General features: G+C 36.0%; 1 long non-coding RNA gene and 2 pseudogenes across 1 annotated transcript; 1 reads left to right on the top strand and 2 right to left on the bottom strand.

Moving 5' to 3' along the window:
- Nucleotides 1-43,854: 43,854 nt before the first annotated feature.
- Nucleotides 43,855-46,910, bottom strand: LOC110210222 (uncharacterized). The gene is made up of 3 exons (XR_002325055.2): nt 46,801-46,910; nt 46,594-46,715; nt 43,855-43,982 (listed from the first exon to the last, which is right to left on the bottom strand). It is a non-coding gene; the product is annotated as an uncharacterized LOC110210222 (long non-coding RNA).
- A 936-nt stretch (nt 46,911-47,846) lies between these two features.
- Nucleotides 47,847-47,943, top strand: LOC144454933 (U6 spliceosomal RNA; annotated as a pseudogene).
- Nucleotides 47,944-48,554: 611 nt separating this feature from the next.
- Nucleotides 48,555-49,117, bottom strand: LOC110210231 (small ribosomal subunit protein eS8 pseudogene; annotated as a pseudogene).
- Nucleotides 49,118-72,089: the final 22,972 nt, after the last annotated feature.

The following is a 72,089-nucleotide window of genomic DNA, read 5'->3' as shown; positions in this document are numbered from 1 at the left end:
TGATTATGCATAGAAAGAAGCAGTGCAAATGTTCAGTGGGTAGGATTATAACCAGTAGAAAGTTGTATGTATGCATAAAGCCAGGTATAATGGGTATGTACAAATGAAATCTGTGTGTATGTGTTTGCAAATATACATGTACAATATACATAAATTTCATTTCTATGAAACTGATTTAACCAGGTGTGTGTTCTGGGAAAACTTTGGATTTAGTATTCACTCAACTCTCAGCTCAGGGGATCAGAATTCTACATCTTTCATTAAGTGAAATACGCAAATGCATAAAATGAGGGACTAGCAAATCCTGCGCAAGATGCCTCTTTTTATAAGTGTTGAAATTATAATGAATTATTTTTAATCTGTTACTTTCATGTAGAGTCTGACCTTTTATTTTGCTTATTTGTTTTTCTTTCTGTTTATTTTTTTCCTAAAGAAATAGTGAACAATGATGGTCTAGGGGATAACTCAACAGTAATGTGAAATGATAATGACTATAACTGCAATTTCCAGTTGCTGGATAGGAATTACTGTACTATGATAATGCATATTATTGTATCTCATGAAACATTGCTTTTTTACTCTGCAACTGAAGAAACTAATGAGACAATGACATCAAGGGAAACTCATCTTGGAAAACTCAATAGAAATTGTAGGTGCACAGGACTAGAGGTGCACTTGCTCTTACCTCTTCTAACATTGCAAATGCATCTTTTTCTTTCTTTTTCTTTAATCAGAGATTTTTCAGAGAATTTATCTTATAAATGAACCTTAAAATCCATAGACTGAAACTGTGATAATATGATAACTAAAATATAAGTTTCCAATTGAATAATGGAAAGGTAGCCCATGAAAGAAACCTCTCAGGAACAATTGATCTTGTGTCATTCTAAATCAGTAGCTTACAGTTAATAATATGTGGGAAAATGAGGAAGAACGATTCTCCACTAGAGTTGTCCTCGTTTACTTTTTGACATGGAGACCCAGAATCTTAAAGCTTATGCCAACAGGATGTAAGTTTTCAGTCAACAAGGAATCTTGGAAAAGTTTTGAGTATGGGCCTATCAATAGACTCTTTCTTTTGCACAATGATCACTCTAATTAAAATAGATTTATCCCCAAGTGGCAAACCAGTTTGTTAACCAGGTATAAATTGATCCTACTGCACTAATTCATGAAGACAATATGCTTAAGTCTGTAAGGATTCTGATTTACTTTAACAGAAACAGTACAGACTTGGAAGATATGTGAGGTATTTTGATGAAAAAATATTAACCTGAAACATATAACCAGGTATAAAGTAGGGCAGAATGCTAGACAATGTCTAACATTCTTTCCATTTTTAACTCTGATTCCTTAATATATAGGAAAGATAGAATTGATCTTTGATGTTCAAATTTTACAGGCAGCATATAAAGTGAACTATGGAATTTACATAAAATGAAACCAAGTTCACAGATACTGGCTGAAAACTAGAATTCCATACTAGGTTCTAAAAAACAATTCATTCTATCTCTATAGAACCAAATAGCCAGTCTCCAAATCAAGAGTGATAATGGACTTCTACTTCACCATTGTGTATACTTCCTATAAATATCTCCTGGAAGTGTGATCACTGTCAAGTGACCTCAGACTGGTGTTTAATAATAGAGTCTCATATTTACAGCCTCACTGCTAATGCAAGGGATATGATAGCCCTTGTCCCATGATGATGACTTTACCATTAATACTCTGGGAAAAATGAGAAGTTTAAATAACCCAGCATTTCAAATACAAAAAAATGTTTCTATCTGCAGAAGGTCACATGTCTTTCCAAATGATAATTTATTAAAAACAAAAACAAAATTACTTAAATAATAAATTAATCTTACATAATTTAATGTAATAATCATGTAAATATATAAAAATTAATTTTATGCTTTTTAAAATACAGTTACTTTTATCTCATTCTATGTAGCTATATATATATATATTTCTGTAACTATATGTAAAAATGTATATATATATATATATAGTGTCAATATAGATATACAAACATTTGTATTGTTTTAAAAGGTAGGGAGTGAGCTACAATAAAAATGATAATTCTATCTAAATTAATTTACTTATTCAGTGCCATACCTATCAAACCACCAAAACTTATTTTATAGAGCTAGATAAAACAATAACAAAATTCATCTGGAAGAACAGAAGGTCCAGAATATTGAGGGAACTAATGAAAAGAAATGCAAGGTAAGGTGGCCTAGCTGTACCAGATCTTAAATTGTATTGTAAAGCAGCAATCATCAAAACTATTTGGCTAATAAATAGAGAGATGGATCAGTGGAATAGGTTAGGTGTGCAAGACACAACAGTCAATGACTATACTAATCTACTATTTGATAAATCCAAAGACTCCAACTTTTGGGATAAGAAATCACTATTTAATAGAAACTGCTGGGAAAACTAGAAAAGAGTATGGCACAAACTAGGCATAGACCCAACATTTTACACACTATACCAAGATAAAGTCAAAATGGCTACCGGATTTAGATATACAGACTGATACTATATGCAAAATAGGAGAGAAAAGAATAGTTTATGTTTCAGATCTATGAAGAAGGGAAGAATTGATAACCAAAGAGGAGATAGAGGACATTATGAAATGCAAAATGGATAATTTTAATTATATTAAATTAAAAGTTTTTGCACAAAGCCAGCACAACCAAGATTATCAGGAAAGAAGAAAAGTGGGAAAGAATTTTTACTACCAGTATCTCTGACAAAGGCCTCATTTCTCAAATATAAAGAGGACTGAATCAAATTTATAAGAATACAGTTCATTCCCCAATTGATAAATGGTCAGAGGATATGAACAGGCAGTTTTCAGAGGAAGAAATTAAAGTTATCTATAGTCATACTAAAAAATGTTCTAAATCCTTATTGATTAGAGAAATGCAAATCAAAAGGACTCTGAGGTACCCCATCACATCTATCAGATTGGCTAACATGACAAAACAGAACAATGATAAATGTTGGAGAAGATATAGGAAAATTGGAATGCTAATGCATTGTTGGTGGAGTTGTGAACTGATCCAACCATTCTGGATAGCAATTTGGAACTACGCCCAAAGTGCTATAAAATTGTGCGTACCCTTTGACCCAGCAATACCACTTCTAGGTCTGAATCCCAAAGACATCATAAAAACAGAAAAAGGAATCACATGTATGAAACTATTTATGGCAGCTCTTTTTGTGGTGGCAAATAATTGGAAATTGAGAGGATGCCCATCAATTGGGGAATGTCTGAACAAGTTGTGGTATATGAATGCAATGAAATTCTGCTGTGCTATAAGGAATGATGAGCAAGTGGACTTCAGAAAAACCTGGAAAGACTTGAATGATGCTGATGCTAGTGAAATTAGCAGCACCGGGAAATTAGCAGTAACAGCCACACTGTGAGATGACTGACTTTGATAGACTTGGCCCTGCAATGCAAGGATCTAAGACATTTTCAGACTCACAATGGAAAATGTTATCCACATCCAGAGAAAGAATTATGGAGTCTGAATGTTGATGGAAGCATATTATTTGCTATCCTTTTCCTTTGTTGTTTTGTTTCATTGCTTCATTCTCATGGTTCTTCCCATTCATTCTAATTGTTCTTTACATCATGACTAATGGGAAATATGCTTAATATGAATGTATAAGTAGAACCTATATCAGATTGCATGCTGTCTTGGGAGGGGAAGAACATTTAAAGCTCGATATCTTACGGAAGTGAATGTTGAAAACTAAAAATAAATAAATTATTTTTTTAAAAGGTAGGAGTGATCTTTGAATTTATTTCTGCATTCAATCAGGCCTTATTAATTAGCAATATGATAAGTTTACAGTAAATAAATTGTAAGTAAATATATATATGCATTTTAAATATATGTGTATCAATACATTAATATTAAGTGATTATCCATGTTTACATATTAAATCTAGATCTATGTGTGTATATTAAATATCTATCTATTTGTATGTATTAAATATAGATTCATATATATTAAATATATGCCAATTTGTTTATATAAAATGTTGTTCTTCAGTCAAGTTCCACTCTACGTGATCCCTTGGACTTTGTCAATGGGGTTTTCCTGGCAAAGATACTAGAATGATTTGTCATTTTCTCTTCAATGTGTCCCATTTTAAAGATGAGGAACTGAGGCAAATAGAAATTAAGTGACTTGCCTAAGATCACATGTAAGTGTCTAAGGCATGATCTATAGTCAAATCTTCCTGACTCCAGGTCCATGCTTTAACCACTGTACCACCTAGCTGCCTTCATATAGCTGGCTAGCTAGCTGGATAATTGTATCAGAGTGATTTAATGTCAGAATTGAAAGTATAGACCAGAAAGCAGTAATGCAAATGAGTGAATTAGGATTGTTGGGCACATAGCTGTGGGCATTTTAATTAGTATTCACAGCAAGAATTTTATAAACAGAACTGTAGACTATTTTTTTTAAACAGCAGAGTGCTACCTTTTGATGTAGGTCATGTGTTGGCTTAAATTTGCATCACCATTTTTACAAACAATAAATTCTATAAAACAAAAAAAATACAATAAATTGATTAACTCTGGAAGAAAACAAAAATCCTACTCTACAATAACCTATGAAAAGCATATAGCTAAATCTGAGGGGGGAAAAAAACAATGTTGTCAATTTTATTTTTAAATCCTTTCCAAAAAATATACAAACAGCCATTTTTTTATCAATAGTAATGGGGGATGGGGGCAGATGTGTATTTGGAAAGCATTGTAACTCACCCTGTCCTCTACTAGAATTAACTCATTTGTCACATTAAGTATGTGCCAATATTAATGTAGTTCAAGGCAAAGACTGCTAGACATGGAGTCTGAGGATGTAGTTTTCTATCATGTCTCATTCAATCAACAAACATTTATTGAGTAGGTACTGTGTTTCAGGACTTTGCCAGGCAGTGGAGATACAAAAGACAAGCATAAAAGAGGACTTCTAATGAAGAAACTTAAATTCTATTGGATGTAAGTAATGTTCCCGTGTGACCATGAGTAAGTCTTTTTACCTATCTTGGCCTCAGTTTCCTTATCTGTAAAAAGTCAGAGTTGAACTATATTAGAGTACCCTTTGGCAGTCTAATTAAGCTTATTAAACCCTTGTCAGAATAATGCTTTCAAATGCATAAGATAAAATACACTGGATTACAAAGGAAACTACTTTTACTGAATTTTTTAAGTTCATGAAAATGAGAGTAATGACCCCCTAAATCAGATAAGTAACGTCACTTCTACTTCTACACATCAGATGCGGTAATCCTAAGCCACAGTTTCTTAGTTCCAAATGGTAGCATAGAGTAAGTTCCCAGGCACATATTGGACATATGCATTAACTGAACAACCTCGTTACTTATTGCAGTTAATGTTTAAGAGATTTGTTCTTGGCAAACTCTAGCCAAATTCAGAATAAGTAATTATTTTGTACTTTGTACCTAATGATTCTGGTATAACTTAATGCAACATTAAAAGATTGTATCCCATAAGTAGTAATGATCTTTCTTCAATCTTAGATTCTTCAATACTGTGGATGATATGTACACTCAACATTGATATTCACTTGAATGTTGAGGATCACAAGCCATCCATGTCTTCTGAACCTTAATGACTCTTTTCTATGTAAATTGTCTGCAAAACCTTCACGCAGCACGTAGAGGGGCAGAGGGTAGGGAGGGTGTCCTATAGCTGTATTGACTTGTGTGAAGCATTATGGTCATCCATTAATTGCTCTTCATACTTGTCTATCTTCTCCAGTCATACAGCTCTCTATGGCATTTTTTACTACGATTCCTTCGTGCAGTTCTTGGTTGGTAATGTGCTACAGCATATTTATGTTTAACAAGTGTCAATCCATTGACCTTTTGGTCACCTTCCATTTTAATTCTGTAGAGACTGCTTTTCCATGGCATATAGCCTTTCTGGATCATCAAAAAATGCCATTAAAATGATAGTAGTTCATTTCAGATAGAAACAAAGTCATAAGAATATAATAAAGAAATATTGAATGATAAAAGATTTCTGTATTTACATTGACTTTAGAATTCTTGCCAATGTTACGTATCTCATCGGAATGAAATGCATGTCCAACTAGAGAAATATTGACAGATATAATATGTGCTAATCAGGGGAAATTTTTCTCATAAAATATGTAACAATTGTAAACATTTCATCTCTGGGAGCTAACTCTGGCAAATAGAAGGTGGAAATGTTACTTTCCCATTTCTTCTATGTTCCAATGTTTATTCATCTTCTCATACCCATGAAGACTACTGAACTTTTCTAAAGATAGCAAAGTTGGCCCCACTCCAGAATCACAGTTTAGTGTCTCTCCAAGTTTATTTCATTTGTTAGTAAGAGGTCACTAGAATTCTTCATTTGCTCAACCAGGAAGAGCAAATTGGAAGAGGTGGGGAAGAATAGGGATTACATTGTGAGCATAGCACTTGGCTTTTGGTTTGAAAAAGATGGAAAATATGTAATGAAGATTTCTTTTAAAAGTAACATGATTCTTGGCTTACTATACAGCTTATTTTAGGTTTTAGATAATAGTCTAAAACTGGTCTTACCAATTATATTTTTACATAGATACTGACTAAAAGTGGCAACACTTTTCTAGAGGATAGAATTGACAGTGTATTGTTAAGAAGACATCCAAGTTCAAATCCCAGTTATGATTAGCCACGTTAACTCAGATAAATGAAAACATCTAGGAAACTGAAACAATTCCAGAAAACTTACATATTACTACAAAGCTTGCATGGGTTGTGAATGGTAGCTAGATGGTGTAGTAACTAGAGCATTGAGCTTAGATTTAATGTTTAAATCATATTAGTGCCTAAAAGGCTATTGGGGAGCTCCTTTTCTCATCCCATCTTTGATTTTGGTCCCACAAACCCTTAATCTTAGTTTTTATACAAAGTATGTATACAAAAACTGTCATTAGGATTATATCATAGCTGTAGATCTGGAATGACTTTAGTGATTTCCTGGTCTAATATTCCTTAATTTTTGTTCATTGAAGTTTTTGAAAATGATTATTTCAATAAAATTGGTTTCTTTTCTTTTTTTAAAAATTTTATTAATTTATTTTGATTTATCAACAATCACTTCCATGTGCTTTTGAGTTGAACATTTTTCTCCCCTTTCCTCCCCTCCACCCTCCCCAAGACGACACACAATCTGATATAGGCTTTACATTTACACCCCCATTAAACATATTTTCACATTAGTGAAGTTGTAAGTAAAAATTAAAGCCAATAGGAGGAACCATCAGAAAGATGAAACAAAACTCAACAGAAGGTAAGCGATTCGATTTCCATAGTTCTTTCTTTGGATGTGGACAGCATTTTCCATCCCGAGCCCTCTGGAGATGTCTTAGATCCTCATAATGCAGAGAAGGGTTCAGTTTAACAATCTTAGTCATTGTATAATGTGGCTGTTATTGTGTACAAAGTCCTCTTGGTTCTGCTCACTTCACTCAGCATCAGACCATATAAGACTTTTCAGGTTTTTCTGAAGTCAGCCTATTCATCATTTCTTACAGCACAATAGTATTCCATTACATTCATATACCACAACTTCCCAGCCATTCCCCAATTGATGGGCATCCTCTCAATTTCCAATTCTTTGCCACCACAAAAAGAGCTGCTATAAATATTTTTGTACATGTGGGTCCTTTTCCCATTTGTTTGATCTCTTTGGGATATAGGCTTAGAAGTGCTATTGCTGGGTCAAAGGGTATGCACATTTTTGTAGCCCTTTGAGCATAGTTCCAAATTGTTCTCCAAAATAGTTGGATCATTTCACAACTCCACCAACAATGTATTAGTGCTCCAATTTTCCCACCTCTTCTCCAACATTTATCATTTTCCTGTTTTGTCATGTTGGACAATCTGATAGGTGTGATGTGGTACCTCAGAGTTGTTTTGATTCACATTTCTCTAATCAATAAAGATTTAGAGCATTTTTTCATATGACTATAGATGGCTTTAATTTCTTCATCTGAGAACTGTCTGTTCATATCCTTTGACCATTTATCAGTTGGGGAATGGCTTGAAAATTGGTTTCTTTCCTAACCCTGTGTATTTTATTTTACACATTCCAAAGGATTTCTGATCTAGTACCATGAACTCTATTATCTCATGACGCTAGCCTTCTTTATTGTTCCTCAAATAAAGAGCTCTATGTCCAAAATTCAGGCATTTTCACTGGCTGTGCCCCCAGGTCAAGAATGCTAGCTCCTGAGATCTCTGGTTTTCTTTCAAGTCATTGCAAAAACTCCATCTTCTCCAGGAAGGTTTTCCTAATCATTCTTAACACTAGTGCATTATTCCTACTGATTATTTCCAATTTAGCCTCTCTTTCTCCTTCTCTCTGTCTCTCTGTCTCTCTCTGTCTCTCTGTCTCTCTCTGTCTCTCTGTCTCTGTCTCTGTCTCTCTCTCTCTCTCTCTGTCTCTGTCTCTCTCTCTCTCTTTCTCTCATTTGTACAGAGTTCTTTGTCTATTGTCTCTCAAATTAGACTGTGAACTCCTTGAAGGGTAGGACTATCTTTTTACCTTTCTTTGGATCTCTAACACTTACCACAGTGTCCTGCATCTAGTAGACATTTAATGTTGTCATCGTTGTTGTTTGTTTGTTTGTTTGTTTGTCTTCTCCTAACTGACCTGAGTTCAAATCCTGTTATAGATATTAGTTGTTTAAACCTTGTCAACTCATTTAACCTCACTCAATTTCAGTTTTCTTCTCATTTAAGATGAGGATTATAATTGCATCTATCTCAGAAGATTACTGTGAGAATCAGAGATAATGAGGGTAAAGCACTTTACAAGCCTTAAAGCACCACATAAATGTACATTATCATTATCTGATTCACAGATATGTTTATATTCATCACTTTAAAGTAAAAAATGGCACTCATGATACACAAGATAGAGTTGCTGAAAGCAAATTTTGGTACAAATATCAGTTACTGCACACCATGAGGCATTCACATTGGGAAGTTAAATATTTGTCTGGTCATAAATCTATTTAAACTCAATGAAGCTTCCTAACTCTTTAAAGGATACATTTGTGAAATAGAGAGTGATTATAAAATATCTTATTCCAAAAGAGGAGCTAACAGAAAGATGAAGATAATCGGAAGAAATATAGTGATAGCACAAGGAGTCCTTTTCATTCCATTTTTTTAAAAAAAAATAGTAATAGAGGATCATTTTAAATGTAGTTCTTTTTTAAGTAGAATGGAAAAACAAATCATTGATTTTTTTTTAAAAAAAGAGTATATTCTAATCCTGTATAATTGTTAATAATGAAGATTATTATTAAATTATGAAAAAATGAATAATTAGATTTTATGTCTAGAGTGCAACTAGGTGGAGCAATGGAGAGAGTGCTGGGCCTAAAATCAGGAAGATTTCTCTTAGAGTTCAAAACCTCAGACACTTACTAGCTGTATAATTCTTGGCAAATCACTTTGCCTCAGTTTCCTCATTTATAAATTGAGTTGGAGAAGATAAGGGCAAACAACTCTAGTATCTTTGTCAAGAAAACCCCAAATTAATTCATAAGGAGTTGGACATGATGGCAAACAAAAAAACAAGAACAGAAACATTTCTATTTATAAAGGCATCCACAAAAATAATTCCACGAAAAGTACAACATTAGCCCATTTTGCTGTGCTATGATACCTACATGTGCAAATTTTCTTTTTTTATCTTTTTTCTTTTCCCTGTAGACCTGGGCTCTTGACTGTGCTATCAGATTAGCTAGATATTTGAATGTATTGATGATTGATTGAAAGGTATATCAAAGCTCATGGAACAGCATTCTTTATAAAAGGAAATAGGGCTATGTTAAAATAACTCAACTTAATGTATACCAGAGTATTCCCCAGGGATTCCAGATTTCCTGTGGGCCCTAGAACCTTGGATTATAGAGGCTCTTTTATCTTCCTTTTTGTCCCCTAATTTAAAACAAAATTTAAGTATTAATACCTTTGCTCTAAACAAATAGGCCACATATACTTCATGCCTCTTCTCTCTCTGTCTTTCTGTCTCTCTGTGTCTCTCAGTCTCTGTCTCTTTGTCTCTTTCTCCTTCTCTCTCTGTCTGCATATATAATGTATATGTGTGTATATATCTATGTCTATAGGTACAGATATAGACATATGCTGTAGATATTTTCCCCAATAAAAATTAAATTCCTTGAGAACAGAGTATTTTCATTTTTGTCTTTGCATCTTTAGCACCTATATTATGTTTAGATATTACTCATAATTGATGAATCTAAATGTTTAGAACAAAACGTTTGAGATATTTTCTTTGTATAAACAAAGGCTAAATAATTCAGAAGAGAGGTAGTTAGAAGAGCATAGAATTCACTGTCTTTCCCCTCCTCCAATGACTAGCTTTGGAATGATTTGAATAGAGAAAATGATATCTCATACTCTACTCCATAAATGATGACATAAAGAAAAAGCTCTGCTTTTGACAACGAAGTTCATTAACAAACAAGACTTTTTTTTTTTTGAGTGAAGCTGAGGGGCAACCAACATAACCAAATTCATCTTGGCAAGTGGTTAAAAAAGAATAAAAGTAGGTTGGTTGCAAATATATTAGGGGGATATGTGGAGACAAAAATAGGCCTGCTAATTATAAGAAGGATTTTGAAATTAATGAGTTTAAAATGGCTGACTTATCCGAATTATTCTTAACACTCATTTTAACATGAAAAATGGGAGGTGATTTAAGAAATGATGACTTTGCAAAAGTCTCTATTGATAAAATACAGGAAAGGGATTCCTTTAAAGTTAAAATACACACACATCAGCAAATCTTGATGACCTTCTATCAAGGGCTTAGAGAAAATAAAGCACACATTTGTGAATAGCTCTTACCAGCCATAGAAAATGCCCAATATATAAAATTGAGAATAAGAGTATAGAGGATGGAAGTACAAAGAACTTCTTTATTATTCTTTGTCTTATATTTTTATTTACTTCCTCAAATGTTTTTGAATTAATTATTTTTAATTAACTTTGAGTACTGGATTGTCTTCCTTTCTAATCCCATGAGAAGGAAACCAATATGATATTGACTATATATGTGAAGTCATGCAAAACATATTTCCATATTATCCATGTTGTGAAAGAAAACACACTTAAAAATAAGAAAAATAAAGAAAAGGTTAGTTTTTGTTTGTTTGTTTGTTTTATTTTTTAAGTGTGCTTTAATCTGCTCTCACAGTTAACCAGTTCTCTCCCTAGAGGTGGATAGTATTCTTCATCATAGATACTTTGAAATTGTCTTGGATCATCAGCCTCATCACCTGTTACATTGTCCAATGTTCCCTGGTTCTGCTCATTTCATTTTGGGGGGTGGGGCAATTGGGGTTAAGTGACTTGCCTAGGGTCACACAGCTAGTAAGTGTTAAGTGTTTGGTCTGAGGCCGGATTTGAACTCAGGTCCTCCTGACTTCAGGGCCAGTGCTCTATCCACTGTGCCACCTACTTGCCCTGCTAATTTCACTTTATATCAGTTGATGTATGTCTTTCCAGGTTTTTCTGAAACTATCCTGCTTATCATTTCTTTTCTTGTTTTTTTTTTAATAACTTATTTATTTTTAGTTTTCAACATTCAGTTCCATAAGATTCTGAGATGTAAATTTTCTCCCTCTCTCTCTCCTCCCCTCTCCCCAAGATGGCATGTAATCTGATAAAGGCACTACTTATACATTCATATTAAGCATAGTTTCACATTAGTCATGATGTATAGAAGAATTAGAACCAATAGGAGAAATGACAAGAAAGAAGAAATAAAACAAAACAACAAAAGAAAAGGAGAACAAATAGTATGCTTCCATCTGCATTCAGACTCCATGGTTCTTTCTCTGGTTGTGGATAGCATTTTCCATCATGAGTCACTGCACTGCTGAGAAGAGGTAAGTCTATCAAAGTCAGTCATCACACAATGTGGCTGTTACTGTGTACAATGTTCTCCTGGTTCTGCTCACTTCACTCAGCATCAGTCCATACAAGTCTTTCCAGGTTTTTCTGAAGTCTGCCTGCTCATCATTTCTTATAGCACAATAGTATCCCATTACATTCATATACCACAACTTGTTCAGCCACTTTCCAAATGATGAATATTCCCTCAATTTCAATTGTTTGCCACCACAAAAAGAGCTGATATAAAATATTTTTGTATAAATAGGGCTTTTCTCCTTTTCTTTGATCCATTTGGGATACATGCTCAAAAATTAAGTATTTCAGGACTGTGGTCCTGAATTTATGTAGATTTATCAAATAGTTTATAGGAAGCAGTGTATTCGATTTAGGTAGAAAAGACCAAGTAACACAAGATTAACAACTCCTCTGCCCTTGTGCCTCAAGCAGCACCATTAAAATACCAGATCTTATTAAATGGATTCCATGCCACTCAAGGGCGGATAGGTCATACAGTGGATAGAGTGATAGGCCTGGAATCAGAAATATTCTTCTTCCTAAATTCATATCTAGCCTCAGACACTTAACGGCTGTATGAACCTGTCAAGTCACTTAACCCTAAATTATTATGGGACTAAAAGTCCCAGTTATCTGGTTAAAACAACAAATCCCAGAATGCCATGCATCCCAACTCTCCACATGTTAAAAGCTAGTAAGTATCAGATTTTGAATTACAGAGACCTTCAAATTTCAGATTCAGCATTTTCTTCACCATACTACACTGCTTATGAGTTAGAAGAATGAAAATGTTTCCAGTTTTAATACAAATTTTTAAAATTCAGAAAACAATTTTAACCTCACATTTTACATGAAATGGGCCCTATATGAGCAAAAATGATTTGAGGGATGAAAGCAAACATTTATTAAGTGCCTACTATGTGCCAGGCACTGTGTTATGCTTTAAAAATGATGTTTGCCTCAGTTTCCTCATCTGTAAAATAATTTGGAGAAGGAAATGGCAAACCACTCCAATATCTTTGCCAAGAAAACCCTAAATGGGGTCATGAAGAATTGGACAGCCATTGAATTTGTGGAAAGTCATAGATGAAAGTTACACAGATTGAATAGGTGCAGATGAGTTATGACCTGAGTTTTTGGAAGAAATACTAATATTGGTGAGAGCACAGATCCATTTGAGTTTTTGAGTAGCATTTCATTCATGTTTCAGTTGTGTCCAACTCTTCATCACCCCATTTAGGTTGTTTTTTTTTTAATTCAAAACATGGTACTTACTAGCTTTTAACATGTGGGGAGTTGGTACATGAACTTAGGAAGATGAATCTTTCTGATTCCAGGCTTAGGACTCTATCCACTACTCTCCCAACATTCCCCTCCAAACAACTTTAAAATAATGCTATGAATCAAATTTTGGAGTGGCAAAGCCTATAAAAGTGGAAGACATTTCACCACCCAGAGATAACATAGAGATTAACAAGTGGTCTGTAACCCTGGGGTGGGTACAGGCCCAGAGCATGGCAGGGTCATTAGAAGTAGGCTTTGGATGTAGTTATAACAATAGCAGCAGATTATGGAGCTGTTGGCCCAGAAATAGTAAGGGAGTCTGAAAACTGGTCAGAAATAGATTAATAAGAACCCTTTGCTGGAATTGATGCAGCTGACACTGATTGGGAATGCTATATTCCATAAGTAGTTGTGAGTCCCAGTTACAAGGCCAAGAAGACAGCTAGCACTTGCAGCTACAGGAGAGCAGGAAACCTGGTCAGAGTTGCAGGGCCAGAAGTACTACTACTCATGGAAAGACCAGAGTGCAGACCAGAAAAGTACTGATCACACCTTTCCCAGGATAACACCACTTTGGAATCTTCAAAAACTTGCAGATCCCCAGAACTAGCTCTGAAAACAGTACACAAAAAAGCCTGTAGCTTGGTATAGTGCCTCCCCACTCCCAGGTGAACAGGGACCAACTTTAATATAAGTTCAAAGTTAAGAAATAGGCTGGAAAAAGGACAAACAAAAGAAAATAACTTGATCATAAAAAGCTGCTACACTGATAGGTAAGACCAAGACATAAACGTAGAAGAAGACAACAAAGTGAAAGCAGCTACAAACAAAGCCTCAAAGGAAAATGCTAATTGCACCCAAGATCAGTAAGAATTCCTGGAAAAACTAAAGAAAGAGATGAGTGTCAGAGGAAAATTGGGATAAGAAATTAGACTGATACAAGAAAAATATGAACAGAGAATTAAGAGCTTGGTAAAACACACACACACACACACACACACACACACACACACACCCCACTGAAGAAAATATCAACTTAAAATACAGAATTGACCTAATGGTAAAAAGAGGCTCAAAAATTCACTGAAGAAGGAAAAAAAGTCATTTAAAAGTAGAATTGGCCAAATGGAAAGGAGGTACAAAAGCTCACTGAAGAAAATAATTCCTTAAAAATTAGAATTGGGCAAGTGGAAGCTAATGATTCCATGAGTGTTCAAGAACAATAAAAAAAAAAGTCAAAAGAATGAAAAAAAAATAGAAGAAAAACTGAAATATTTCAATAGAAAAACAACTCATTTGGAAAAGATATCAGGGGGAGATAGCTACCTGAAAACCTTGATCAAAAAAAGAGGGGGTGGGTCTAGACATAATATTTCAAGAAATTATCAAGGAAAACTGCCCTTGTATCTTAGATCCAACGGGTAAAATAGATTTAAAAAAAAAATTCACAAATCACTTATGAAAAGAGATCCGAAAATGAAAACTCTCAGGAATGTTATAGTCAAAGTCTATAGCTCCCAGATAAAGGTTAATATATTGCAAGCGACCAGAAAGAAACAATTCAAAAACTATGGAGCCACAGTCAGGATCACACAAGACTTAGTAGCTTCCATGTTGAAGGAGCAGAAGGCTTGGATTGTGATATTCTACAGAGAAAAAGAGCTAGATTACATTCAAGAATAACCTACCTAGAAAAACTAAGTATAATCTTTCAGGGGGACAAATGGATATTTAGTGAAATGGAGGACTCGCAAGCATTCCTGACAAAAAGACTATAGTTGAAAAGAAACTTTGACATTCAAGAGAGATGAAAAAAAATGTAAACCTGAAAGAGTAATCCGAAGGAACTGGGTGGAGTTAAACTGTTTATGTCTCTATATCAAAGAGGATACATGTACTTCCTAAGAACTTTCTCATTATTAGAGCAGTTAGAAAGAATCTACATAGACAGAGGGCATGGGAGTGAGTCTATTATTTTGGGAAATCTCCAAAAAAAGAGTGTAGGAGTGAGAAAGAGGTGTGAATTGAGAGAAGGGGAAAGGGAGAAATAGGATGGGGCAAATTTTCTTATACAAAAGAGATGCACACTAGAGAATTTTTATAGTGGAGGGGGAAATAGGGAGTAACAAGAATGCTTGAACCTCATTCTCATTGGAATTGATTCAAAGAGGGGAAAAATATACACATACATTTGGTTATAGAAATCTATCTTACCCAATAGGAAAAGAGGAGAAGGGGATAACAGATATGGGGAGATGTTTTAAGGGGATGAGTACATTGGAGGAGGTAGTGGTCAGAAGTAAAACAGCCATGTGAGGAGGGACAGGATAAAAAGTGAAAGAGAAAGATTAGCAAAGGAATTATAATGGAGGGAAATGCACAGTTAGGAATCATTACTGGATGTGAATAGGATGTGCTCACCAATAAAACAGAAGTGTATAGCAGAATGGATTGGGAGCCAGAATTCAATAATGTGTTGTGTACAAGAGACACACTTTGGACGAAAGACAAATACAGAGGTGAAATGAATGGCTAGAACAGATGCTATCATGCATCAGCTGAAGTGAAGATGTCATGGGTGGCAATCATGATCTCAGGTAAAGCAAAATCAAAATTAGAACTAATTGAAAGATAATCAAGAAAACTACATTTTACTAAAAAGCACCATAGACAATGAAGTAATAGCAAAAACCAAAATTGCAACAAATTTCTCTGATAAAGGCATCATTTCTAAAATATACAGGGAACTGAGTCAAATTTACATAAATATTAGACATTCCCCAATTGACAAATTGTCAAAGGATATGAACAAGCCATTTTTAGAATAAGAAAGCAAAATTATTTATAGTCATATGAAAAACATGGTCTAAATCAGTACTGAAAACAATTCTGAGGTATCACCTCACGCCTATGATAAATGAAAAAGACTGGAGGGGATGAGGGGAAAAAGATATATTAATGGATTGCTGTGGAGTAGTGAACTGGTCCAGCCATTCTGAGGAAAGCCTAGAACTACATTCAAAGGGTTAAAAATTATGCATATTTGTTGATCCAGCAATAATATTGCTAGGACTGTACCCGGAAGAGATCAAAGTAAAAGGAAAAAGACCTACATTACTAAAATATTTATCACAGTCCTTTTTTTAAGAATGGTTGACCAAGTTGTAGTATAAGATTTTGATGCAACACCTTTGTGCTACAGAAATGATAAGGGGAGAGGAGAGGTTGAGGGAAAAAAAATATAGGCAAGTCTTATATCACTGATAAAAAGTGAAATGAGAAGAACTAGGAGATCATTTTCACAGTAACAACAATGTTGTCACAATGACCAAAAGTGAAAGACTTGGGTACTCTGATCAATATAGCTATCTAAGACAATGCCAAAGGACTGGATTTTTTAAAAAAATGATATTCAGCTCCACAGAGAGAACTGATTAACTCAGTGCAAGCTGAAGTATAATTTTATTGCTTACTTTACCTGTTTTGCTTTTGGGTGATATGGCTAATATGCAGATATGTCTGCATGATTTTACATGTATAATTAATATACTGTTTGTCCTCTCATTGGGTGGGGGAGGTGGGCAAGGGAGGGAAAGAATCTGGAACTCAAATTTTAAAGATAAAAGAACATTAAAAATAAATATATATTTTTTAAAAATTATATGTTTATGTACATTCCCCTCTTTTACAAAGATCATATCTTGTGCTAAAATGCCTTTTAAAATTCTTCTGAGAATATGTGTAAATCTTTACTTAAATATGATAAAATTCAGTATATTATCATTAGCTTTTTAAAAAAAGATGCAATCTCAGATTAAATGTATAGCACTCAAAGCAGGAAGATATGCTTTAAATAATAAAAATATGGATGCATGTTCATAAAAAAAAGAATGGACACATAATACAGGACATTAAAATTCAACCATTAAAAGAAACATTCAAAGGCAAAAAATCCAGAGGCTTTTCTTAATTTCAAAAAAACCTAGCCAGTGAAACATTTTGTGAACATGGCACAGTTCATTTTATAAACTAGAGAAGATGGAAGAGACATAGATTAATAGGGAAGATAAATCTTAAAGGTAGTGCCAAATTTGGGTTACCTAGCAACACTGCGCACCACCAATAAACTCCTATTTAAGAGGAGATTCAGTGATGTCTCCCACTGTCTCCTGCCTTCCTTTGCCACCGTTTCTGATACATATTCTTCTTTATCTCTACTCTATAAACTTTCATACCATTTCTGAAATATAGCTATATCTGCATTAATACTGATATCAATATACAGATATGCAGTTATCTATCTTTCCTATGTAAACCACCTGAAATGTGTTTCATCTCACACTGACTCGGAATCAACAACAACAGAAAAAGAGACCACATAATGCTTGCTTTACTACTAGCCTAATGAATTCTTATGAAGGTATATTAATACGGACTTGAGTGTTCCTTCACAACCAGTAGCACTGTTATATTTGTTGCCTATGGTAATAACTGAAATAAAGCAGGAAGATCTATTGAGGTAAATATCAATTATACTTTTCCTAACAATATTTTTCAGTGCAAATATTTCTTTGAAACATCTGTCATTTCCAGTTAATGATCTCTTCCCCATCCATCACTTCATATGCTGTGCTAGTGAATCACGAGGAGAGTGATTGTGATGACAAAGAAGAAAGGATTGTTACAACAGTAATAGCAAGCATAAATGTATGTTTAAAGATCTGGATTTCCCAAGCCATCCTCATTTCTGGCCAACTGCATTTTAAAAAAATCCTTTTCTGTTTATGTCTATCCTGAAAAGTACCCAATCTTAGATCCTGTGAGAATAACTTCCCTCCTAAAGCCATTTAAATTCTGGCATTGTACTTTATATAAATATACATCAGAACACACAAAACATTTATCTGAACATTGACAAATCTTGCATTATGGTTCTTAAGATTATATCCAGAAAAAGCAAATTGCATTTTTTAGATGAAAATGAATTTGCAATCTATATTTGCATGATGTCTTTCAGATTCCATAAAGTATTTCTCAGTCAATTAGGAAAACAGCACTGGACTGCATGATTTCAAAATGAATGGTAGCACTGCAAAATGAAGGATAATGGGAAGGGTATGGCTGGGAAGAATTGACATCTTAAAGATGAGAAACACAGCTAGGGGGGTCAGTTCCCAGAACAGAGGTTGATGTGTGTATACTTAGTAAGCTATTTCCCATCCTTGCATCCCAACTTTCCAAAATGTGTCCTGCCTCACTCTCGGCTTCTCTGTTGCCTTTTAAACCTTTTGACAAACCCATCAAAATGACCCAGGGAATTGATTTACCTCTTTACGTTGAGTTCCATGGTAATTTTCCATGTGTTTTTATACTTTATGAAAAAAAAATTCTTCTTCAGTTCCTTATTTGCTACTGCTAAATACAGGACCAATTTAATTATTGTTCTTTTATCTCTTATAGCACTAACATAAAAACAGTTGATAATTAGAAACTAATTAATTTTCTGCTTGTAAAATGCATAAAATTGGGCAATTTGCTTTCTTCCATGCATATATAAGATTATTTAATCCCAAGAGAAGTGGCAACAGATTAAAGATATCCCTGGTTTTTCATTTTGGAGCCTCTGTTGAACTATTGGAAAGTCAAAAGTTACTTCCAGGGAAGTGAGGAATGTTATTTATACGTATGAAAATTTGTCCACTTGAAGAATCTGCTAGAAATTTCATCTCTAGCCTAATCTTCTTTATAGACTTCAGAGCAATCTATATTTAATATACTTTCAAAGAAGACAGTCAAATGTCAAGTATAAAGGGACAATATGTCAATCTCATTAATTTTTGAAAAATTTGTCAATGTATATCTAAAAATAGTAGAGAAAAATCTCACACACATAATTTATATGTAGGAAAATAAGTATGACATGAAGCACTGAATGGATGAGTCATTCATTACTTAATCTTTAGATTGCTCAATTCTTACAACTGAAGAGCTTAACTCCAAGCATAACTGACCTCATCAAGGACTAGACAAGACAGATTGTTGATTCCAGACTCTTATGAATTCATGTGAAGACAAATTATCTGTAATAAGTATGGTGGGGGGATGGGAAGTGTCATTACCGCATTCTGGACACAAAATAATTTTTAAAAATAAAATAAACCCATGAATGGTGCTCTGATTAGCCCCGAACAGGTTACTGGATGTTTTCCTACTTGCCATGAGGGGTGCATGAGGAAAGGAATAAGCATTTACATATTACCTCGTATGTGCCCAGGACAGTGATAAGTATTTTCCAATGATCTTGATTCTCACAAAACCCTGAGAGGTATGTGCTATTATTGTTACCATTTTACATTTGAGGAAACTGAGGCAGATAGAGGTTAAGTGAGTTGCCCAGGGTCACATATCTAGTATCTAAGGCGTGATTTGAACTCAAGTCTGTAGGTCCAGTACTCTATCCACTGCATCATCTAGCTTCAAGGAACACTTTTCTATGATGTAAAATTAAGGAACTTTACCAAATTTAATTGTGGGAATATATATATATATATGTATATATCTATGTGTGTATATATATATATATATATATATATATGTACATATATATATGTATGTATATATGTGGAGGAGGCTTCACACAACAAAAAGAGCGTGGATGATGAGAGAATGTGGGTTCAAACTTGTCTCTCTTTCTACCACTGGTGTAAGTCTTTTGATGTTTGTGAGCATTAATTCAGCATCTCTAAAATGAGGGGGATTGATTAAATGTCCTCTGAGGTTACTTTCATTCCAAAATCAAAGACCAATGATCTTACATGTAGTTATCAAGGTATAATTTTTTAATTGAATATATCATTTTGAGAAATAAAAGAATGTTAAGTAATAAACTTATTGCTATTTAGTGACTACATATAGTCAAACTTTTATAATGTCTGTTTTTAACAGTAAAAATATTCATATGGAAGGTAAAAAGAATGTCAGTTTCCATAAACTATACTTTTCTTTCTTGCATATATTCAGTTGTAATATCATTTCAAATGGATAGGAGATTTGTTCAGTTTTCATTCTTTCTTCATAATAATTCTTTGAGACAAATTCATTTTATTTTAATCACTATGTATCACTGCTACATAAGAAAAAATGGCCGAAGGACCATAGAAGTTAACCTAGGAAGGATCCCATAAGCCATATAATGCAATGCCTTCATTTTAGAGACAAAAGGAACTGAGGTCTAAGGACTTTAAATGATTTTCTCGAGGTTACACATGTAGTGTCAAAAATCCATGGCTTGATCAAGGTTATATTGCTGAATAAGCCAATATTAGGGCTCCAGTTTATAAGCCATGGCATTGTTGTTTATTGACTCAGAGGAGCCTTCCATAAGAACACTTAAATGGAATTTTCAGGAGAAATTCTATTCTCCCTCCTTTCTGTGGGAGGGAGGAGGAAACAATTCTCTTAAATGTGTTTTCTTGAGTAAAGTAAACTCTTGTGTCAGAGTATATTAAATGAATATCTATATCTATATATCCCAGAAAGGTTATGGACTTTTCAGATAAAAATCAATATATATTATATGATTATATTTTATAGGATATTGGAAGGAATAAGAATACTAAAATGATCCATAAAATTTAAGAATGTTAAACAAGAATTAGGCTTTAAATTTAGATAGCCAGATAAATAGACAGGTGCATATTGCTACTTAGGTATAGGTTTTAAACGCATGTATATGTCATTCCTTCAAAGTATCCTATAAAACATAATCACATAGCATATATTGATTTTTATATGAAAAGTATATAACCTTACTGGTACATGAAATAGAAGAGTCCCTCTATACTGCAGACCTCTGAAATGTACCTAGTCCCACAACTTCTTTTCTGCTTCACAGAAAAATAAAATACCCCAGGCCATTCTACTCTCTTTTTTTATTTGACATTGTCCAATATATCCCTTACGGGTCTTGGGAAATTTAAAGAATTTGATGCATGAATTTTTGAAACATAATGCCTGGCATTAATATAGCTCTTTCAAATATGCGAAGCATGATATGGACATGACCACATTTCAGCCTGACAATAGCACTGTGAAGTAAATACAATAAAGGAATTATCATCCTTATTTTACAGATTCAGAAACTGAGGAGCAGATAGAAGATGTGTTTTGCTCAAGATCACACAGGTGGAATCAGAATCATAGTTTTCACCCAGGACTTCCCAAACCCAGATGTTGCACTGCCTACGTATAATACAGATATGTAGCCTAGAGCCCAGCAATAACCTTTCTCATATATGTGTATATCTAGATCTAGATTTAGTTCTATATAGCTATAAATATATACATATATATACCTATACACATACACACATGCATGTGCATATATATCTATATGTATATACGTATGTGTATACATATATGTGGGTATATACATACATAAATACACACACATATATTTGGCGTAAATCCCAACTTTGTCTTTTATAAGTAAAGGTGAAAGGGCAAACTTGATGCTGCCCACCTGTCACATAAAGATTTTATAACTGACTCATATAAATAACTATTTAACTTTTATGAAATAAAACAATGATTTGTCTTTTAGAAATGAAAAAAGAGCATAAGTATAAAAAGTCTATGCATGTTCACCTGTGCAAACAGTTATCAGTCTGCACAGGGTGATTTGGTTTTGCTTATCTTTTAGAAATGTCACATATTTTAATTCACTATTCTTTTTTTTTCAGAGAGATGGGAGTGGGGGTGGGGGAGACACAAACAGAGAGAAAGGCAGACACAGAGGAAAAGAAGTTAATCAGTGATGATGCTCCCAGATTTTGAGCAATGTGTTTATTATTCTGAGTTCATATTATTTAAATGTTGATTATAATAAAGATGGAGACACACACACACACACAGAGGGAGAGAGAGACAGAATTACAGAGAGACAGAAACAGCAAGAGAGAGAGAGAGAGAGAGAGAGAGAGAGAGAGAAAACACTGGGCTCTTGATTTTATCAGTGTACTGCCTTATCAGAAACTCCATCTATCAATGTGTATTAGCAATTTCTCTAAAACTTTGTCTTGTGCCTATTTAATGAGATTTTATGCTTGCCTAGGATCATACAGCTGATATTTGTCAGAGGCAGGATTTGAAACCATGTCCACACTCAAGGATAATTCTTGAGTCACTAGATAACTCATTCTCTTTCACATTGTATACTATCCTTTATATACTATAACGTTGGTATCAAACTCCAATAAAAATTAGGACATACTGACTTATAAAATCACATACTACATATTAACTTTATCTGTGTTGCATTGTATTTTTATTTATTTTGTTAAGTATTTTCTTATTACATTTTAATCAATTTCCACAACCACATGCAGTTAAAAAAAAAGCATTGAGAACTTTTTTTTCACCAGAAAATTAAAACCAGATTGTTAACTAAATTAAGATATAGAGGTAGCCTCCTAACCTCTGTTAACAAACATGAAAGATTAACATCCTTTTTATTTATTTTGATATTTTATTTTTCTCCAATTATATGTGAAAACAATTTTTAACATTCACTTTTTTTTTTAAGTTTTGAGTTGCAAATTCTGTCCTTCCCGAGATGCTAAGAAATCTGATCTGGGTTATATATGTACAATCATGTAAAACATTTCCACAGTAGTCATTTTGTGCAAGAAAGCTCAAAGAAAAAAATAAAGGAAGGAAGGAAGGAAGGAAGGAAGGAAGGAAGGAAGGAAGGAAGGAAGGAAGGAAGGAAGGAAATACAAAATAGTATGCTTTTGTCTGTATTCAGACCACGTTAGTCCTTTCTCTGGAAGCAAATAGCATTTTTCATCATGATAACTTTGTTACTGTCTTGTATTATTGTATTATTGAGAATAGCTAAGTGATTCATAGTTGTTCATTGTGTAATATTGCTGTTACTGTGTATGATGTTCTCTTGGTTCTGCTCACTTCACTTCGCATCAGTACATGTAAGTCTTTCCAGGTTTTTCTGAAATCATCCAGCTTGTCATTTTGCATAGCACAATGATATTCTATTACAATCATGTATAACAACTTGCTTAACCATTTCCCAATTGACAGGCATCCTCTCAATTTCCAATTCTTAGCTACCACATAAAGAGTTGCTATAAATATCTTTGTACAAATAAGTTCTTTTCTCTTTTTTATCTCTTTGGAATACAGGCCCAGTAATGGTATTGCTGCATCAAAGGGTATTCACAATTTTGTAACCCTTTGGGCATAGTTCCAAATTAACAACATCCTTTTTAAAGAAGAGATGAACAATTGTCCCAAAGAATCTTTTTATAACCGTAAATAAATAGGTATGCTGGAAGCCAAGAGCTTTATCAATATAATACTGTTCCTTAAGAGATTACAAAAGGGGGGAGTGGTGGGAGTCTTGTACTTTTATTTTCCTTCAACTATAAGGGGAAAAATACTGGTACATCCTGGCTAAGTTGCCAGGTATGAGCAGGGGATGATAAAAAATTGTAGCATGGTCAAAAGGCTCTACTGAGTTTGAGATGGAATCACAGAGGTGTTAATGCTCACATAAAGAATGACTTATTCTAGGGGGGAAATGATAAGTGAAAGAGGCAGGCCTTGGTTTGAAATAACCGAGGTCTCAACTTGATTACATATATATTCTTGAAATATCTTTTTAAAATCTGAGCCAGAGGGAGGACAAAGTATTTCAGAGAGAAAGAAGAAAAATGAACCCAGATACTTCCCATTGTCTGCTCCTATCTTAATCTCATCAAATGTCCTAGATATGGTATGTCTTCCAAATACACTTTTAAAAAAACCTACACTTAATTAAAAGGCAAAATGCTAAGAACAAATGATAAATAATGGTAAGAAATCTGCTAGTGAAGAAAGGGTCATGAAAGGCTGTCTAAAAAGTTGGATAGCTGGATTTTACTTCCATCCCTGCCCCAGAATAGCTGAAGTACTTTATGCCAGTCACCTCTACATTTAGATACTTAGCGTCTCCATCTGTAGAAGGTGGGCATTAGAATAAAGGATGCTTAAGGTTATTTACAGCTCTAAAGTTATGTGAGTCTATGCATGCACTGAAAGTATAGTTTAGTGGGCAGACACATGACCTCAGAATGATGTGGGATCAAAGTTAAATTCCAGTATCTGAAACCGTGATTCTGGAAAAGTCACAACTTTCTAAGACTCTAAATTGCCAGGTAGTTTCTGATTCCATTGTACAAGCTGTTTTACACAAAGAATTCCCCTATGCCAAGGAAATTACAATTTCAGACCCACACACAAAAATCGAGTGTAGGGGAAAGTGCTTGGGATATGGAGTCAGGTTCACATCCTGGTTCTGGCTCATGCTGCCTGTGTGAGCAAACCACTCAGCATCTCTGAGTCTCTGTTCCTATATGTGTACAATGAAAAGGCTGATTGACATAAGGAGTTCTCAGACAACTTATGTTTATGATACACTATTCTTGGTGATGTAGAATCAGTTATTCTTCCAGTCAACAAGAATTTATAAAGTGCGCTTACTTATTATGCATTAGACTAAGCACAGGGATAGAAAGAAAAGCAAAAACCAGTTTCTGCTCCTTATGAGCTCATGCTTTAAAGGAGGATAGATCATGTAAAAATGTGCATACACACATATATGTGAGTAATGTCTGTATTATATATATGCCCATACTATATTTACACATATCTATGTGAAATACAAAATGCAAACACAGATAAGAAATGTTCTACATACCCATATGTGTATATGCATAAACATGTATATGTACACATATACCTGCACATTCTCACACACACACACACACACACACACACACACACACACACACACACACATCACTTACCCATCTCCTGGCCTCTGGGCCTTCTCTAGCACTCACAAAGAAAGATCAGGCATCAGATCTAACCTTCTGAACTCCTTTCTCCAACTACTCTGTAGCTAACTCCTGCCTTCTAACCAGGTAAACCCCACCCAATCTTTTGCCTGTTGATTGTGACTGTGAGTAGGCCTTTCCAGCCTTCTCTTTGAGGGAGGACCTTGGACAGTCTAGTTTCTTGCCTCTCACAATGGAACTCTTTCCAAACACTGTTACTTTACCAGGACTAATTCCCCAGTGATTTTCATATTCTCAAACCATAATATTCTCTCCATCTCAGTGATTTAGAATCCCCAACTACAGATGTACAAACCCCGTTCCTCATTCCCAAAAGGGCACCTTCTTCCTCTCCTCTACTTCAAACCTACCTCCTCCTCCCCAGTGTCCCAGTACAGACCTGATCACTGCTTTCCTCCATGCTATCTAGAAATTCTTATCCGCAATTAAGAAGCATCTTTTCATCTTTTTGCCTTTTCTTTTCTCCTTCAAGTTTCTGGATCTCACTAAGACTTCGGTCCCTCCTGATGAGAGAGCAATCTTGGCTACCCTTTCCAGTACTTTTACTTTCATAACTCTACACATTTCCTCATAATTCAAAGGGACTTAGAGAACTTTTAGCCTATAGCATCCCCTTCCAGACTTCCCAACCTCTCCTTTTAGGATCAGTCTATACCAATGTACAATCCAGTTACCTATTTCTCCCTATACTCTCCTATTCCTTCTTCAAAGAACATGTATCTCCATCCCATTACCTACCTTCAAACTAGTGGAAATCAATATTCATATTAATGAACTGTCACACACCCTAACTTCCCATTCTCTCCATACCCTTGACTTAGTCCTCCACTTACCATCAACTCCAGTAATGACCAACACGATTTTGTGGTGACCCACAAGTATTACACTGCTATGTTCAGCAACTCTGAATTATTTTAGATCATCGTAATCTTATCCTTCCATGTGTCTCTGTACTTTACAATCCCTTATTCTATTTTTCATTCTCACTGTGACCTCCATTTCTCCCATACTTCTGTTCTTTCTCAGAGCATCATCCCTGAACTAGCTACCTTGTGTTCTCTCTTAATGATTGTGATCCCTTTGTGAACCATAACTAAGTGGACATTATCCTCTACACTTGTCTCCCTTTTCCTAATATCGATCACACCTGGCAAAACCCCAACCTTGCCTCACCCCCAACCGTGGCTCTCCTCACTTCCAGTCTATTGATTGAATGAGAAGAAAATCATGAAACCCTGAGTAATTACAAAACTACACGTATATCTGATGAAAATATTGGTAAAGATGCTAAGATACATCTTTTGAAAACCCCTAGACTAGATAGCATCTAAGATCTAAGAACTCTTCCTGCTTAACTTCATTATGGTATGATACTAAACTTAAGAAGTTTCTAAAATTAAGTTTTACCTAGTCCTATTAACTTCATTTAAAAAAAATACAATAAAAAGTCCCAAGCTAGTAATCTACTATCCTATTTTTATAACAATCACAAGGCTAATAAATTGGAAGGAAGTGATAGGTGGAATTTACCTGGAATTGAGCAAAGTGTTTGTGTAGTGTCCAAAATCAATGATGAGTAATTACTAGTGATTAGGGAAGGAGTGATTTGACTGGAGGATTATATTCAAAGGATGATCATTATAGGATAAGTAGCAGAAACTGGATGGGGGCATTAGCATTTTGGTGATAGATCATCTAGTTGATAAATGGAAAATTGAATCTTGGGTACAGCTGTTTTTCCTGTATAGTCGAGAATTAATAGTTCGGAGAACACAGAAATAATGGGCATTTTATTGACAGTCTATAAGTTGTATTCCTTGCAATAGATCCATTTAAAACACTGGAACATCTTATCTATTTCCAATTTTCATATGAAAACAAATGCAGATGAAATAGGAGCCTCAACTTCTAGCTGGAATTTAAGACATTTAAAATTTTGCTCAGTTGATTTATTTTCCCTTCACTCACTTCTTTTCCATCCCCCTCACTTACCTACCTACCTATCTACATACCTATATAAATACATAGACACACATATAATACATGCACATACACGTATTCATTTTCCTATACTTTCTAAGATGGCCCAGAATTTGAAAGCTACAATAATGCCTCCTCTCAAATGTCACATTCTACAATTATTTTCTCCCTGTAACCCATCAGAAACTCACATTCTGTCAAAGAGGCCAACTTTAGGATCATGTACTTTTAGTCAGAAATGAATCAGATAAAGCTACTTAAGAAAGAAGGTAATGTCCTTTTCTTAGAATGTTAACAAACTACGCTCAGGGAGTGTCCTAACCATTTATATAGATAAATTTGCATTAAGAATTTGACAAAATTGGGGGAAGCTAGGCAGCACAGTGGATAGAGCATTGGTCCTGGAGTCAGGAGGAACTGAATTCAAATCCGGTCTCAGATCAGACACTTGACACTTATTAGCTGTGTGACCCTGGGCAAGTCACTTAACCCCAATTGCCTCACCCCCCCAAAAAAAATTGGCAAAATTTTCCATGATTCAATTCAATTCACCAAACATTCATTCCTCTGGCCTTTACTATGTCCCAGGCACTAGGTATTGGTTGGGTTGGCGCATTTGGGAGGGCAGAACAAAGACAAAGATAAGACCTTAGCTTCAGGAGTATCCATTTTGGAGTAACTCCGTAAGTATGACCAGTGTTATATGGCAGGATACAATGTTGTGACTGGAGAGGCTTTGGGGCCTTCTTGAGCCTAGGCCATTTGACTTCAAGAAAGTGGCCAAGGTCCTTAGCCTCTGTGTTTGTTCTTTTTCTTTTTAAGGTGAAACAAGTGGAGCTTCTGATCTTATAAATTGTGAAAGGTCAGGAGAAGGAATATCTGAGCTTCATAGCATCTGGTATTTGTGGCCAGTCAAGCTCTGGGGCCCAGAGAGTAAGGAATGATTTTCAGGAATGAATTCCAGGATCTAGTCCATGGTAGCTAAATCAAAGATAAGCCCAAAATCTCTGCCACAGCTGTTCAAGAAACTTGTGGGACCAATGATATATAGGAACTAAGCTAATTTTTAAACCTATCCCCTACAGAGTCCAGGGTGGTATAGGGGAGAGCATGTGGCCAAGGTATTGGGAGGAATTGTCTGTAAATGTATTTTTCCTCTATTTTTGAAGTAAACAGTCTTTTGCAATAGCTAGTTGATGAAAAATGGCACCTAACAGTGGAGGAAACAGTCAATGGATGCTCATGCTGATGGCAGGAGAGAAAAAAGAATGACAACCTCCTCAGGTAAACTAGAACCCTGACGGTGGACGCAACTGCCTGGTTCTGGGACAGAGGCAGATGATTTTGCTTAAAAAGGGGGGAAAAAAGCAATATGGATTAGATCATAAGACAGTTGGGTAGAGTCAAAACTGGCTAGATGGTGATATCAAAGGGTCGTGATTTAATGGATCAATGTCAAATCTGAAGACAATGCTCTAGTGGACTGTCACAGCGCTTTCTTGTTGGCCCTGCTCTGGTCATCATTGCAGTTCTGGAAAGAAAATCAAGAACACCTGAATCCAAGCTTGAACGAAAGCATAGCTGGCATGCTTGTTAAGTTTGCAGAAGACAGAAATCTGAGAGGCAAAGTGAATATGGTAAGCCAAAGAACTGGGATCCCAAAACAAAACTGCGAGAAATTGAACAGGTTGATTCTATTAAGATGAAATAAATATGTAGTTTTTCACTGAGGTTGAATAAATCAACTTCACTAGTATAAGATAGGATTATCATGGCTAGACATTCCTTCATGCAAATATATAGATATAATATGTGTATATACATATGTATATATATATACACACATACACACACATACATATGTGTGCATGTGTTATAAAATACATGTATACATACACACATTGCATTATGTATGTATGTATGTATGTATGTCAGATTCTGATTTGGCTAAGCATCTCATGACCTTGCAGAGGAGCCTCTGCAAACTTAGCTAGTAATCCTAGATGATACTGACCAGCTTAATTCAATCTTCTACCCCTCCCAAAAAATAAAAAAGAGGAATAATTAAGAGTAAGATAATTATACATATTTTGACCTATGGATCTAATCTCAGGCTTTTTTCAATATATTGGTTAGTTTTTCTCATTTTTTTTCTTTTCATTTTCTTCTTAAACATTTTTGTTATACAGCTTTGCTCCCTAGACAAGAGGAGGAATATAATGGGAAACATCTAGGTCCTTAAGAGGGGCATGTGAAGTTTGGATTCAGTCAAAGGGCCACACCTGAGGACCCAGAGGGCCACATATGGCCTTGAGGCCTCAGGTTCCACACCCCTGGACTAAATGACTGAATGACCATGCTTTCTGGGCCTTCATCTGCAAAATGAAGGCATTATCTTGACAGAAACTAAGGATTCTTTCATTTATTACTCATGATCTGCTCAGTGAGTTTACTATTTACATGTATATACTTACCATATAAAAGAAGAGATCCATGGGGCCAGGCAGGTTAACGTTTAGAATAAGCATCTGCCCATAGAATATGGACTAAGACAAGTATCAGTCTTACTGCCTGTTACCCCACCACAGCAGGTTTATTTCTTTGGTTGCTCAGGAGTCCCATTTGAAAAGCCAGTACCCAAAAGGGGTATTAAACCTTATCCTTTGATAATTTAGGCAGCAGCTAATACCCAGCCTGGATTAGTTAAAAGCTAGCTAGTGGAGGATGAGGCCCATTTGGAATGCTACCCAGGATCAATGCCTGATGCAAGAAAAGATCAGAGTGAAAGGAGCAGGAATAGGAGAGGTGGGACATGGACAATGGGAAATTTCTGCTTTAAATGTGGGATCTTTTAGTTACAAACTGTATGACCTTGAACAACCTTGGCAGGCCACTTCTCTCCAAAGCTCAATCTCTCCATGTATAAAATAAAGCATGTGGGATATATGATGTCTAAGGACCATCAAGTTTTAAATCCTAAAATACAGGTCAATGAGGGCAAACTGAGTCCTTCAGAGATAGGTAATAAATGCGAAAGTGCCAAATTATATAGACAGATAGATAGATAGATAGAGATATAGATAGATAGATATGTATAGATATGCACACACATATATATGTACATATGTATATATTCATACAAACACACACACACACACACACACACACATATATATATATATATATATATATATAATTTCTTATTGTTGCTATTAAGATAAAATAAAAACAAATGTAGTTATTTCAAGGTAAAAGCAGTGGGCAAAAACTCAAATTGCTTCTTGGCAACTTCATCTCAAGCAATCTTTTTACAGTTGTCCTAGCTACATTCTATAATAACACTATTTGAATTACTTGTCCTTTGGATTCTTTTGAAACAAGGCTATTGTATTTCTGTGTTCATTTAACCTGTGTTCTTTGGCTAAACTTCAACTTAATTATAGGATCTGGGCGGTCTGCTTTGTTTGCTTTTTTCTTCTGTTGATGTAATTCAAAAATAGTAACAGAATAGAAAGGAATAAATACCATTTAAACAAAATAGTTAAGGGTCCAAAAAATGATCAAAGGGATCAGTGGGCCTCCCATATGACCTAAGAAATGAACTAATGATGTTGGAGGAGCTCAGAAAATGAGGGGGCCGCCATGTCCATATAATCAAATCTGAGAATCAATCCCCTCTACAATATTTCCCACAAGACTCTTTCCAATGTGCATTCAATGATGAGGAAATCAATACCTCACAAATCAGTATGTTCTCTTTTGTTAGGTCTTTATTTTTTATTTTCTTTTTTATTGTTTTGCATGTGTATTTGGGCTTTTTTGTTTGTTTGTTTATATCAAGCCAGAATTTTCATCTTTTCCAGATCCACCTAATACTGCTAATTATGTCCTTAGTGGCCAAGCGAAAGCTTGTTGTTGCAAATTCCTTTCAGTCTGGTCCTGACTCTATGACCCCATTTGAGGTTTTCTTAGCAGAGATACTGGAGTGGTTTGTCACTTCCTTCTCCAGCTCATTTTACAAATGAGGAAACTGAGGCAAACAGGCTTAAGTAATTTGCCCAGGGTCATATGGTTAGTAAGTATCTGAGGCACATAAATCTTCCTGACTAGTTCTGGCACTCTATCCACTGAGCCACCCAGCTTCCTAGTCACAAATTGTCAAGCCCAGTGGCTATGGGGGTCACAAGCTGTTAACTGAAGACCTACTGCCTGGACAGATTTCAGCAGAGATATTTTCATAGTCACAGGGATTTAGAATAGGATAGTCTTACTCAGATGTGATCATTTTGAAATTGTCAATAACAGATATGGTTCTTGTAACAGAAAAGGCTCATGGTGGTGTTGGCCTATGAAATAGAATTCGAGGTGAGTCGCCAGAGCTGTAGGTCATAAGAATCTTTTCTGAAGGTAAAGGCCAGCAAGGATGACAGATCACCAAGCTAAAAGGGGGCAGAAAAGCAACAACAACATAATAGCTAAAGGGGGAAAGCTGGTTAGAATCAGAAGCACAGCTCAGTCTGAGGGGGTAAGCAGAAGGCAAAGTCCATGCATCAGAAGAAAGGAGTCAGTCCTTTCTGAGAGGCAACATGATGGGCAGAGGGCTGACTTCAGAGTCAGAACATTTGGGTTCAAATTCTGCCTCCAATACATACTTGTCGCAGGACTGAGCAAGTCACTTAACTTGCTCTAGGCTACTGTGCATGGCAATAAATTACAGAGAGGTGTCAACATATATTGGAGGAGGGGGAGGGAGGATTGAGCAAGTAGGGGACACCTGTGGCGAAGAAATTACAAATCTAATGCCTATTTGAAAACAGGACCAATGGTTCTACCTTACTCTGTTTATACCATCCTCTGGTCAGAGGGAATTTTACAGCCTGCCTATGAGTAACTAGGTCCAGCTCTCTTGCTGTTCCTGAAATTCTTTCAAATACAGATTCTTTGCCTCAGTATCTCCTTTCATTATCTTTCATAGGCATTGCCAGATAGTTCTAAACAACGGTGGACTTGACATTTCTGCTGCTATCATCTAGCCTCACTCCCCAGGCCTTTTCTTCTATAAATGAAACAAATCCGTTTCTTTGAGCCTTCATCAACACCTGGTGTAGAGTACACCTGGTTATACTCTGCTTAATGTGCTCGTGCCTAAAAGAGCATGCTCAGACTTGAATACAGCAGTCTACGTATTATTTGGTATACCTGATGAGGCTTGTTCAAGTCGAGGTGCCGCTAACCTACAACCTGGTTGAGTTGAGTCTTTGGACATTTCCATAGAGTGAAGGGCACTAGCCATGCTCACTAAACTACCTACTATACTCACACTCTGCACTGTTCTGCCTCCCCAGGCTTGATTCAATGGATGGACCTTCCTGTCTGGCTTTTAGACTCCTCTGTATATTTATCTTCTTTAATTAAGATCTAAACTCCGTCAAAGAGGGACTTTCCTGTTCTCTTGTATTTGTGTCCCCAATACTGGGCACAGTGCTTGGCATATAGTAAAGGCTTGCCAAGCAAACTATTTTATGGAGAACTCACACAGGGCAAGCGGGGTGGTCAGAAGAAGCAATACAAGGACACTCTCAAGGTCTCTCTGAAGAACTTTAGAATTGATTGTTTGACATGGGAGACACTGGCACAGAACTGCTCAACATGTCATGCCCACATCAAAGAAGGTGCCTTCTAGTATGAGCAAAGTAGAATTGAAACAGCTCAAAGAAAATGCAGGATGTGTGCATTTAGGGAAACCACCCCAAATGTTCACAATGACTGTTTGTGCCTGACCTGTGGTAGAGCATTCCAAGCTGATATTGGTCTAATCAGCCACGGTCAGACACACTGAAACTTGGCTTTAGCATAGTGACGTCATTTTGGTCCTCTTTGAGAACAAAGGACAATTAATGAATGTTTTCTCTCTCTATCATCTCTCTATCCATCCATCCAACTATCTCTCCACCTATCCATATATTTCTATATACATTGATGCATATACATCTCTCACTAAAACATTTATCTCTCTATCATCTATTTATCTCTTGATCCGTCTATCACCTGATCTATTGATCTATCTGTTATCTCATTCTCCCTCCCTAAATTTCTATCTATAGTCAATTTTGAACATTCATACACCTGACATTTGCAACTTCAAGCATTCTGTGGTTTATTAGTAACCTCATTTTCACATTGGCAATCATGTATATGTGCAGTGGAAAAGAAAAAAGAAATGAGAGATGCCATATGGACAAGTTTACGGAGTGGCTGGTATCCTCCTGGGCACTTCACAGGTCTTGTTCGCCCTGTTGTAGTAAAGTACTCCCTGTACATTTACTGCATATTTTCATTGTTTGCACTCAAGTTTTGTGTTGAAATTATGTTCCCAAATCATAGTGCAAGTCCTTTGGGCTCTAAGGTATGATATTAAGAGCTTGCCAGATTCAGCTTCTTCTAATAGCAGTGACTAAAGTCCTAGCAACCTCTCACTTAGTTTGTGGAGGGTGGTCAAGGTAAAGAGGATTAAAATGGTATTGTATACAACACAGCACTTTCACATCACCATCTGACACAGTGGAAGGCAAGATTCAGGTTGAAAAGTGTTTTAGTTTCAAGAATTTGGTTTGCTGTAGAGCATTTGTGGTACTATAGATTTCACGTTTTATAAAACAGAGAATATTGCCTGAAATCATTTTGTTTTGTTTTGCTTTGTTTTTGAGATGTTAGCGTAACAGCAAGAACATATGCTTGACTAGGGGATGAACACATTGTGTCTCAAACCCCTGTTTGTCTCTGCCTTGGTGTTTCTTTTCCTGAACACAGATTACCAAATAATTCTGAGACAATGTTTCGAGCCTTATCAGCAACCTCAAGAATTCAGTGGCTCCAGAAAGACATAAAATTCCACCATAGCTGCTCAGAGAATAACTTGGCCACTAGCAGGAAGATCTGACATATAGAAAACTCAGTAGACCAGGAGGTAGAGACTTGTGAGTTGAAGAAATAGTATGACTGAAAGTGAAATACTGACTCAGCAGTCCTACACATTGTTTCATGTTTAAATATTTTAAGAATTCATCTTCTAGAGAGTATAAATGTAGTGGTGAGTCATGTTTCAAGCGTATTTCGATATGAAAATGTATATGTTATATATACATCCAGGAGTTAGATAATCGGATCATTATGAGGAGTTTGGTTCTTTATCTTGAATAATTCCAAATTGTTTTTTCCCCCAGTATAGTTGGAATAATTACATCTCGATCACCAGCAAAAGAGTATGCATACCTTTGCACATCTCTTCCAATATTAACTTTTTCCAGTATTTAGACTCTGTCAATTTGCTGGTGATTGAGGAGATTAATTTGCACTTTTTTTATTATTAGTGATATTTGGATAATGGAGAATAGTGATCCCAAATGTATAATAATCATAATAATGATAGCTAGCATTCATATAGTCCTTACTATGTGCCTGATGCAGTGTTAAGTGCTTTATAATTATTATCTCATTTAATCCTCACAAAAACCTTGAAAGGATGAATGTTTTTATGCCCATTTAATAATTAAAGTAGCTGAGACAAACAGAGGTTAAGTGATGTGCCCAGGATCTCACAGTTAATAAGGGTCTGAGTCTGGATTTGAACTCAGGCCTTCCTAAGTCTAGTCCCAGAACACTATCCACTGCACCTCTTATCTGGGCCTTAATTTTGTATATCAAATACAGTTCAAGGAGCATTTATTAAGTGCTTAATATGTACCAGGTACTGTGTAATGAGCTGGACTGTTTCATCAGACTATTATCAGAGATGTTTCATGACTTTTTTTAATATTCCCCTAATTCATGTATTTACTTTTGTTCCAGCTTTAAGAATACCCAGTTATTATTAGAGATACTTAATTCAGTACTTTTTTTTCCCTTTTAAATAATATATTTTTTATTCTAACTCTATTGGTTTATTCAATTGTAATATTTTTCAGTGTTGAAAATCTCCCCCCTTTCTATTCCTTTCCTGGTTATTATTTATAACCTAATCACATTTGTAAAAGACATGATCTTACATTCCCATCTAAATTTCTGGTTACTAATCATGCTAAACTCAGAGTCTTGCTAATTTAGTCTAAATTCTATTAATTTAATTTTCTATTATTTTTAGCCAGAAAGTTTCAAAACCTTAATGTAATTTGATATCCAGTGATGACTTTTGTTCCTACTTTTTTTCATTACTTGTCTTGTAATTTTCACTTTTTGTTCCTCCGTATGAATTTGATTATTTCTATCTAATTTCTCAACGTTGCCCCATGATAAAATCTACCCTAAAATCTATTAAATCTACAAATTAATTTTGGTTGGCTCCTAACTTTTATTTTATGTTTGAGGCACAATCATTAATACCGGATATGTCTCCTCTTGTTTAATTGTTCTTCTTTCTCTATAAAGATTGTCTTGTGCTTGTGTTTAAATAAAGCCTGTATGTGTGATGGTGTCTAATTACCAGCAGTGTTGTACTTTTTATATTTATTTTGAATGGAATTTCCTCTTAACTTTTGTTTTTTTTGTTGTTATTGTATTAATATGTTAATGATTACCATACATCATATTTTTAAAACTTTGTTATATTGGTTAATTCATTATCTTTTTTATATTTTTCTAAACTATCATACTCTGTAAATGGAATAATTCTCATGTTGTCAATGCTTATTTCCCTAATTATATTATTTTACTTAATTGCTGTACTAAAAAATCTTGCACTATGTCAAAAAATGGTAAACATTGGGATATCGATCATTTTTGTTTCATTGAGTATTTAATAGAAAGTTTTCAGTGCTTCTCTCTTGCAAATAATGGTAACTTAAGATATTGAGAGAAACATTTTTGAATGTATTAAGGTAAATATTTTTATTTCTATATCTTAGTATTATTTATCTAGTTTTTGTACTTTGTCAATAGCTTTTTTCTAACAGTAATTTATGTAATCTTATTTTTTATTGTTTTTTTTTATTTGTAGAATTAATTACATATTTTTTTCTAATAGTAAGCCATTATTGTATCACTGGTATTAGGGTGACTTGCTAATAATGAATTTTAGTGAGTCTGTGTCTGAGGGCTCCTTGCTAATACTGCATTTATAATTCTTACATTGATATTCACTAGGAATATCGATCTATAGATCTCTTTTCTGATTTTTCTGCCTGTGGTTTTTATACTGAGAATATATGCATATCAAAAACATAGTCTGGGAAATTTCACATTGTGCTGAACGATTTCTATAGTACAGGAATAAATTGTTCCTTAACGGTTTCATATAACTCACTCGTAAATCCTTAGAAGAATAGTCACTGTTCTTGTTACTACTGTTATTTTCCTTTGGGAGTCTGTTGATTTCTTGATCAATGTCTATTTCTGAGATTGAGTTCAAATGATTTTTCTATTTGGCTAATTTGGATATTTTCAATACCCATACCTATTCATCAAGTCCTCTTTAATTCTCACCTTTGCCAATATATAACTGGTAGGGAGAGGAGGTGATTGGAGTTTATGATAATTTTCTATCTCTTTAGGCCACTGCAGTATCTTTAGTGTGTCCCTTATTTTTATATTTGAAAATGTGCTTTCACATATGGCTTAATTGTAATTTATTTTAAAATATTTTTTCATTTTATTTTTCAGTTAAATTATATTTGAATTAAAAGTTATCTTCACAAAATATAGTATTTGGGGTGAAACCCTGTTGCCTTTGCCTTTTGCCATATAATATCATTTTCCTTCCTGGGAGAGGCAGGACAGCAGATACAAAGCAGAGTCATTTAAGGGTCCAGTTTCTGACCTCCAAAGAGGAGGACATTAGGACTATGTACAAAGCATTAAGCTAGACACCAGGAATGAAAAGATAAAAAACAAGTCCCTGTACTCAAAGAATTTACATTCTTTGGAAGAGACAATAATAAATTCAAAGCTACATAAAGTTATATCAAGAGAGAAAGAGAGAACAGTGATCATTGGAAGGGTCAATCAATCAAGAAGCATTTATTAAGCTCTACTGTATACCAGGCATTGTGCCCAATTTGGGATCAAGAAAGCACTTGTGTAGGAGCCAGCACTTGAGTTAAGCCTTGAAGAAGTGTCTTGTTATTGTCCTATTTCAAGTCTCCTTCCAGAATTTCTTGCAACATGTAATTCCTCTATGATACTTAATTTATGATGTTGTCCACTTAAGGTTCTTAATTTTTTTTCCAGTCACTTTTCTGTGTTATTTCAGTAAGGTTTTCACCTGAGTTTTTTTTTTCTTTCCCCTCTCTATTTGTATTACCGACCATGTACTTTATTTAGTAACTTTCTTGCTCTTTTGAGGCAAGGAAGGTGAGCTGGCTGGGTTTAGGCACAATTCATCACTCATCTGTCTTGACAGAATTCTACCACATTAGATGTACAACACAAAATTCTACAGGTTAGATTTAAATTGTAGTTGCTTGATTGATTTATTTACTTTCTTATTAATGTATTCTTCAACAAAGCAGTTCTACAAGACATTTATTAAATACAATAATAAAATAGTAAGATTTTTTTAAAAATAAAAGATCTAGTAGCCTGATAGTCAAGTAAGTATATTTTGGTGACATGCATTTTCAGCTATATAATTTTGATTCTTTTAGTCCTGAGCAGATGTTTAAGACCTAATGAGCATTTGAGAATATTTATTAAAGCCTATCCCCTCCTTTTTTCTGAAACTGACTGTTTTGCCTAATGTTACTCCTAAAATATGAACCACCTGAAATTTTGTTCCTATATCACCATCCAAAATGATTAAATGAGAAGAGGGTAATGCTCAGGAGGGAAAAACCAAAGAATTGTGGTAGTACAAAGAGGACTTCTCAATTCAGATCTATATGGAATATACCGGCAGGTTAACCTTTCTAATAAAGAGATCTATATTGCCTGCTCTCCTGATCACGCATCTAGAATGTATCCTCCAGAATATGATTAAATGATGTAAGACATCATTTCCTAACAATCACAGCTGTCTCAAACAGAGATTGGCTGCCTCTGAATAGGTTGTATTCTCAAGTAAAGGTAGGAGAAGCTGGAGATGTTCTAGAGGAGACCTAAGGTCCCTTCTGATGGTGAAATTTCTTATTGTGATCTGTGAAATTTTGTAAAATCTATGAATGCATTGTAAAAATGAAATTCAAAAGCTGAAGTCTTCTTTGTACTGCCAAGATTCTTTTTACAATGAGACAAAAATGAAAATCGCCAAGAAAACTCAAGGTAAAATATACCTGGGAAAAGCAGCAGTGGGATAAATCTGTTTTCTTTGTTGTTAGTGACCTTCAAGTCGTGTGAGTAATGAAATATTTGTTTTTTCCCTCCTGAGCATTACAAGGATTTTGTGGATGCAAATACTAGATTCAATACATATCGACTATGCAATAGCAATACCATTTAAAGCGATGAATTTGTGTAAAAAAAGATAAACATTTGTTTATAAAGATTTAAAGGATCTTTTTAATTTAAAAAATTCACCTCAAGCTGAATTATTAATAGAAATTGACATTTAGATAATGCTTTAAAAATGTTAGTCTTCTGCATAAATTATTTAATGTGAACTTCACAGTAACTATGAGGCAAGTACACTAGATCTTTGTATCTCCATTTTGGAGGTGAGGCAACCTAGACTCAGATTGGCTTTCTCACTGTCACACAGCTATTGTCAAAGACACAATTTAAACTTTTGCCTTATAGAATCATAAGAACATAGATTTAAAGGCAAAAGGGAACTTATAAGGCATCAATAATACTAATATTTCCTATGTATGTAAGCATGCTTTTCCATTTCTATTCCTAGCACTTGGTATAGTCTTTTGCATATAATAAATGCTTAATAAGTTTTTTTCTTCATTTTAATCAAGTCCACACTCCTCATTTTACAGAAGAGGAAATCGAGGAAGAGAGTGTTTAAGTGATTTGCCCCAGGATTAAACAGGTAGTAAGAGACAGGGGAAGGATTTAAAGCTAGGTTCAATAATCAATCCACTGAGTCACATTGCTATGATGGGCCATAGGCCTGGGGATCTATGGTGACAAGAAAGATTGGCGCATAAGTGAAGGTAACATAAAAAAAGGACAAAACTAGGCAAGGTGGAATTTCAAGAAAAGAAATGGGCAGGTGTTAATAGAAGAAACTGTTCTCATGACTAAGAGAAACGTGGATGATAAGAAACTGCATAATGAAAGAGTCTATAGTGGACTTTCAGGCCCATGTGGTCTCTCACTGTGCCAAAGGCACTTGGTAAGTTCAGCCACTTCAGTCATGTTGGTGTAACTGTTCTCTAGGGAAGGCAGATAGTTCATCATTTCAGGCCTGCTTATATTGAGGGAAGTCAGGTTGCATGATTGATGTTAAGATGGTAGAGGTATTCTGGGAAATTTTAAAACCTCTAAATTTCCTTTAGTTCTTTATCTTGAATCTGAATGATGAGCTTTGTTTTGTTTTGTTTTTCCTCTCTAAGCTTCCAAGTAGGAAAAAAAAAGCCATTTTCCCTAAGCAAAAAAAAAAAAAAGTTATCCAGGATTATCTAGGTTAACTTTCTAAGCTATATGTCTCTTTTATACATATATATATAAAACATATATGTATTATATGTATTACATATATTATATATAACATATATGTATTATATATATTACATATATATTATATATTACATATATACACACACTATATATGTATATATATATATAATATATACACACACATATATACATATGCATATGTCAATCAGTTGGTTAATAAACATTTATTAAGCATCTATGATGTGCTAAACACTATGTTAAGTGTCAGTGACTAGAAAGAGAGGCAAAAATAAAAACAGAAAATGGTCTTTGCCCTCAAGTAGCTGACAACCTGATGGGGGAAACAACAAGAAAACAAATATGTACAAAGAAGCTATAGACAGGATAAACAGGAAATAAATGAGAGGGAAGGCACTAGAATTGGGGGGGGTTGGGAAAGGTTTCCTGTTGAAAATAGGAGTTTAGCTGGAACTTATAAGAATTCTGGAAGGTCAATAGGCAGAGATGAGGAGGGAGGGCTTTCTAGGCATGGGGGACAGCCTCAGAGAATGCCTAGAGCCAGGCATGGAGGAGGAGGTTTCTGGGAGTAAGATTTAAGAATACTAGAAAGGTGGGATGGATCTGGAGTGGGGGTGGCTTTGTTATGAAGGAATTAGAACACCAAGCAGAGGATTTTATATTTGATCCCAGAGGCCACAAAGAATACGCTCATGTTGGGTCAATGGGATTTTCCAGTCATATAAAGCTGGCAAAATTGCATTATACTGAATATGAAGGACTCACATAGCATGTATTTATTTCCTAGTGTCTATTGTAGGGAGACACATAGTTGCTGTTTTCAGGAATTAAAGTCAGTCTGGACTACTGAGTAGAAGGTTGAATTTGGAATCAGGAAGAAAGGGATAAAAAGGAGAGCTCTGACACTAGTTGTGTGATAGTGGATAAGTCAGCTTACCTACTGCGCCTCAGACAATCCTCTGTGCTTTGTAATAAATGGATGGCAATCAGTAAGGAAGGGGTTCCTATGAGAAGAGCTCCATATACTGGCAAATTGCAGATCTTTTGTTTCTGCTTTCATGTTTTCACATAGGAAGAGTAGCTTACTTCCAGTTTTATCTGAGGAGATTGAAGAGAAGTTAATGATTTGCCAAAATTAATTCCAAAACTGACAAACTAAATAATGGAATCTATTGAATTTCTAGATTTATTACAAACTCCTTTCTAAAGTCAGTTTTCCAAATTTGCATTAATTGAATTCATAAATTGAAAACCAGAAGGGAATTTTGAGATTGTTTACATATGAAGAAAATGAGGCCAAGGGGAATAAAATGACTTGTCCAATACCATGTAAGAAAAAGTGGCAAATCCTGGTTTGAAACCCACTCCAAATACGGTGGTCTTTCTAATAGGCCACACATTATATTGCATTATTCATTGTAGCATCTTTAAATACAGTAGACCATGACTGTGACCATGGACAAATCTTCTAGCTATTCTGGTACTCAGTTTTCTCAGTGCTAAAGGTAGAAGGATAAATTCTCTCTGATTTTTTCTAACATTGAATTATATGATTCTGTCATAGGATTTCATAAGACAGCCCACTGCAATGTATTGAACTGGGAATAATTAAAAAAACAAAAACACTGACTATATCTTTATATTAAAAGTTGCCCTACGATGGCTGTGGAAAGGAGTAGAATTTAAGTCTCACTAATGCAATAAAACACCATGCTTCAAATTTTTCATTTTAATGGAACTTGAAATCTTACATATTAAATTCTGAGTGAAGTAAAACACAGTTTTGGTCCAAGGGTTTAAAAGAAGTCTGACATTTGTAATTGACTTGAGTCCCACTGTTGCTTCTTAATATCAGTCTGACTTTGAGCAAGTCTTAACAAACTTTCTGTGTCTTACTTTCCTCTTTTGTAAAATGAAGGAGCTGGAGTATATAGCCTCTAAGGTCCCTTCTAAATGATAGCTCTGATATTATAAAAGCAACATGATTTAGTGGAAGGAACAATGATATGTAGTTAGAAGACCTTTCCTCTTACAATCCTGGTTCTATTACTTTTTATTTGTGGGTCCTTGGGTAAGCCTCTTAAGACTCCCTGGGCCTCAGATTCCTTGAGTGTAAAATGCAGGGGTGTAATTAGATGATCTCTAAGGTACTTACCAGCTTGAAATCTGGTGAATGAGACTATCAAGCAAATGATGAAATGGATATATATCTATATATCCTTGAGCTACAAATAATCCTTGCCCAACACTCATTTCCCTTGATCTGTTGTTCACTAGGTATACTTAACGAAGAATTATTGTTTGACTTTATTAGAATCACTGATTTTGGGGGGGAGGTTTTGAGAATACAAATCAAGAGAACTCTTCTATGGTATATCATAAGATATGAATATTTATAATCTTTCCTCTAGAAGTCACTATTACTGCTACTTAATGAGCAATGGAAAAAACAGACTGGCACATCAAGGATTCTGATATGCATTTTCTTGCAGAGAACTCTCTCAGGCGTTCTGAATCATTGTAATAATCTGGTCTTTGCAGCCTCCGAGACAGAGAGCCTCTCCATTTGGAAAACCTACCCATGGATCTTGAGCCTGGGCTCTGGTCACCATTTTCCCCATGGTAGCATGGATATACAGAGTGTGTGAGGATGAATATATGAGAATGACACTCAAGTTGAAACCGGAAACATGACTGTAACCTTGTAGACGTAGAAAAGCTCAGAAGAGAGATAATTTGGAGTAAAAACAGTTTGTTAAGGTTTGAGATGCATGTTGCAACCAACTATGCCTGTTCACTCAGGGCGATTCACTTTGTCACAGCTAAAATTAAAAAGTGGGGAAAGTATTCATTGGTCCCTGCCCACAAGTCAGAGTTGACCCTCTGAGGGGCACCTGCCACAGTTACAAGGTGATCTACAAAGCAAGGTTTACAGTGAGTGTAATTTTATCACTAACCTTTGTACAATGCTACTATGAATGTTCAGGTAAGTTTGACTGCCCTAAAGGACCAATGCCTGGTTTAAAAAAAAAAGACAAGTCAGGGAATAAATTCTGAAGTAGTTGTATTGGAAACAAATTCCATAACTAACTATGGACTTGGAGGAGAATAGTATACAACACACATGGTGGATCAAGCACCTCTTCAATTTGATCCTTAGCTCCTAGTTTGAATACTAATGAACTATAGCTTGAAGTCCACTAAAACTTGCTACTGATCATTTTCACGCTAAGTATTGTCTGGCCTAGTTTTCCCCAACTTACAATCTCCCTAACTTGATCTTGGTGTTTTCAAACAAAATACAGAAATATAGGACTTGCCATTCATCCACATTTGATTTCACCTTACTAGATTCAGCCCCTTGACCTAAACTGCGAATATCATTTTTGGATCACAAGCTACTCCCCTGCCTCCTAGGGTAACAGCTTACCAAGAGTTCGGCTAAGGAGACAACTGCAAGGCTAAGAAAACGCCATTGAGAGGGATGAAGTTGACCACCCCAGGTCACTTATTGATGTCAGTGCAAAACAGATAATACGAGGACTCCACGGTAGAGCAATCTTCAGTCTGCGGTTCAAACCAGAGCTGTGGTTCAAAATAAATTGTGTGGTTTGAGAAAGAACTATTGCTTCTGCAAGTCTGCAAAGTAGCTGGCTTATCTTACAGAATACACTCCTCATCACATGGAAGGAATTCTGAAGGCAGAGGAGTGACACCTCAGAAATCTTAATATTTTCGAGCCAAGAATGAGGCAGCCGTTAATGGGAAGAATTCTTTCATATGTGACAATATAGGCATTTCTCTCCTCAGAGAAAGAATCAGTCTTGCCCTGTAAAGATGAATGATGTCAGAACAGTGGGACTCAATGCTGAGACATTCAAAGGCTGATATGATACGCTCTGGAGACACTGATAGTGCTTCTCTCAGGATGCAAATGCTTCAGAGGTGACTCTGGTTGTGCATATGACGGCATTACCAACATCAAAAAAATCTAAGAATTATTTTCAGGCAAATTTTTATTGTGTTTATTGAGATAACTTTCTATCCTCTGTTGTTCAAAGGACCAAGGTCACAGGTGGGATTGTTTTCCTCACCAGTCCTTCGAAAACTTTGGAGTCACAAAGATGGCAGTTGGAATCCTGCCTCAGATACTTGTTAGCTGGATGATTCTAGGCAAAACACAATGTCTCTCAGCCTCAGTTTCCTGAACTGTAAAATAAAGGTAACAACATCTACCTTGAACTGATGCAAGGTAAAAGTAAGAAGAGGAAGAAAAATAGCATACATAATGAATATAACAATGTAAATTAAAAAGAAATTAACTGCAAAACAATTTAATATTACAAAATTATAAAGAAGAGATATTAGAAGACACTGCTATCAACTAATTAGTATGTGTATGAATATACTGTCATATATGTATATATACATATATACCCACATATGTGTATGTATGCATATATGCATATACATATCGATTAGTTTTGCAAACTTTCCTCCTTTTTTCTTGTATTACCTTTTATTTTTCTTTTAAAAATTATTTTTTGTTATTTTGGATGGGGGTAGTGGATAATATAGAGGAAATTGAACTTATATAAAAGTAATAGATAACAATAAAATGCATGTTTTAAAAGTAGTACCTTCCTGGATATACAATAGATATCTTAAATTCAACATGTTCAAAATAGATCTCAGCTTTTTTCCAGACCTCTCCCCACCTCCCACCTTCTCTATTATTGAAGAAGGTATCACCACCTTCCCAGCTCCTCAGATTCCCAACCCAGCCATCATCTTTGACTCCTCACCATCTCTTGCCTCACATATCTGATCTGTTACTAAGGTTTGTTGATTTAATCTTTTCAACATCTCTCAAGTATACCCCGTTCTGCTCTCTGCCATCACTTTAGTGCAGTCTCTCATCACTTCAGTGCAGTCTCTCATCACTTCATGCCCAGATTATTACAATGGACTGATGTTGGATCTGCCTGCTTTAAACCTCTCTCCACTGTAATCTAACTTCCAAACAGCCACTTAAGCCGTTTTCCTAAAGTGCATATCCCCTATTCAATACAAGTCAATTGTTCCCTATATCCTCCAGTATCAAATATAAAATCCTCTACTTGGCATTCAAGGCCCTTCATAACCTTTCCCCTCCTACTTTTCCAGTCTTATTACACCTTATTCCCTACCATGTACTCTTTAATCTAGTAACAGTGGCTCCCTGGCTGTTCCATGAACAAAACACTACATCTCTCTGCTCCAGGCATTTTTCTGGCTGTCTCCAATACCTGGAGAACAAGCCAAAATTCTCCATCTCCAGTACTGCCTTCCCTGACTTCCTTTAAGTCCTAACAGCATTCCCATTTTCTACAAGAAGACTTTCCCAGACCCTCCTAACTCTAGTGCCTTCCTTCTATTAATCATTCGTATTTATCACATATATGTATGTGTGTATGTATAAACACACACATTTTTGGTTTGTATATATTTTGACTTGTCTCTCTCTTTAGATTGTGAGCTCCTTGAGGCTAAAGTTTGTCCTTTGCCTCTTTTTTGTATCTCCGAAACTTAGTATAATACCTAGAATGCAGTAGATGCTTATAAAAATCTGTGGTTGATTCACAATGTTATTGTGAGGCTCAATTATGACACATGTAAAATGTTTTGCAAGTCTTAACGGACAATATAAAATTTAGATCTTTTTTATCCTGTGTTGTAACTCATGATAACATTGTCTGCTATTCCCCACTAAGGCCATGCTTATTACTGTGATCACACAGCCAACAAATATTAGAAGTGGGACTGAAACTAGTCATACCCAAGTCTGTGGAAGGCTATCTATTTAAAATGCCATATATCATCTCCTTTAATCTCCAGTCACAAGTTACTGATTCCCTTTTGGACATTTCAAATTGAGGACATCTTAAAATCAACACATGTAAAACAACTCATTATACAACCCTTTCTTCTCAAAATGTCTCTATTACTCTCCAAGGTACCACCATTTTTCTGGGATCTCACGATCATACTCTCAACATTATCCTGGAATTTGTTATAATTAAATAAAAATATTATAGATTTTGAGGTTTCATTTTGTAGCCTGTAACTTTGCTGAAGAAGTATTTCAATTGTCTCAATTAGTATCTTTGCTGATTTTCTAGAATTTTCCAAGTGTAATATCAAATAAGAAAGCAGAGATAGTATTATCTCTTTCTTAACTATATTTATACATTTAATTTACTTTTTTTCTTAGAATGTTGCTATGGCTAGCATTTCCAGAACTCTAGATAAGAATGGGGAGGGTGGGAATTCTTACTTCATTTTTGTGTTTACTGGAAAATGTTCTAGTGTATGCCCATTACATAGAGGCTTTTGTGATATCATCTCTATATCTATATCTATATATGCATATACATATCCTTCTGTGCGTAAACCTTGTAGAACTTTTAGCTTAAAAGTGATGTACTTTGTCAAAGGTTTTTTTCTGTATCTATTAAGACAACCATATGATTTTGGAGGTTTTACATTTTAGCATGATCAATTATGTTGACTGTTTTTCTAACATTGATCATGACTGGTATGATTTTCTAACAGTGATCATCACTAACTTGTATCACTGCTATAAATCCCTTTTGGCCATTTTGAATGAAATACAAGCAAGCAAGGCTATTCTAAAACAGTTTATGTTCTAATATGATATATACATCATAAGAGGGAGTCATGAATGTGGAGAGGGGTGCCAGAATAACATGCTGAAGAGATAATTGGGAAGTGAGTGGTGTGTAATCATGGTTCCAGGCAAGATGAAACAAAAACTCACCTATTAGAGCTAGGGGATAGAAGAGTACAGCCCAAGGCTCAGTGGGATGAATTTCTAGGGGATGATTATGGTGAATAAAATACAGACTGCAGATTGAAAGGTGACAGGTGGTCTTCCGGGTACTGAGGATGCAAAGACAAAAAAATGAAACAGTCCCTACTCTCAATCAGTGTTTATCCTACTAAGAGTAAGGTTGAGGATACACACCAAAGACCCATGAAGGATTCCACTGATGGTTTGACAGGTGAGTTACTGTGAATCATCATCATTATCATCATCATCATCACCATCATCATCATCATCATCATCATCATCATCATCATTCTTCTTCTTCTCTTCTTCTTCTTCTTCTTCTTCTTTGACATTAATTTCATGAAGGGAGGGAAAAAGGAAGGAAGGATAAAAGGAAAGAAAGAACAAGAAAAGAGTCCTCAGTTTCATTTTCAGTACATGTGAGTCACCTCAAAGTATCACTAACCTCTGAAAATTGAAATCCACTGTTAAATTTGAAATTGTTTGCTGTCACTTTGAGATTTGCTATTCACCACCAAAATACCTGTTTACAGAGAATGACTTTGAAGGAGACATTGCTAATCACCAAACCAGGTTTTGTATCTATAAAAAGGGGCATGATATGGCACTATTGTTAGCCAAGCAGCTTTCAAAATTCTCTCTGTCTTAGCAAGGATGCTTATAATTTATGAGCTGGCACCTCCTTCTACACAATACCCAGGGAAGAAAACTCTGGCGGCAAACAGGCAGGCACCGTTGAGGAGACGGCTTCCATTAAAATCTATTGACTTCAATAATAGCTAGTATCTGGAGCTCAATGTGGGCCCAGGATGTCTAATCCTGAGTTATAAATATTCATTGATGCAACCACAATAGACGCTTTGTCTCAGTTCCTGCCACTGAAGTGGCAATAAAAAATGAGAACTCTTCTGGACAAGAGGAAAGGATTTTTTGGGATGGCATCATTTGATATGTTTTTGTCACTTCTTTGGACTTTGATGATAAGGAGAAACATTTTTATAGTTGGTTATAAAAGGACAAGCAACAAACCAAGTGACCTTATGCTAACACTGAAATCATGTCATTTCTTTTCATCACATTATTTTTGTTTTTGTCTTAGCTATTCTTACGGGTGCTTGCTGAAGTCTTTCCTGTTCTGCCCCAGAATACTATTTCTAGTTAGCTTAGGCACACCTGGAGTTTCAACATCAATAAACATTTATGAAGAGCCTAATATGTGTGTTGCTTGGGCAATATACCCTCAAATTGGTACCAAGAAGATTGGAATAACCCTTGCAGAAGGAAGACACAGAAGTTCATCAAATGTTCTATAATTTTGCCTTAAAAAGACCCTACTATGTTTCTGGCACTTTTCTGGATGTCAGAGATATTAATACAAAAAAGAAAAAGAAAAAGAAAATTTAAAAAAACCTCTATCCCCAAAATGCATGTGTGGAAGGTCACTTTGGGTCTGTTTAGCTTCTACACTGAACCCTAGGCAAAGTAGGGGCACATATCTGGAATAGAACTGCCCCCTCCACTGAAGAACTCTAAGACATTAGGTGGAAGTATAGACTAACTGAGGCAGTGTGGGCTTGGAATCAAGAAGATGTGTATCTAATTTCTATCTCAGACATTGAATCCCTATGTAGCTCTGGGCTGAGCCCTTACCTTTACTGGGCCCCAATGTCTTCGTCTATAAAATGGAAATGAAAATACACTTACTTTGGCTGATGAATGGTATACTAAATAGAGCACTGGACTGGTATCATGAAGACCTGGATTAAAAACTGGCCTCAAGTACTCACAGGCTGCCTGGTTCTAGGAAACTCACTTAACCTGTTTCCTTAAATTTGGCATCTGTAATAGGGTTGTTGTGAGCATAAAATTATATATATTTTTTCAACAATATGGGGATTTATTCCGTTAGAGAATGTCCAAATTCGGGTTTATTTGCCCTTTCGGGCTTTGAACTTTCTTAGGGAGGACTCAAACCTTTTGCCTTCGAGCACGTAGCCATCTGCTTGGCCACTCTGGCCTGGCCTCCATGCGATGCAGGCAAGTAGCTTGCCCTGCTGGAACTGTTCCTCCAGAAGTGGGCTGATCTTGGCATTCTTCTTGCGTTCCTCATATTTCTTCTGGATCTTCTTTGACCGCTTTTCATTTAAAATTTCTTCCTCCTCAGGAGTCAGCACGACGCAATTCTTCACCAGCGTCTTGGTCCAGACCAGCTCATTGGTGGATGCACTAGAGACCGCATCAATAATCCTTGTTTTTCGGGTAGAGCACTCGGAGCCCCAGGACAAGTTGCCCAGGCCCAGCCTCAGCGCCCGGTACTTTTTGTTGCCACCTCGGACTCGCACGGTGCGGATACGGCGGGGGCCGATCTTGGTGTCCGCCGACGGGAGGCCCAGCTCACACTTGTGCTTCTTGCGGCAGGGCTTACGCTTGCCCCGGGTCTTGTGGCGCTTGTACCAGTTGTTCCGGGAGATCCCCATGGTCCCATGGTCGGCGCGAGCTGCAAAGAGCGTGATGTAATATTTTCAAAACACTTTTTAAACGTTCAACTGCTGCATAAGTGATGATGATGACGACGATGATGATTACCTCACAGTGCTTCTGTGAAGCTGAAACGAGAAATCTGAAATCTCCATATTACATGTCACCGACCATCACCCTTCCCCCTCTTTTTCATAAATCCTTGCAGGAATATTCAAGGAATAGTTGATATCTGCCATCCAGTAATTGGACATAAATTTGATCATTATGTGATGATGGAGAAAGCCAACAAATACACTGAAATACTTAAATATAACAGGGCAGAAGGGAGAAACATTTCCATGATGAAACAAAAAATAAAATTTCCTAAATATTTACAAAATATCAGCCAAAAAACAGGCAAAGACAAAAAAAGTAACTAAAAAGTTCCCTTGAAGCTATAAATCAATGAAATAGTAATAATAATAATAATAATAATAATAATAATAATAATAGTAATAATAATAATAATAATAATAATAATGTCAAAATACAGATGCAGAACTTTAAGGTTTGCAAAGTACTTTATGTATGTCAACTGATTGGGTTCTTTCAACAGCCCTGGAAAGTAGTTGTTTTTATTATCACTGTTTTATAGGTGGGAAAAATGATAGTGAAAGAGATTATTTGTTGACAGTCATATGGCTACTAGGTCTCTTACTCAGGATTTAAATTCAGGCTTTCTGACTCCCTATCTACTGCTCTATTTACTGTGTCACCTAGCAACCATCTGATGATTGTATGACTTACTTTTTCAGTAGTGATGATGGATTTGGCCTAATTTGCTCTTACCACCATGGTGGCTGCTTGAATCAAATTAGAAAAATGGTCTTTGAGTGAAGCAAATTTTGATCTTGTGAGGTTGGTGCTGTCATCAGCTAATAAGACCCAGGTATGTGATAGACATTGTTGATTGCCCAAAGTGGCATTTTTAAATCAGAGGGTCAATCAGATTTTTCACATATGCAAAGAATGTCTCAATTATTTAAAGATCATAACCTACTCTTTGACTTGATAAAGGAAAAGGAGGACCAAAAAATGAGGGCAGGGTAATCATATAATAGGACTGAGAATAGTAGATGAAAGGCCAACACTAAACTGGAAGTCGTGAGATGTTAGAAGAGCTGGAGCAGGATCCCCAATTCAGTGGGTAGACATTCTGTTGCATATTTATATAAAGATATGCCCAAGAGTCACCACAGTTAAGGAAGTCTGGATGTAACACAGAAAGGCAATGCCCTCATAGATAATACCATGGAACCTTAGTAGTACTGAAGTTATCATATTGTGTAGCTTTTAAATTAAATGGTCATTCAGGTGCCATCCAAAAAGTCCAACAGGTGTCACTAGAAGAAAACAAAGGAATCCTTGCTCAAGAAGGAAAGAAAAACTAAATTGTTACCTGTTCCTCTCCCCTAAGTAAATGAGGGGAAGTAAGCAGCTAATTTTACTTTTGTTTGGGTTTTGAAGATCTTTATTGTTGTTGTTGGTGATGATGGTGAAACAAAAGCAAGGTGGAAGAAAAGTCCAAATCCATGGCAGCTTTTGTAAAACAGATTATTTAATTTGATGAGATAAAAGAAAGTCAGCAGTAAAGTGGCCCACTTTGTTTCATAAATGATATCATCATTTGTGTAGAAGGAGCAGTGCTGAAACTCTCAGATTTTGAGCAATGGATTGTCCTAAGTTCACATTATTTTATCATTGATTATAACTGAGATGTGTGTATGTATGTATACAAGAAAGAGAGAGAGAGACAGAGTCAGAGAGAGACAGAGAAAGAGAGAGAGACAAAGAGGCAGACAGACAGAAACAGACAGAGAGAGAGAGAGCTCTTTCAGGAGAAGCAATAGCATTGTGAAAACTACTAACTTAAATTCTTAAAATTATAAGACCTAGTTTTCAATTTCAGCTAGCCCCTAAGACATTTAGCTTCTATGGGCCTCAGTTTCCTCAATTTGAAATAGTAAAGTTAATCAAAAGCCAATCTTGGAGTCAAAAGGACCTAGTCTCAAGTCCTAACTCAGATATGTACTAATTGCCCCAAAGCAGTGGTCCAGTGTGCTTCAAAGCAACCCTCTAAGATGATGTTTTCAAGGAGTACTATCAGCATGGATAGAGGAGGTTTCCTAATCAGGGGTTCCCCATGCCAATGAAATTATAGTTCATATAAAAAAAAATAAAGAATAATGGTTGAAATGCCTATTTTATGTGGTTGCGTGGGAGCCACATCATTCAACCTGTGTAAATGTATAGAGTCGGAGGTGAGAGTGGGAATGTCCTGAATGCATAAGAGTAATAGGTTATCTTTACTAGAACTTATGACATGTGAAAGGGAGTAATGTTTTTTAGATAATGGGGCCCTGAAATACTCTGATGGTTAGGTGAGTAAAGAGAAAATGGTGGAGATAAATGATTTTTAATGGATGTAGAATCAATAAGACTTGATAACAGATTTGATATGGGAGTTGATAAGATGAGAATGTCTCTAATATTTTGAATCTGAGTGATTGAAAATCTAGTGCTGCTCACAATACAACAGGAAGTTAGGTGCAATGCTATATTGGGGGAAAGATGAGTTCTATTCTGTAAGGGAGGTTTTATTTTTAGTTCTGCTGCCTTTCCAGAGTGATTAACATGACCCAGTCCTTTGGTGTGGCTCAGGTCTGAAAATAAACCATCACGTAGTAACAAATGCCAAATGAAGACCCATTCTGCTGCTGTCACGAGCAGAACATAGCAGCTGTATTGCTAGGGTCAGAACCGTGCTGATTAACAGCCACTCCAGACAAAGAGTCACTTCTCAACACCTTAGAAAAGATTCCTGGAAAACGGAACAATGCTGCAAAAGAGGGGCATCTGCTCACTTTAACGTATTCTTGGAACCACTTTCATTTGATTGGCAAAGCTCCTTCTAAGTCTTTTGTTGTGACCAGGCTCTGAGAACCAGCCCAGCAAGAAAGGCCATTCAGCCCCTGTTTGAGTTACTTTGTACCTTGTCATATGATACAATGGCTTTAGATCTACTCTTCAGAGTGACTCTGCTTACCCCCCACCTACCCCACCTTGGTACAGATTGCCTATTATCTGGTGCCATGTACACTGACAGAGCCATATAAATAAAAAATACTAACCACAATAGAAATAACAATGACTTCTCCGGTTCCTGCCAAGCACCTTCCTAGCACAACATCAGCATTTTCTGATGACAGTACAATATCTCCCATTAGCTTCTCCAATAATGTCTCAGCTAGAAACGTGTTAGCATCTATTCACTCTGACCTTTTCAGCTGCTGACAAAAAAAAAGAAAAAGGAGATGGGGGGAAGCAAAAAATGTTACTTTTGTGAACCTGCGCTAAATCATATTCTGTATAAAGCCATCCATCACCTCAAGATTTCACTTCCTAGAAGTTCGTATCTGCAGAAGACTGAACTGAAGGAGAGTAGAGGTAAGCATAAATAAATGATATTATTTTTAAAAATCATTTTTATAAACTTCATCATCAAAAAACACAAACATTTCAATATACAAAAGGAAAACAGTCAATTATATATGAAATCTTTAAATTCTGTTATGAAGTGAAATTATTGTGAAATAATTTAAAAGAAATATATGTGTGTGTTGTGTGTGTATACATTTGCAAAGTTTTTTTAGAGTAAATTAAATTGCTATAGCTTCATAGTTATATTAGTAAATAAAATTATATTTTAAAAAAGAGAGAAGAAAATCTAATTTAATGAGATGCTCCAAGTTAATGAAATCACTATTAAATCTGTCCTATATATGTTTAGGGGGTAGATAATTCTTATATATAAACAACCATAAATTTTAATGAGTTGTATAATTATCATTATGACCCCTGATCCTTACCAACTATCTTGCTGATATATTCTCAGGACCACTGGATATTTGTATACAATCTACAGCCAAACCCATTTATGCGTGCTATCTGCCCATATTAAAGCATGAACTTCTTGAGAACAAGGCTTGCCTTGCTATTTACTTTGTTTTTAAGAGTGTTTAATAAAGTGCTTGGCACATAGAAAGACTTAATAAATGTATTTTCATTCATTCATTCATTCACTCATTCTCAAATAACTATGGGTATGTTTGATTTTATTTCTTAATGATATGTATGTGTCTGTGTGTGTGTGTGTGTCTTCCACTTCTGTAAGTCAGTCAGTAAACATTAAGTGCATACCATGTGCCAGGCATTATGCTAAGTAATGAGGATACAAAGAAAAGCAAAAGACAGTCCAGGTTCTTCAGGTACTCACAGTCTAATTGGGGAGACACCATGAAAAAAAAAACTAGTATGAACAAGTTGTACATAAGAAAAATGAGAAATAATCAATGGAAAGAAGGCACTAGAATTAAGAAGGATCAGGAAAAGTTTCTTCTAGAAGGAAGGATTTCAGCTGGGACTTGATAGAAGGCAAGAGTATAGGGAGGCAGAGAGTAAGGAGAACATTCCAGGTATGGGGTACAGTCAGTGAAAAAGCCTGGAGTTAGGAGATGGAGTTTCTTGTCTCATTGAGGCTTGGAGGTTCCTCTGGATTCTGGTAGGCTGTGCCAGTAGATGACAAAATCTGAGAGGTCTCCACAAGATAAAAAAGCTTCTAGTACAGTCTTGCTGGTATCGTTCATGTTAGAGTCCAAACAAGAATGTACAGAGGCAGCAGCTTGGGTAGAAAAAGAAATGAGTTCATTTTGGGATATATGAACTTTAAGTTATGTCTGGGACATCCAATTTGATGTATCCAAACTGCAACAGAAGATGCGAGCCTGGAGATTAGCAAAGAGTGTTTAGGGTTAGAAAAGGGGATCTAAGAAGTATCAGCTTATAGATGAAAATTGAATCTACAGCAGTTGATGAGATTACTAGTTCACCAAGTGAACTAGTTTATGAAAAGAAGAGGGCCCAGATCAGAGCTCTAGAGGACAACCATTGTTACAAAGCCTCACATGGGAAATGATCTTTCAAGTAAACTTTAAAGTATACTAAAGAACTGGTGCAGTGGAGAGAGTACCAGGCCTGAAATCAGGAAGGCTTTTTTCCTGAGTTCTAATCTGGCCTCAGACACTTATTAGCTGGGTGATTCTGGGCAAGTCACTTAACTCTGTTTGCCTCACTTTCTTCATCTGTAAAATGAGCTGGAAAAGGAAATGGCAAGCCACTTCAGTATCTTTGCCAGGAAAAAAACAGATGGGATTATGAAGAGTCAGACACAACTGAAAATGACTGAACAAAAACAAAGAGAATTTACAAAATATAAGTTAGGAAAATACATTCCATTCATGTTATCTATAGAGACAGGAGATGGAGTCTTGTGTGTAAGGCAACCAGTCAAATTGGACTTTACATGTAGTTAAAAATGCATAAAAAGGTTATAAATGCAAGTTAAAGCAAAGTTGCAGAAGTCTTTAAATATCTCAGAGATGAGTTTGTGTTTGATCCTGGAAGTAACAGGGAACCTCTAGTGTCAATTAAGCAGAGGAGTGGCATGGTTAGGCTTGGATTTTAGGATACATTGGCAAATGGAATTATATAGAATTATCCTCAGTAGTACTAAGGAGAACAGGGCAGAGGGTTAGAAGGTGGGTGACTGCTCAAGGAAATTGGTTGTTTTAGCCTATCAAAAGATCCTGCTTCTAGTTATTTACATTTTTATATATGCCATAACAATTTCTGTGGTTCATTAATATGAAATTCCTAAATGTGACCCTGGCATTAAGTAATAAGCAGATATTGCAGGTAATGGAAATTCTACATACTCCAGAAATTTATACTCTAAATACAAACAATGAGGCAGTGTCAGGAAAAAAAAATGTGTATGCATGTATATGTACATGTGTATTATAAACATACTAGAAATACATATGTGTGTATATATATGGATGTTATATATATATAATATATAGATAGATAGATATCTTTCTATCTATATATCTATATCTGTCTATGTCTATGTCTATGTCTATGTCTATGTCTATGTCTATGTCTATGTCTATGTCTATCTCTATCTCTATCTCTATCTCTGTATCTGTATCTGTATCTGTATCTGTATCTGTATCTGTATCTGTATCTCTATCTCTATCTCTATCTCTATCTCTATCTCTATCTATATCTATATCTATATCTATATCTGTATCTGTATCTGTATCTATATCTATACCTATACCTATACCTATCTCTATATCTATCTCTATCTCTATCTCTCTCTATCTCTATCTCTATCTCTATCTCTATCTATCTCTATCTCTATCTATATCTATATCTATATCTATATCTATATCTATATCTATATCTATATCTGTATCTGTATCTGTATCTGTATCTGTATCTGTATCTCTCTCTGTCTCTGTCTCTATCTCTATCTCTATCTCTATCTCTATCTCTATCTCTATCTATATTTATATCTATATCTGTTTATGTATCTCTATCTCTATCTGTATCTGTATCTGTATCTCTATCTCTATCTCTATCTCTATCTCTATCATCTCTATCTCTATCTGTATCTCTATCTCTATCTGTATCTGTATCTGTATCTCTATCTCTATCTCTATTTCTATTTCTATCTCTATCTCTATCTCTATCTGTATCTATATCTATATCTATATCTATATCTATATCTATATCTATATCTCTATCTATATCTCTATCTCTATCTATATCTATATCTATATCTATATCTATATCTATATCTATATCTATATCTATATCTATCTATATATCTCAGTACATGAAGATAATCTTATAATAGAAGGAAGCAGAAATTGTGATAACCAGGCAAGATTGTCCACAGAAGGGGGGACTTGAACTGGGTCTTTAAAGGAGCCAGGAAGCCAAGTGTTAGAAGTGAATGGTGACAGCATAACCAGCACAGTGGTCTTCCAGTACAAAGGCATGGATGTTAAAGATGGTTGCCTTGGTGAGGAATAGCAAGTAGATAGTGTAGATGGATGAATGTAAAGGGTCAGAGTGGAATGGTCCGTTGGTTTGGAAAAATTAAAGCTTTCATGACTGATACCCAAAGAAGTGACACGAGTTGAGACACTCTAGGGAAAATACCACCAAAGCTGGCAAGATATTGGGAACTGGGAAAATGTGCCTCAAATTCTGAGCCTCGGAACTAGTGCAACAACACTGCTAATAAAAATAAGAGGCAGGGAATGGATCAAAGGCCTCTGCTATACTCACATATACTTGTTCTTGAAAATGTCATATTAATTATCCTCAAGAATCTCTTAGCGCAAACTCATCCTTTCTAAAGACTTTAGACTGTATACTGCATAATCCACCTCTTCCATAAATCATAGTTACATATGAGTGTCATGACCTATTTGAAACAAAAGCAATATATGCAAAAGCAGGAAAGAAATCCTCTAAGTCACGAAACAATTTAATGTCAGACTGCGTATAATAGAAAATGATAAATAAGACCTACTTTGCTCCATCTGTGAATTCAGAGTAATTTGTTAAGCCTTCAGTTTAATCATAAAGAACTAGCTTAGTTCGGTAAGAGATAAAAATGGAAACATGGTCTAGATCACAGTACAATTTGGTGGATCAGGAACTGATGGAATGTTAAAGCCCAAAAACCCTTCTTGGATGGTAGACTGTCATGTTGGAATGTCATGTTGGAATATGTGTTTCCACGAAATTGTCTGATATTTTTATTAATTCCTAGAAGAAAGGCATAGATGGGATTTTTATGAAATTTATGGATGACAACTGAGAAGGTCAGCTAACACTTGATTTTAAGGTCAGGTTTAAAAAAAAGGAAAATTAATGAGACAAATGAGAGTCTTGAACTTGTGTTCTTTAAAGGTTGAACAAAAATATGCGTCTTCCAACAAGAATCTATGTAATGTTAAATGAATTTTGTTCTAAATAAAAGAACATAAAATAACAATAATAGCTAAAACTTATATAGCATTCACTGTGATAAGTGCTTTATAACTATTATCTTCTTTGATCCTCAAAGCAACCCTGGGAGAGGGGTGTTATTATTTTCCCCATTTTACAATTGAGAAAACTGAGACAAAGAAGGGTTAAGTGACTCTTCCAGGGTAACACAGTTATTGAGTGTCTGATGCAGATTTGGACTCAGGTTCCCTGATTTAACTGTAAGTGAGTCAGGATTTTTTTCCCCCGGAAATCATGATAGATTTTATTGATAGCTTTTTTTAAATTTTAATACCATCTATTTTCCGTGATTCCTTCCCCATCACCCTCAGAGAATTATCTCTTTTTTTAAAAAGAGGGTGTTATTTTTGTTGCTGTTGCTTAGGCAAGAGAAAAATCATCAAAACTGATCATCCCTACATATCTAAGCAATCTCATACTCAGGTTAGCTGTCCACTACTGTCTTACTTCATCTCTTCACTTTATTATTTTTTTTTCCTGTGTCTTCTATCCAGAAACATGGAAAGAAGCTAGGATTTTTTTTTGTTTTAAACCATGGGAAAAGAAGGATAAAGTATGCCTCCTCACTTTTGGCGGTGGGGCATTGTACCATAAGGGCCTGGAGAGAGATCCCAGGAGCTCTAGATTTCAGGACACTGCTAATTGGGATGCAGCTGCCTAAGAGTTAGTGATAGGTGCATAGGCAAAGGGGGGCTGAGTTTGGCCTGAACCCCAGTCAGATATCTGGTAGCTTAGAGTTCAATTACTTATTAAATCAATGTAGCTGCTTAGCTCTGTAGCTTCTGTCCTAATGAAAATCAAGGGCTAATGGTTCCCATTAACTTTGACACCCTTGGGAAAACCTCTAATAACTTCACCCTGATCAAGGCTTAGTTTCTCTTTCTGGATCCTGTAGTCTCCCTTATTTTCTAAGCTTTGTCACTAGCAAGCCTCTGCTTTGGCAGTCTCTGACAGACACTAAGAGCCCTCTTTCCTTCCAGGTGGCTAATCAGAGCCTCCTGTACAGTGAGCAGTAATCTTTGTATCTTCACCTTTTTTAAACAATGTTCAGTACTGCTTGTGCTTAGAAACCTTCTTCTTACTTTCACACACATGAAGTTGCCTGCTACCTAAGGCATTTCCCTTTGTGACATTTGGCTGAAACATAATTTGTAAATTAGACAACTCGTTTGACAGAGGCATTATTATAGACTTCAGCACTTAGCTCTCTGCCTTCTCTGTTCTTCTGTTTAGCTATTAGGGTTGTGGTAGTGACATCTTTTCAACAGTGTGTCAGTATGGTTGAGAAAAGAAACGCATGATGGGACTTAACAGGGATGAGTCACCTGGAATAAGCAGGTGGTAGTCTTGATATACTCAGCCCTGCTCTGCCCATTTTTGGAGCATTGTACTAAAGGACACATAATCTGGAAAGAGTGCAGACAATGACAGCTGGGATGTTGAAAGGTCTAGAGATCATGGTATTGTAGTATTAGGGCATAGTTAGCCTCCAGAAGAGAAGAATGGAGGAGAGGACATGGAGAGGTCCTTTTAAAAATCTGAAGCATGATCCATCTGGTCTTCCCTTCTCTGCCCACTTCTGAAGCATTGTTAATATGTTCTACCAAACACATTTTTAAAAGGACTTTATAATCTGGGCAGTGTCCTGAGGGTGGAAACCAGAATATTAAAAGGCCTTGAGATCGTGTTGTAGGAGTATCAGAATTATCACAACTAGGCAGGGTCAGCTTTCAGAAGAAAAGAATGGAGGGGAAGACACACAAGCTTCTTTCAAACATTCAAAGTATTGATACATCTTTTCCCTAATAGATATTTTGCAAGAAGCTTTTACCAATCTCCCTTAACTATTTGTACCTACCTGTTTATATGTTGTCCTCTACACTAAACTGTCAGGTCTTTGAGGTCAGGGCTATTATTGCTCATCTTTGTACCTCCAATGATTAGCAGATTACCTGGGACAGAGCAGGTGCTTCATAAATAGATACTCATGGAGTTGACTTCCACATGGCCCCAGAGACCAGAACTAGGAGCAGTGGGTGGAAATTTTAGAGAGACAAATTGAAGAATGATGTAAGGGGAAAATAAAAAAAAAAATTCCGAAAACCTTTTTTTTTGTTTGTTTTTTTTGCGTACGACAGCAATCCAAAAAAGAAATGAGAGGTAGTGGCTTCTGCCTCACAGGAGGTCTTTGGACAAAGGCATGGAGTCCACTTGGTAGGGATTTTGTCAGAGGAGATTCAAGATCAGTAGCATAGAATTAAGTGACCTCCTAAGTGCATTCCACTTCCCTTAATCAGTCTAATTCCTGGGAATTTAAAGTAAATGAAAGCAAGCAAGTAAACAAACTTCCTGGATCCTGTGAATAGATCTCTAGGGTTATTTCTAAGTCTGGTTGTGATTTCCCAAGCAATCTGTCCTAATTTCTTCACTCTTGGGTCTTTGTTGCCCATTCCCAGGCTTGAGTAAATGGGAAAAGAGAAAAAAAGAAAAAAGGAAAATTCTTCATATTCCCTGAGCTTCATTTGATGTTCAGAAAATCTATGCAAGGGGAAGAGTATGAAGGGTTTTTTAATTATTTTTTGTCTTAGTGCATATGTGACATTCTGTGAAGGGTGAATTTAAAAATTCTTTTGGCTAAGTTTTATTCTTATCTTCGGTTACATATGAGGAGTCGTCATAAAAATAAATTATACTAAGATGGCAGAGTGAAAGCAGTGGCTTGCTTGAGCTCTTCTCCAAACCCCTCCAAATACTCATAAAAAATGCCTCTAAACAAATTCTGAAGCAGCAGAACCCACAAAAAGACAGAGCGAAACAAATTTCCAGCCCAAGACAACCTGGATGATTGATCAGAAAGGTGTATCGCACCGGGCTGGGAGTGCAGGGCAGCGTGGCGTGGGCGCGCAGGCCACAGGGAACTTGGAGCAGGTCCCAGAGGACTGAATCGTGGGCAGCTATGGAGGTTTCCAGACTCCTCAATCCACGAATGTCAAAGACAACTTAGCAGGTCAGTGGGAAAAGTCTATTTCTGTTGGTGCTGAGATAGGAAGGTGGGGTTTCAGCTCCATTCCCCAAGAGCACTACCCTGGGAGAGGCAGCTGCTTCCCGAGCTTCCAGCCCACAGACTGAGGGGGAATCCAGTGGCTGATCAGAGAGGGATTGCAGGGATCTCTTTGCCAGTGCTGAGGCAGGAATCTCTTGCTTTGCCCATGTTTGGATCTGGGTCACAGTTCTGGGCTGCAGTGCTGGGGTGAGGAGGAACGCTGGTGTGGTGGAGTTTGGAATGGCTGTGGAGAGGAACCCTTCCTCACAGTTACAGGACAGAAAGAAATACTTGTGGTCACTGGCCAGGAAAGGAGTAAACACCTGCCCCTTATCATACCACCTTGAAGAACTGAAAATTTACAGGTCCCTACAAGTATCTCTGAAAACAGCTGTATAAACCCCTGAAGCTTGGGACAGTACATTCTCCACATTGGAAGCAGACTCTTACCTTAACAAGGAGTTTAAAACTCAAGTAATTGGCCGGGATCATGAGCAAGCAGCGCAAAAAAAGTCAGACCATAGAATCTTACTTTGGTGAAAAAGAAGATCAAAATATACAACCAGAAGAAGACAAAAAGTCAAAGCTCATACATCCAAAGCCTCCAAGAAAAATATGAATCAGTCCCAGGCCTTGGAAGAGCTCAAAAGGGATTTTAAGAAGCAAGTAAGAGAAGTAGAGGAAAAACTGGGAAGAGAAATGAGAGTGATGCAAGAAAATCATGAAAAACAAGTCAACAGCTTGCTAAAGGAGACCCAAAAAAATACTGAAGAAAATAACACCTTAAAAATAGCCTAACCCAAATGGCAAAAGAGGTCCAAAAAGCCAATGAGGAAAGAATGCCCTAAAAAGCAAAATTGGCCAAATGGAAAAGGAAGTCCAAAAGCTTACTGAAGAAAATACTTCCTTAAAAATTAGAATAGAGCAATTGGAAGATATGACTTTATGAGAAATCAAGACACGTAAAACAAATCCAAAACAATGAAAAATTAGAAAACAATGTGAAATATCTCATTGGAAAAACAACTGACCTGGAAAATAGATCCAGGAGAGAGAATTTAAAAATTATTGGACTATCTGAAAGCCATGATCAAAAAAAGAGCCTAGACATCATCTTTCAAGAAATTATCAAGGAAAACTGCCCTGATATATTAGAACCAGAGGGCAAAATAGAAATTGAAAGAATCCACAGATCTCCTCCTGAAAGAGATCCCCAAAGGAAAACTCCTAGGAATATTGTAGCCAAATTCCAGAGTTCCCAGGTCAAGGAGAAAATATTACAAGCTGCCAGAAGGAAACAATTCAAGTACTGTGGAAACACAATCAGGATAACACAAGATTTAGCAGCTTCTACATTAAAGGAGCAGGGCATGGAATATAATATTCGGAGGGCAAAGGAGATAGGATTACAACCAAGAATCACCTACCCAGCAAAACTGAGTATAATCCTTCAGGGGAAAAAATGGTCATTCAGTGAAATAGAGGACTTTCAAGCATCCTTATGAAAAGACCAGAGCTGAATAGAAAATTTGACTTTCAAATACAGGACTCAAGTGGAACATGAAGAGGTAAACAGGAAAGAGAAATCATAAGAGACTTATTAAGATTGAACTGTTTACATTCCTGCATGGAAAGATGATATTTGTAACTCATGAGACTTTGTCAGTATTAGGGTAGTTGAGGAAAAAAATTATATGTATGTATATGTAGATAGATAGAACAGGGCACAGGGTGAGTTGAAGATTAAGGGGTCATATCTGGAGAATAAAATTAAGGGATGAGAGAGGATTATACTCAGAGAAGAAGAAAAGGAGAGGTAGAATGGGGTAAATTATCTCACAAAAAAAACAGAAAAGAAAAGTCTCTTGTGGGGGGAAACGGGGAAGGTGAGAGGGAATGAGTGAATCTTATTCTCATAGGATTTGGCTTAAGGAGGGAATAACATAACATTCAATTGGGTATGGAAATCTGTCTTACCCTACAGGAAAATAGGGGGAGAAGGGGACAAGAGAGCAGGGGGATGATAGAGAGGAGGGCAGATTGGGAAAGGGGGTAATCAGAAGTAAATACTTCTGAGGAGGGACAGGGTCAAAAGAAAGAATAGAATAAATGGGAGGGCAGGATAGGATTAAGGGAAATAGAGTTAGTTTTTCACAACGTGTCTACTATAGACGTGTTTTGCATAACTGCACATGTGTAACCTGTACTGAGTTGCTTGCCTTTTCAATGAGGGTGGCTGGGGAGGGAGGAAGAGAGAAAATTTGAAACCGAAAGTTTTAAAAACATATGTTTAAAAAAATGTTTTCACATGCTACTGGGAAATAAGAAATACAGGAAATGGGGTACAGAAGTCTATCCTGCCCTATAGGAAAATAGAAGGGGAAGGGGACAAGAGAAGGGGAGAGAGATAAAAGAGAGGACAGACTAGGGGAAGGGATATTCAGAACACATACCATCTTGGGGTGGGGGGAGGGAGGAGATGGGATGAAAATTTGGAATTCAAAAACTTGTGGGAGTGAATGTTGAAAACTAAAAATAAATACATTTATATTAAAAAATAAAATAAAATAAAATAAAAAATAAAATAAATAAAATAAAATAAAATAAAAAATTATACTATGATAACTTTTTTCACCTTTGCAGGAAAACATCTGTTCCATGGAAAGGGATATTTAGAACATATTTTAACATACACAATAAAGAAGGAAATGCATATAACTACATTAAACTTTCCTGCTGTGTCTCATGTCTAGCCTTCTCAGGTGAAAAAAAGGAGCTACATCTTCCTCTGACAATGTGATTTGTGCCTTGAATCTCCTTCTGGGCACAGTGAGTCCCCTGCTGCACATGTGCCATCTGCCCCAAAGCAATGACTTCTGTCTGTGCCAGCATAAGTCAACTCCTCCTTCTTACTACCAGCCTCATCTCCCAATTGGGATGTGGACAATATCTGATGCAAGAGGTGGTTGGAGGGACTTCCCTTTGACCTCAAGCCTTCCATCTCTTTTTGTTTCTGTCCCTTGAGGGAAGAAGAAAATTGGTGGCAAATACAACATCTTTCTTATGCAGTCAAGTTTAGTCTAGACAGCCATCTCCTGCTGCACCCTTTCCTGTCTAATCTCCACATTTGGAGGAAAAAGGAATAATGAAGCAGGGCCTCCCATCTGACCACCTGACTATGGGCCTCCTATTTCATACAGCCCTTACCTCCAGCCCAAACTCTAACCTCCTTTGGGAAGGGGAGTGCTGCTCTCTGATCAATAATGAATGTTCTCACACCTGGTAATGTTCTCCATATCTCAGTGATTCTGATGCTCTGTGGAGTCATCATCCAAATGCCATTCCCCACCCCACCCAATTCCTTATTTTCCACCCCTCAACCCTCCCACCCCAAAGTTTCAGTCAAACATCACATAGCCACCATTCTACTGTGCGCCTGGGAATCCCTGTTTCATAGGCAATGAATTTTGCTCTATGCTAAATCTTTTCCTCTTTTACTTTTGCCATTAACTAGCTATGACCCAAACCTGGCTTTTCCCTTCCCCTCTCACCCCTTGATAGAGATGACACAGCCTGCATGGCTACCTTTTTCCTGTGCTGGCTGAACGTTAGTTCACTAGTCAAGCAGGAGTGCTGGAATAATCACTGCTCTACATTAACACTCCTGGATTCTTTCCCAACTCAACTCTGCCTACTTAATTCCAAGGCTTCTTTTCATTTCCAAATAAAATGTCATCTTTTACAAGAAGCCTCTCTCAACACCTCTTAAATCTAGGGCCTTCCCTATCTTATCTTTAGCTTTCTTGTCTTTATTTTGTTTGTTATTTGTTGTCTTTCCCATGAGATTGTCAGTTCCTTGAGGGCACAGACTGTCTTTTGCATCTTTATGTATCCCTTTGGCCCTTAGCTCATGCCTGGCATGCAGTAGGTTCTTAGGACAATACTTACTGACTGATTGATGTTTGGATGACTAGAAGACTACCATCAGTGTTGATTCACTTGTAGGAGCCCTATATTTCTGTAAACATGTGGCTTCAATTTCTTTTCCCATCTCTTATCTTTTATGTCCTCACCTTTAGGAAGGAGGAAGGAAAGAAATATACAGTAAGGAAGGGCTTCTTACATGGCAGGTAAGGTACTCTGCTAAGTGCTTTATAAATATCTCACTTGATCCTCACAAAAATCCTGAGAGATAAAGGCTGTGATTTACCTCCTTTTCCTGCCAAAGAAACTGAGGAAGATAGAGGTTAAAGAACTTGCCCAGGGTCAGATAACTAGTTAATTTTGGAGGCTGACTTTGAACTCCTCTTCCTAACTCTAGGCCTAGAGCTCTAACCACTGATCTACCTGGTTCCTCTCGGTAGCTCGTCTTGCTGTTAGCTCAGATAATGCAACAAGAGCACATTTTAAGGTAGTCTAAGGGAAATGTCAACAGGATGTAAGAGAGTTGAAATCGAAAGTTTTAGGAAAGGTTTGAAACTCAAATACTAACAATTAAGAGCTGACACCTTTTGGATCTCATGCTTAATTTGGATAATCTCAACTCTGTGATCTTCAAAGCTTCTTTGCTTTTCTGGGCTCTTGCTTATTAACATTCCTATTCTGTACTATAGAACATAACTTCATGGCTGACATTATACTGGACGTTGATAAATGAAAGTCAGCTAAGATTTTTCTATACAAATTCTTTATCTTTGATCAAGTCATTTATGTCCCTCATGCTGAAATGACTTTCTTAATTATGTAAGAGGAATAGTAATTGGCAACATAAATTACAGTATGGTGGCATGTATTTGCATATATTTTATGTAGACTTAAGTATCAACAATTCAGTCTTATGATAGTGACCTAAAGAACAAATTATAATGTGGGGGTATACTTCAATAATATTAAGCCCTAAGGAATAGCACTATATATATTGTACCATATATAGAAGATATTAATATCACATTTTATGGTAGCAAAAATGGAAAACAAAAGGGGTACCCTTCCATTTCAGTGCATCTGAGTAAAATATGGCCACAAGACATAATTTATTATTTTATTGTAAGAAAGGATGGATATGAGGGATTTGGGCAAACATGGGAAAACTTTGTGAACAGATGTTCAATAGAGTGAGCAGTTTCAGAAAAAAAATGGAGTAACTACAATAATTCAAATAAAAATTATAATTATAGTTACATAATTATAATGAACATTATTTTACTTAAATATTATGAATTGTACCACCCTCTTTTCAATAAAAAGATGATACTTTTCATTAAGCTCCCATTGGATACATCATGAAGAATACACTGTCAAAGACAGTCACTCTGTCAGTTGGTTTTACTAATTGTCAATTTTAAAATGGTTAGCCTCTGGGTGGTGCAGATGAGAGGAGGAAAAATAAATTTGGAAATTATGGTGAAATTAAAAACACAAGGCATCTATAAGAATGGGTATAGAAATTGGGCCTGTGACTTCACTACCTTAAGCACTCCCAGGTGAGGAAAATCTTTCTACCAATGCAAATTATCACCTTCTCTATGACTTTTTCCTCTGAAAGAGATATCTAGAATAGAGATGTCAAACTTGCTTCACCCTAAGCTTCTAAGTGCAGCCCAAATTAGCATGTCATTGGAAAATGTGTAACAAAATAAATAAAAAATACATTGTAACAGATGTAATATTAATTTGTGGTTTTCTAGGTCAATATGTAACCCATAGGCATTAATTTTTATATGGGCTTGATACTACTAGCCTAGAATAGGGAACTGTGACTTATACAAGATCACATGGCTAATAAGTTTAAGTGAGAGGACTTGAATTCAGGTATAGTTGTCTTGAAAGATAGATGGAAGGCTCAGAGGATAGAGCACTGAGCCTGGAGTTCTGAAGAAATGAGTTTAAACCCAGCCTCAGTCACTTACTAGCTGTGTCACCCTGGGCAAGTCACTTAACCTCTTTTTGCCTTAATCAACTGGAGAAGGAAATGGTTAATCACTCCAGTATCTCTGCCAAGAAAAGCCTGTATGGGGTCACAAAGAGTTGGATACAACTGAACAACAGCAGCGTATGTGGCTTCTAACCTAGTTCTTTATCCAAAACGCCATACTGGCTCATATTTGAAAACAAATCAGAATGAAAAATCTATAATTAAAAAAAGTAGCTTGCCCCAAATTTTAGTTTTTATTGGTAAAGCTTATTTGCTAATACCTATTAAGAAATTCTATCATGCATGCATGCACACATGCACGCACACACACCCTTATAAACCATTTATTATTTCCTAAAAATACATTTCTGCATGACTTCTGTCTAGCAATGAAGGAGACTATAATACTTTAATGGATCTTGTCACTGTAGGTACTCCCTCTCTCCAATGATGCATGCCTACTACCATGACTACTGCTACTACTACTACTACTACTACTACTACTACTACTACTACTACTACTACTACTACTACTAATAATAATAATAATAATAAATTAACATTTATATTGCTGTATAATGTTTGCAAGGCATTTTATAAATATTAACTCATTGAATCCTTACAACAATCATGGACGGTGAGGTAGGTGTTATTTACTATGTTTTGTTTTGTTTTGTTTTTTATAAGTGAGGAAGCTGAAGTAGAAAGAGACAAAGCAATTTGCCCAGACTTCCACAGCCAGTAAGTATTTGAGGTCAGAAATGAACTTGTCTTCCTGACTCCAGGTTCAGAATGCCATCCACTTCGCCACCTAGCTGCCTTGTGCACACTTGTCCATGTCTAACCATTTACTAACAGTTTTACTAGATGGAAATTTAGTATTTAGAGCAATGAAACATGATATTACCCTGTAAATTTTTGGGGGAAAAACTATAGCATTTAGATCCCTTTCCATTTTTTTTGCCAGGCCCCATGCACATCTTCACATGGTACTAGGCACAATTTGGAATTTTCTTTTATTTTTTCCTTCATGTTGTAATAGGATGGAGTTTCCCCCTTTCCCTACTACATGGATTAATTTTCCCTTAAAGTCAACAAAGGTGCCTTTAGGACATGATCAGGCTTTGCCTTTTTCATGCAGCTTCCTGGTCACCTGAAACATTAAAATTTGGAGAGTTGGGGTACCTTCAATTTGGTGAATTTTTGAAAAACAGGTAAGTAACCATGTTTTGCCTTGCTGACTAGACACATTTCCACAGAGACTAGAGTTGTGCAGTTTGTAACCCTTAGAGCTAAGTAATTAAAAAAAACTATTAAGAGCTATATACTTGACATATAACTGTATTTCTTGATGTATTAGGGTAAAGAAGTCCTTATTCTGTTAACTCTGCAATGAGTTACTACTCTCTCCTTTCGTTCCCTAGTCAAAACTAAACTTAAAGAATGCTGGGATAAGGCAGGCTCAGCCACTGAAATGATTGCCCCTTGACTATTCAGCAGGCATGATGGACATCATTGACAAGGTTAATTCTTGGACACCAGGCACAGGTTTGCCCCTAACTCTCATTCATACTACAGGAAAGGACATGGGATTTGGAGTCAAAGGATTCAAATCATACTTCTTCTATATACTGCCTCTGTGATAAATGGTGAGCCATTTCATCTCTCTAGGCCTCAGTTTCCTCATCAATAAAAATTAGGGAAAATGGACTTGGTGACCTCTAAGTTCCTTTTTCAGCTCTAAACCCATGGTACTATGATTCTATGATCCCAGGGTAGCATGTGGTCCACTGACTTGACCTTCATGTGGCCACAGTGACCTTCCTGTCATGACAAGTGCATCAGAATCAGACTTTTGAGGACATGTAAAATAAAGGCTAATTGAAAATACAAATTAAAAGAAGAAACTATAGAAAGAAAAATCCTCATATGTAGAAGTTTTCCCCTCTACACATAGCAATAAAAGGTGTTATAAGTCAGAAAAAAAGTTTAGTGTTTCCTAGGAGGAAATATTTTTTTTTTCTCGAATTAAATGGAATATTACTCATGTGCATGTTTCCTCAGGGACTAGAATTCCCTGAAGAAATATTCTATGGATGAGAATGTCTTAAAGCAATAAGGAGACCATCATTTCACATTTACATTGAGCCTCTTTGACTTGAGAGCTGATTATCATTCAGAGACATTATTTAATCTTCCCTCCCCCCTACATATCTGTGAGGGCAAGCAATAAGATTTTACTTTTTTCTAACAGAATACAGAAATGCCTAAGAAATCTACTTGCTTTTAGTAAATCTTTTAGTGGATGTGTCCTATTGTGTATAGTGTCTTATAAGTCTTTGTACCCCCAGCAATGAGAAGAGTGTCCTACCTAAAGCAGGGGATAGGTGGGAGGGTGTCAGTAAATGTATTTGGTAACAACCAATTTCTCTTTGTAAAGGCCATTTGTAAGTGACTGGAGAAGAGAACACGGGAAGCATCAGCTATCAGCCTGGAATATTGCCTTCTAAGAGGATGTATGTCTTGCCAGAACAACCACTGAAATCAGTGTCTTTGGAGACCTTGAACAGCTATGGATGGTGTCCTATAGATTCTTCAGTACCAATTTCTTCCTTTGGTTATTATTTATTGAAAATATTTCATTTCTGAAGAACATAGCAGTGGCACCTTTGCTGTTCTTCACAACAGATATTCCATCTTCCTGCCCTTTGTGTTTCTTTTCACTGGTTGCCCCCAAAACCTGGAATGCCATCCTTCATTGGCCCTATAGAGTGACTCCTGGCTTCCTTCAAATGTCAGTAAAAATGCCACCTTTTGCAAGAAGCCCTTCCAAATCTTCTTTAAAGTTAGTCTTCCCTCTCTGATTGTCCTCCATCTTCCTTGAATATGCATATATATAATTGTTTATATGTTATCTCACCTATTTGACTGTGAGCTTTATGAAGACTGGGGTAATTTTTGACTTTCTTTGTGTCCCAGCGCTTAGCATATCTCTAGCATGCAGTAAGCACTTAATAAATGCTGATTGACTGACTGTATATATATATATATACATATATGTATATATATATATATATATATTTCTTAATTGGATCTTATTTTTTTTCTTTTTATTTACTTTTCCATTTTGGGGGAAGAGAGGGAGAAAATAAGTATTTGCTAATGAAAAATAAATTTTCAAAATTTCTGTCAGTGTGAACATGGACTTCCTGCATTTTGCTTGGTTGGACATAACCTTTTTGATCACTTCATTTTCCTTTGTGCCATTTAAGTTTCTTTTTCTCTCTCTTTCCTTCTTACTTTTTCTCATTCTTCTTCCCTCTCTTAATCTCTCTTCTTTTCTATATGCATGTGTAGACACACGCACACACACACATACATACATACATACATACATACATACATACATACACACATCCCTAATTCCTTTCCGCTAGGGAAATAGAAATTGGTGAAGGGAGACATAGAGAAGAGTGAAGGAAGAATACACTTCTGAGCAACATTTCTTTTTCCTCATATAATACCTCAGATACTAAAGACTTGAGTCCACATTTGATGTTTCCAGTGAGAACAGATATTTATTAAAAATATGACAACCTAGTATCATTTGACCTTTATTTGTCCTTCATCTATAGCTGCTTTTGACATAACCTGAATTATTTAAGTCATGACAAATTTTCTGTAAACTATGAGGTCAAAGCTTAGCAATCAATAACTTAAAATCATTTATTAATCACTTGCTATGTGCAAATCACAAAGGAAGGGAATGATGATTTATGTAACACCTAGTATGTGTTGATTATTGTTGTTCTTCAGTAATTTCAATCATATCTGACTTTTTTTGACCCCATCTGGGGTTTTCTTGGCAAAGATATTGGAGTGATTTGCCGTTTCTTTCTCCAGCTCATTTTACAGATAAGGAAACTGAGGTGAATAGAATTAAGTAACTTGCACAGAGCTGGTTAGTGTCTGAGGCTAGATTTTAAATCAGGAAAATGAAACTTCCTGACTCCAGCCCTATCATTCTATACATTGCATCACCTAGCCACCCCACTATGTGTCAGGCACTGTGCTAATGTCTTTATGTGTACTATTTCATTTGATTTTCACAACGACCCTGAGGTATAGGTACTGTTACTATTACCACACTACAGGAAAGGAAACTGAGACAAACAGAGGATGACTCATTTGCCCAGGGTAATATAGTTAGCAAATGTAGAAAGCCGTATTTAAACTCATGTCTTCCTTGCACACAGCTAGTTAGTGTCCAAGGCTAAATTTTAAATCAGGAAAATGAGACTTCTGATTCCAGGACCAGCACTCTATCCACTGCATCACTGAGCTGCCACCAGAATCAAAAATCATGATTTATATAATTAATATTCATGTCTGTGGTCTCAGAGACATGATTAGATGGCAATAGACATTTCAATCATAATGATAACATTAACATTTTTATTTATACTTAACTTTAAGGTTTAAATAGAGTTTTCCCCAAAATAACTCTTTAAATTTGGCCATGTCAGAATTTAACCAATATTAATTATGCAGAAAATGAAGCTCAAAACTTATAAGATTTGCCTGATACATGAATCCTCAAACCTCCAGACAGTAGCTGAATAATAGTCTAACTAGATCATAGATATAGAGATGCAAGCCACCTTGGAGATCATCTAATCTAAGACTCTCATTTTGTACATGAGAATCTAAGGGCAAATCCAGTACTTGCCCAAAGTGGTTTATGGTAATAAAGGGGAGATCTGGTATTTGAACCCCATTTCCTTCTCTCCATGTCAAGCAATTGGTCCACAGCACCATGCTTCCACTTACGGATATTCTTTCCCGTAGTCTTTTTCTTCACTGGTATATAAGTGTAATTTAAAGGACATCCTTAGCTTCCTTACCATTACCACAGTGATTCAACCACTATGATATTATTTGTAGCAGGGGGAGTGCCTAGATGGAATGCCAATAACAAAATTTTCAACAGCCCAATAGTTAGCCACACAATGTATGCTCTCCAAAATGACACTTTCATGTCTCCTTACTTCTGACTAGTGTGTGGAAGACTTTCAGAATCCATTTCGTGGAATAATTATGTTCCAGACAATATCCTTATATTCAATACTATATGATATTTTAATTAAGACCTCCCCCAAAAACGTGTTTATCCACACATATATTGTTTCATAACAAAGATGGCTATTTTTATTATTCAGGGATTAATTTATGTTTCAAAAAAACACCCTTGATATTTTTTAAAATTTGTTTTTGTTTGTTTGTTTTTGCTAGACAATGGGGTTAAATGACTTGCCCAAGGTCACACAGCTAGTAGGTGCCATGTGTCTGAAGCCACATTTGAACTCAGGTCCTCTGGTGCTCTATCTGCTATGCCACCTAGCTGCCCCTCTTTATCCTTTTTTGTAAATTGTGATGAAAAAATTTGTCAGTTAATCAATCTGTTTAATATGTTAAAGGAAGCATCTAGGTGTTAAGGATACTAATACAATGAATAAAACGATCTCTTCCTTTTAGTGACTTATGTTGGAATTAGATGTAGAATCATGGTAAAAATAGCTCAATGTGCTTGTCATTTCCAGATGATGATGATAATGATCTGGTAAATACATTCTTGTGATATCTTTATTTAGAAAAAAAAAATAAGCAAAACAAAATAAAAAGTTTGTAAGGGTCTGATGATTAAACTTCCACTTTCAAAAATGTGAAAGCTGAGGTCCCAAATGAAGAAGGCATTTATATATCCAAAGCTGATATGATAGATAATGTAACTCTAGCACACACAAGGCAATACCTTAACTCTTGGAATCAGACTTTCTTTCACTAAGAGGAAATAATAGGTCCAGAAGGGGAATGATAGATAAGAGGTCATAAAAAACAAAACGTCTAAAGATGAATACCAAAAAGGCATAAATAGAATCCAGAGGTAAGATTTTTTTTTTTTATTATTCTTTGGCCAAGACTTGTTAGCGAACACATTTACTGGAATTCTTTTATAGGGTATCTTGACATGCAATATAACTGTTTTCAAAATGTATA

Source organism: Phascolarctos cinereus, unplaced genomic scaffold, assembly GCF_003287225.1.
Source record: "Phascolarctos cinereus isolate Bilbo 61053 unplaced genomic scaffold, phaCin_HiC Scaffold_7;HRSCAF=346, whole genome shotgun sequence".
Classification (NCBI taxonomy): domain Eukaryota; kingdom Metazoa; phylum Chordata; class Mammalia; order Diprotodontia; family Phascolarctidae; genus Phascolarctos; species Phascolarctos cinereus.
This window is presented reverse-complemented; position numbering and strand designations above follow the sequence as displayed.